We start from the raw sequence: 70,410 nt of genomic DNA, 5'->3' as shown, positions 1-70,410 counted from the left end.
CCAACCAGGTGAAAGCTGGATGGAGTTTTTTTGCTAATAGGAAAACTCCTGTAAACATTATCAGTACGTACTCAAGTCGCCTGTACTCCAGCTCCCCAATTCAATATCCCACCTCCTACAGCCAGCGTGGAGCTCCACCTCAGCAACAATGATGCCCCATCGTTGGCAGTGCTCAAGGTCAAGTTGGACAGGGCTTTGAGCAACCTCATCTAGTGGAAGACGTCCTTGCCCACAGGTTGGACTGGATGATCTTTAAAGGTCCCTTCCAACCCAAACCATTCTGTGAATAATTCCCATGAAGAATAAGGCTGAGCCTGACGATTTACCGAGTTCAGCTTGCGTCACTGCGCTGTGACCAAGGCTCCAAGCCCCCGTGTCTCACAGCAGCACTATTCCAACACTACAAGCTCCCAAAGCAACTTCTCCAAATAACAAACCACGCACACCCCTCTTCATCACACCCCCCAGTGGGTACAGGACCAGGGGCAGCCACCGTCTCCTGCAGTGCCAAACGTCCCGCAGCCATCACGGTTTGCTTTTAACTACACTCTCCACCGCAGCAGCCGACCACACTTTGGAAATACCAAACTGGTTCCTGGGACACACTGTACGAGACATTTCTAATATCGCGACATCGGAGAGCAGAGAAGGAGATGATGAACCACGAGGTGCCCCCACCTCTGAAGAAAACCATCACAGAGCTACTGCAAATAATCCTTTGCCCAAGCTAAAAGCACCCACACCAGGAAGAGCATGTCCTAAATAAGACACACCATCAACAAAGCAGCGAACACAACTCAGACGCGCAGCGAGACACCAGGCTTCAAGACAGGCATGGGGAAACAAGGCTCCTAAAAACACCTCAGCGCCTCCCGACAGCTTTCAAAGCCCCAACCGGGAACACACACACCAAGAAAACCTCAAAGTCAGACCAATAAATTAGTATTTCTTTTTAAAAGCTGTTGGAGAAACCACTCTGGCTTCTTTCAAGAGCCCAGATTTGCGACACCCGAAACGGTTTTAGACAACAAGCAGCAGCATGATATAACCTGTACGTTTTCAACCATCACGCTCGGTGTGACACTTGGTTCGACACCAAATGCCATGCACCACCCCAGCCCCCGGGGCCGGGATCCCTCATGCTCTAAATTAAAAAGGTGTAATACCTAAATTAGGCTAAAAGTTTCTGGCCAGACAGTAGAGTCGTTCGAACCCAGAGGGTCGTCAGGATGGGACCATCGCTCCCCACCGGGGTTAAGCTCACGTAAATCAGGTGCAGGGCTCGCTGAAGGCTCTCCCATCCCAGAAGAGAGGCAAGGAGCCACGTCTAGCAAAACACAACCCGGATTCAAAATTAAATCCTTCGTCTCTCACTAATTTTAGCAGGCTTGGCCGCAGACATCGGTTCAGCTGGAGCAGATCCTCAGCTGCTCCAGGTGGGCACAGACAGAACTCGTCACATTTGCTCAAAAAGGTTTGCTCTGTCGTCCTTGCTCAAAACGCGCCATTTTTAGCCGTGCCTCCAGTCCAAACCATGGCACAGGGGTGGCACGCTCCAGGTGCGTCTGCCTCCTTCCACCCCAGCGCCGGCCGCACCTCAGGGACGTCGCACGCGCAAAGTTTTACGAAGCACCCGAATCCTTCATGAAGCAAGTCTAAAAATGTAAAAATAGCATTCAGAACCAACAAGAAGGAGGTTGGAGGAGGCGGGGGAGAGAAACCCCACCGCTACCAGCGGGAACTGAAGGGCTCGCTGAGGAGAAGTGATAAAGCCGGTGGCCCTGGCGCGATGTCGTGGGGGGTTGGTGAAAATCTCCAGCGCAGAGGAGAACCAGAGTTCACCGGCCATTAGACTGCTCCCACCACCACCACCCTCCCCTCCTCCTTTTTGCCTGGCTCCTTCCTCCTGTCAGAAAATGGGGTCAGGGCAGGGACCGGCCAGGGAAATAAAGCCGGGACTCGGTAACTCCTCCACACGCCGGGGTGGGGGGGGAAGCAAATAAATAATAATAATAATAATAATAATAATAATAATAATAACAAAAAAGGTAGGGGGAAAATGGTGTGTCGTCGTTCCCCCCCCCCCCCCCCCCGCCCGGGGAGGCCGGGACACGTCCGCACTCACCGCCCGGCCGCCCTCCCTCCTTCCCTCCCTCCCTCCCTCCTTCCGCGGGGGCCCGGGGCAGAGCCGGACCCCGACCACCCCCCCACCGCCTCGGCGCTTCACTCCGTTCTCCACCCCCACCACCACCCCCGCCGCCAGCCCCAAGCCCGGCCTCCCCCCGCCGGCGCCCGGCCGCGGCGCTCACGCGAGGCCGGGGATGCGCGGCCTACCCCGCCCGCCCGCCGGGCCCGGCAGGCCTCAGGCCGCGGTGCGGGCCGGGGAGGGAAAGCGGTGGAAAGAGGAGAGAGGGGGGCGGCCAGCGCTTACTCCGGGGTGGGGTGCTCCGGGTCGTAGAAGTCCCCCATGGTCGGGCGGGCGCTGTCGGGGGAAGGGAAGGGGAAGGGGGGGGGGGGGGGGGGGAAGGCAGGCGCGGCCCCTCGGGCGGGCAGGGCCGGGCCGGGCCGCGCCGCCGGGGGGAGGCCCCCTCTCCGCCCTCCGAGCCCGGCCGGGGCGGGGGGGGGCTCGGCTCCGCCGCCGCTGCCGCTGCCTCACATCCTCCGGCGGGCCCCGCGTTGCAGCGGCCGCCGGCGGGGCCCCGCCATCCGCGCCGTGCCCTGCCCCTGCCCCTGCCCGCCGCCCGCCGCCGAGTCCGCCCCGGCCGCCCGGGCTCCTCCTCCCCGCCGCGCCGCCGCGCCGCCGCTTCCCAGTCCGCTGCCGCTGCCGCTCCGCTCCCCCCCCGCACCACCACCACCACCACCCCCGGGGCGGGCAGCCGCACCGCCGGGGACGGGCCGGCACCGCCCGCGGGATCGCCGGGATCAGGCGGGGGAACCCTGCGGCCACACCGGCATCGCCGCCGGGATCACCCCCACCAGGCCGACCGGGACCCCACCGGGATCAGCCATGGGGTCACCGAGATCGCCCCGGCATCACCGGGACCACACCGGGATCAGGCACGGCACCCCCGGGGTCACCCCTGGGATCACACCAGGATCACCCACAGGATCACCGGGGCCACGCCAGGCACTGGACCGTGCCAAGATCAGACACGGGATCACCGAGATCTCCCCGACATCACTGGGACCACACAGGGATCAGCCATGGGATCACCGAAGCATTCCCAGCATCACTGCGACCACACCGGGATCAGCCGCAGGACCACCGAAATCTCCCTGGCATCACTGGGACCACACCAGGATCAGCCATGGGATCACTGAGAGCTCCCCGGGATCACTGGGACCACACCGGGATCAGCCACAGGACCACCAAGATCTCCCCAGCATCACTGGAACCACACCGGGATAAGCCGTGGGATCACCAGGATCAGCCGCAGGACCAGCAAGATCTCCCAGGCATCACTGGGACCACTCCGGGATCAGCCACAGGATCACCAAGATCTCCTCAGCGTCACTGGGACCCCACCAGATTCTCACCAGGATCACCAGGATTACCAACACCCCTGGGACCTGGGATCACCAGCATCCCCCGGGATCTCCTGTACGCTGGGGTAGCACCACCTCAGGATCACACACAGCCCAGGACATAAGCACCCCTGGGATCACCAGCACTCCCAGGATCTCCCTCAGGATCACCGGCACTCCAGGATCACCAGCATCCCTGGAATCTCCCCTGGAATCACTGGCACTCCTGGATCACCTCCAGGATCACCCCGACTCCCAGCCACTGGCACCAGGGGACACCAACAGCCCAGGGATCACCAGGACCCGGGGATCATTCCCAGTACTCGGGCACCCTGGGATCACACCCAGGACAGCCCTGGGATAACAACCTGGACACCGGCACCCCCGCGCCCCCACCCACCACCCAGACCCGCTCTCCCATGCCCACCCCACTCCCCAGCTCTAAGGAGGCACCAGGTCTCAGCACCTCGGGGCCGTGCCTGTCCCCTGTCCTCAGGCCCCACCAGCACCCAGCCCGCATTTCAGAGAAAAACACAAAATCCACTAAAATCTGCTCTTGTCCTTTCACAGGTTGTTTTATTTCACCACCTCCCCAAAAACCCGGGGAGAACTCCTCCAGTGAGGCGGTGCCGGAGCACCCCCGGATACCCCACCTGCTTTCAGGGTGCAGTAGGACCATCCCGCTCACGCGGGAGCCTCAAAACTACATTTGCCGCATCCAAAATTGAGATTTCTTGCCTTTTTTTTTTTTTTTTTTCCAGATTTGGGATCATGGCACGAGCAGCAGCGGTGAGGGGACCCACAGGGATGGGGTGGGTGGCACCAAGCAGCACCCCCAGGGACCAGGGGGAAGCAAAGGAGGGGTGGATGGAGGTGAAGGTCGAAGGAAGTTCGTGTGGAAGCGTTTTCCTGGGAAATTCAGCCAGGGTTGAACTTCCAGCAGCTTTATAAGCCGTTGAAAATGGATAATTACAAAGAAAAGGTGTTTTTTAGGCTGTTTGCCGCAGCATTTCTCGGGGAGCAGGTGCCGTTACAGTAACAGAGGTGAGCTGCAACAAATTAAACCAAAGTGAACAGGTTGGACTAATTAATATTCCCAGTGTTCCATGTAAACAGGGTTGGCATGAGGAAAACCTCTGACCCGGGATGCTGCCACCATGGCTGGTGCCGGTTTTGGCAGCGGGGACCATTTGTCCCTTGTCCCATCGCTCAGCCTTTAAAGCTCCAGCCAAGCGCCAGCGGTTTTTCCAGTAACCCCAGTGATGTGCCAGTGGGTTTTCCAGTAACCCCAGAGATTCACCAAGCTTTGGCCAGGGTGTTCCCGATGGCCGCAGAGCATGAGTGCTACATTTTGGGGGCTTTTAGCATTATTCTTCCAGCTCCCCCCATAATTTCGAAGCTCTCGGGGCTCCCCAACCTCCTGGAGCGATGAAGAAGCGACTCCCACCCACAGCGGCTCCGAACGCGGACTGGACTCTGCTGCGCTCAGCAGCACCCACCGGCTGGAGCGATGGAGGGCAAACACCGAGTGCCACCCAAAACATGTTGTTGACACAAAATTCGTGGGTGACACTTTTATTCCTTGCAGAGACAAGAAGTAGAAACCCCAAGGAGGAGCCAGACCCCAAGAGCTCCTTCAAGCCAAGCCTGGAGCTTGACCAGCACCTATATACAGAATCCCAGATTCCCAGACTGGTGAGGGTTGGAAGGGCCCTCTGGAGCTCCCCCAGTCCCACCCCCCGCCAGAGCAGGGGCACCTCCAGCAGTGGCACAGGACACGTCCAGGCGGGTTTGGAATGGCTCCAGAGTGGGAGACTCCCCCACCTCTCTGGGCAGCTGTGCCAGTGCTCTGCCACCCGCACAGCAAAGAAGTCCCTCCTCAGGTTTAGACGGAACTTCCTATGGTCAAGTTTGTGCCTGTTCCCTCTTGTCCTGTCACTGGGCACCACTGGAAAAAGACTGTTCCCATTCCCCGGCACCCTCCCTTTAAGGAGTTATGAGCGTTGAGAAGATCCCCCTTCAGTCTTCTCCAGACTGAACAGCCCCACGTCCCTCAGCCTTTCCTCATCAGAGAGATGCTCCAGTCCCCTCATCATCTCTGTAGCCCTTTGCTGGACCCTCTCCAGCAGTTCCCTGTCCTTCTTGACCCGGGGAGCCCCGAACTGGACACAGTACTCCAGATGTGGCCTCCCCAGGGCAGAACAGAGGGGGAGGATGACCTCCCTCGACCTATATATGGGTCCACATCCATACGTGGCTCCTCAGAGCCACAGCTGTGGTACAGAGAGGAGCGATGGAGGAGCCCACACTGATGGCAGTTTAGGCTTGAGGAACCACCTGCAATCACGAGAGGGTGCGTGCTGCTGTCATTGCGCAAGCAGGTATTAAATTAATATCTGTTGTTTCATTACCTTCTGCAGGCAGATCGGTACGCCCGGACATGGGGGCACCCGGCGGCACGGCCAGCCCACGCCTGAGATTTGCCCCGCGTCCCCTGGGTGAGCGGGGTGTTGGAGGGAGCCCTGTGAGCGGCTGGAAACTGCCCGGCGGTGAAGGACCTGGGGGTGTTGGTCAACAGCCGGCTGAACACGAGCCAGCAGTGTGCCCAGGTGGCCAAGAAGGCCAAGAGCATCCTGGCCTGTATCAGCAATAGTGTGGCCAGCAGGACTGGGGCAGTGACCGTCCCCCTGTCCTCGGCACTGGTGAGGCCCCACCTCAAGTGCTGTGTTCAGTTTTGGGCCCCTCACGACAAGAAAGACATTGAGGTGCTGGAGTGTGTCCAGAGAAGGGCAACGGAGCTGTGGTGGGTCTGGAGCACAAGTCCTGCGAGGGGTGGCTGAGGGCCCTGGGGGTGTTCAGCCTGGAGAGGAGGAGGCTGAGGGGAGACCTCGCTTTCTACAGCTCCCTGACAGGAGGGGGTAGCGAGGGGGGGTCGGGCTCTTCTCCCAAGGAACAGGCAATGGGACAAGAGGAAATGGCCTCAAGTTGCACCAGGGGAGGTTTAGGTTAGACATTAGGAAAAACTTCTACACTGAAAGGGTTATCAAAGACTGGAAGAGGCTGCCCAGGGAAGCAGTTGAATCGCCATCCTTGGATGTATTTAAAAGCCATCTAGATTTGGTGCTCAGGGACATGGTTTAGAAGTGGGCCGGGCAGAGTTAGATAACAGTTGGACTCGATGATCTTAAAGGTCTTTTCCATCCATAACGATTCTATGAGTGTCTGATCTCGCATCTCTCATCATTTTGGGTAAATCGCAGGACCGGCCCAGCTCTGCCCCTTCAAGACTGATGTGGTCATGAACCCTTTGCAGCAGGAGGGAGGAGACGGGACCCTCTTGGCTGGGTATTCGGGATATGAACTTCCCTAGCATGTGCCAAGCTGGAATCAGCTTCCCACCTCCCCTGGTGCTGGAGGAGGACTTCCAGCAGGCCTTCAGCTCAGCGGGTGATGATAACAGCTGCCTGATGAAGCAGCATGGACCTCTGGAGCTTTCCACTGTGATCTCCCCCTGGATCTGAATCGCTTTCCCGAAAGTGGTGGGCAAACACTGCCCTATTCCTGCTGCACCGGGGTGGGGACGGTGCTGTAAATCACTGCTGCCGCATCTAACGTCAGGCAGCTGATGGAAACACGGCTCTGCTGCGTGCTCCTCTCCAGCCCCTTCCTCTCTCCAGGAGCCCAAACGCCCCCGGGGTTGCTTCGATCCAAGGGAGGACTCGCTCTCACCCAAACCCAGTTCCTCGGGATCCACCTTGAGAGCATCAAACTAGCAAAGACGTGACTTGACGCTTCCTCGAGAACAAGCCCAGGAGGCCGTTGCCTCCAGCGCAGCAGGAAGGAGGGAGGCAGAAGCAGCCCAGGTTGTCCGCAACACACCTCTCCGTAGTGACGCTGCGTTTTCCAGAGACGCTCAGAAAACCCAGCGTTGCTATTTGAGCTCCCTGGCTTCGTTCCTGTCCAAACAGCGGGCTTGATTACCAATAACTGTCAGTCTGGCTGCACAAAAGTTGGGTGGTGAGGTGTTTTGGTTTTTTTTTTTTCCTACTGTTTATTTTTGGTAAATCTATTGTGGACACAAACACAGGGCACTTTCTGAGGTGATGTTGCTCACATTGCATGCTGGGTTCCAGGCCGAACCCGAATCTGCTACATGACGTGCAGAAACGACAGGGGTTTGTTCTTCCCGGCAGCTCTGACGACCCCGGGTTTCTTGCGCATTCGCTCGAGGGATGACATGGTTCTGGTGTACGTGTGATGGCAACAGAAAACAAAAACAGATTTTTAACATGAGCTCGGTTTTCAGAGCAGAATTCTTACTGGTAAAAGCTTTTTTTTTCCTGAAAAATAACCCAACAAACACCTTCCCAACCTTCCCACATGGTGCTGGATAAAGCTGTCCAAATAAGGCCCATCACACCAGCATTGCTCTACTGGTGGCAGATGCCAACAGGCTCAAAGGAGGGCATGAGAAGCCCTGAGAAGGTCTCCTCCCAAGCAACTGAAGGGCTGGTTTTGAGATATTTTCTGTAAAAGTGTTAAATGATATATATATATAGTTGTGCAGCCCTGTTACTCTCATAAACACCCGATCTGATGTCATCTACTTGGACTTGTGCAAAGCGTTTGACACTGTCCCACACAATATCCTGGTCTCTAAATTGAAGAGACATGGATTCGACAAATGGACCACTCAGTGGATACAGAACTGGCTGGACGGTTGCACTCAAAGAGTTGCGGTCAACAGCTCGATGTCCCAGTGGAGAGCAGTGACAAGTGGCATTCCTCAGGGGTCAGTACTGGGGCCTGTACTGTTCAACATCTTTGTCGGTGACATGGACAGTGGGGTCGAGTGCACCCTCAGCAAGTTTGCCAATGATACCAAGCTGTGTGGCAAGGCAAACATGCTGGAGGGGAGGGATGCCATCCAGAGGGACCTGGACAGGCTGCAGAGGTGGGCCCAAGCCAACCTCATGCAGTTCAAGGCCAAGTGCAGCGTCCTACATCTGGGTCGGGGCAATCCCAAGCACAACTCCAGGCTGGGCGGGGAATGGCTGGAGAGCAGCCCTGAGGAGAAGGCCCTGGGGGTGCTGATTGACGAGAAGCTCAGCTTGAGCCGGCAGTGTGTGATCGCAGCCCAGAAGGCCAACCGTATCCTGGGCTGCATCAGAAGCGTGGCCAGCAGGGCGAGGGAGGGGATTGTGCCCCTCTACTCCACTCTGGGGAGACCCCACCTGGAGTACTGCCTCCAGCTCTGGAGCCCCCAACATAGGAGAGACATGGACCTGTTGGAGCAGGGTCAGAGGAGGGCCCCAGAGATGCTCTGAGGGCTGGAGCCCCTCTGCTGGGAGGACAGGCTGGGAGAGGTGGGGGGGTTCAGCCTGGAGAAGAGAAGGCTCCAGGGAGACCTTATAGTGTCCTTCCAGTCCCTAAAGGGGCTCCAGGAGAGCTGGGGAAGGACTTTTTACTGGGGCATGTAGCGATAGGACGAGGGGGAATGGCTTTAAACTGGAAGAGGGCAGGTTCAGATTGAACATTAGGAAGAAGTTTTTCACTTTGAGGGTGGTGAGGCACTGGCACAGGTTGCCCAGAGAGGTTGTTGAGGTCCTACCCCTGGAGGTGTTCAAGGCCAGGCTGGACGTGGCCTTGGGCAACCTGGGCTGGTGGGAGGTGTCCCTGCCTATGGCAGGGGGGTTGGAAGTCAATGATCTTCGAGGTCCATTCCAACCTAAACCATTCTATGATTCTATGATCTTTTTGAAGTCCTGCTAAGCTCAGGGCCTTGGTGGTATCTTGCTGGGACGGAGCTAGAAGTGAGAATTGCTGAAACTGGTTTTTAGCTGAAGAGCAGCTGAGATTACCTTTTGATCAGTCTTCATTTTCGCCTTGTAGAACGAGACCGAAGCTGGGCAGGCTGGCAGCGTTGTCTCCTGCATCCGCTCAAACCTCTCCTGCTCGTCTTCCTCCTGCCGGCAGAAAGACAGACCCCACTCCATGTGAAAAACGCACGTCTGGAGACACAGAGGTCAACCGATCCTGTTTGTCGCATTGAACGCTGATTCAACAATCTCTCCAAAGCCTCAGAAGTGAGAGGTCATCCCTTCCCATGCCTCAGGTGAGCAGATTTGGGCAGGACTTTGGGCAAAACCCATCTGCAAGTGTAAAGCCCCAAAGGGAGTTCCCTCAGCTGTCTTCTCACGGCCATGGTCTGCCTGTAACTACCCACAGGACGGTCTCTCTTCCACTGCAAGATAATGTCACAGGTTGAAGGAGGGCTGAGCTTCAGCATGATCCCCCCTGAGCCCAGCTAGCTGATGTCCATGTCCATGCTTCTCCAGGGAACCGCCTGGAAGGCATGAGTGCACTGAAGAGGAACATGAGTTGAATAGAAGTAAAATTTTTTAAGATATCACCTTGTGTATAATGTTTTCATGCCAGATTTGAGGATAGCTCTAGCAGATTCTTAGGTCACTTTCTCTGGGGGTTCATGAGTAGCCTGGAGAAGGTGACAGTGAAGTTCTGGTGTGAGAAAAGGCAAGCGGCCAAACTGAATCAAGCCAAGAGTAAAAGATGCACGCCCTGGACAAATGGGTTAGAACAGTAAAGGAAGAGTCAGTCTGGAAAAGGGCAAATAGTTCTAAGCAGGAAACAAACCTCCAGAGAAAAATGAGGTGGTTCCCTCCCAGACCCAGTACGGGCCTCAGCACAGCCAGTGACAGTGATTGGGAAACTGCAGTGAAGTGTCCAGTAAAAGGAACAAGAGAAGAAACCAGCACTGAGCAACATTACCAGGGACACTGTTTATCCTCCGCCTGAAGATTTCTGCCTGTAACATCAACAACTTGACACAGCTGCAAAGCGTTGCTAAAAGGCACGCTTCATTCATCTTTGGGGTTCAAATCGATGTGATGACATGAAATCCAGGGCTGGAAACCGTTAAGGGAGTTTCTATGAATATATTGAGTAACTTGGGTTAGTAAAAGTGACTACTAATGATGGGTTTCCTTTTTTCCCCCAAAGAGTGACATCCTGGACTCATGCAGTCAGTCCGGGTTTTCCTGTTGACGTCATTAGGTGCATCACTTTATCTAAAGGGGTTTGGGTTGGGTTGGGTTTTTTTTTGCTCTTTCCCATACAGGTCTGGATCTGCAGCTGAAATCTTCCACAGCCTGGTAGACCACAACAATCTGTTTAAAAGTAAACTCACTACATATGTTTTTTTTCTCACATCATGTTTGTTATTTGTACTCTCCAGGGAACTAATTCAGTAGGATGGGAAGAACCTGTCTCTGATCAGCTTTAAAACCCTCCATATGCTTTTTCTAGAAGGGAGTAAAGAAAATGCTTCACTGAGATTTAGTCAGAATAATTGCACCTGGAGACAAAGTTCCTTTTCTGTTTTCCTTCTAAAAAGCCAAAGCCATCCTGTCCCCCACTAGACGTTGGCTAGAAATGGGGCTGTGCATTCGGGGAAGGGGTCACACAGCTCACACCCTCCTTATTCTCTTTCCCAAACACCTGCAGATGTCCCCCTGCTCCTGGCGGGGACGAGCTCCTAGGAGAGACGGACCTAGGACCTGTCCCCACAAGCTGTTCTCGGTGATCTGCTGAGGTTGAGCAGCAACAATGGAGAAGTGTCACAGCTACAAAGAAAGGGCTGATTCCCTCTTGCAGCCAGGGAGGGATCTCCCTTCGCCCTCCATGCCACGCATCACTTCGGGGTGTCAGACAGAGTGGAAACACTGCCACCACATTCCTATCAAACAGCATGACGGTTTTGAGTCTGTCGTTTTAACAATGAAGGACAAAACCTGGAATGACTTCAGAGGAGAATAACGCAAAGAAGAAGTGTGGTAAATGAGAAGCTTAAGAGAAATGCGCTTTGTCAGGAATAACAAAAGACCCCGGTTACCCCAAAGTGGCAGTTTCTAAACCGAGGGTTGGCTGAGTACCAGTTGCCACAACACGAAACACAATAGTTCAGCTGTACACGTTACAGATCATACAGACTGGCAACGAGCCTCCCAACTACCCCTCGCACCTCTGGGCGGTTTGCCCGATTGCTGATAGCCAGCAGATGACTGGGTGCTTCAATCACTCTGTCCTATTTTAGCCTTTTAACGGTAAAGCTAACGCGAAAGCAAGATGTGTCTCCAGATAGTTGCTCTCTGCATCACAGCAGATAGCGTTTCAATGCCAGCCACTCTGCTTAGAGACAGGGGCAGAGTTGCCATGCCCGCCTCCTCCCACGGGCTTACTTGTGCCCTCATTACCATGCCACGTGTGGTTATCGCAGAGAATAAGCAGAGCTGCCAGGACAACTCACCAGGCACATGACTCTGTTTATGGGAATCATTCCAGGTCTGATGTTGCCACCGGGCTTCAGAGCTTCCTGCACATCCTTGGGGATAAGGAAGGACTCGCTGTACCAGATCTCAAACTCTGCGAAGTAAAGTGCGGGGGCATTAAACAGGGCTGTAATGACCGAAGAGACAAGGGTGGGGCGCTTCTGGCTCCCTACCCGTGGGTCAGACAGGACCTCAGTGCTCTTAAACTCTCAGACAGGACCTCAGAACTCCCCATTCCTGAGTTTCAATCTATTAGAAAAGTTAGTTAAAAAGGACAGAGCACCATCAGCTGTGCCAAGGCAGGCTGCTGCCCGGCCTTGCTGCCTGCGAGGTGGCTGGGACACGGTGGCTGGCCCTGGGGACAGTCCCCTGGGCTTGTGGAACCCAAGAGGCAGCTGGCCGCAAGATGGCACTGCTCCTGCGTCCCGGAGACATGGAGCCATCCAGCTTGGGAGCTGGCCATTTTGAGTGGTCAGCACGTTTCGGGGTCAGATTGCAATTCCAAACGCTAAAGAAGAACAGCCACTTTCCATCCCGTAATAGCCAGTGATAACACACAGCAGGTGCTGCGATGCAGCAGGAATTCTGTCCTTATTAATACCGGGCATTTCCCAGACGGCCGCTGCAAAGCGGCTGTGCTCTGCTCTGTTCCATTCCTCCGGCACGTATCCCCATGGAATGGGAGAGCCCACAGCCCCTGAAGAGGGCGGTGCTGCCCATGACGGACCCCAGGAACGGGGCTGCTTTCTGTCCTGGGAGTCATGAAGGACAAACAAGGTTAAACGCAGAGCCCTGCTCTTGCTCAGCGCTGCGGACATGATGCAACACCACTGACTTTTTACCCTGGATTTAGCTCTGAGATGACCTCTTCGCTCTGGGCTGACACAGACAGTGAATGAGTCCATGTCTGTGTGTTTAAACAAGCAGCAAACATGTGGACCACCCAAAAAATGCCAAACCTGGGTCCAACGCGAACCGGTGGCAAAGTTTCTGCACAATTATGACTTGGCCCTGTCTATCTCCTGCAACAAGCCATGCGTTTCTTTCAGCGTGGGATGTACTGATGGATACAAGTTGTGCTCTGGCAAGTTTGTAGAAAATAAAGTGTTGCCATGTGCACAGCATCCAAATGTTTGGGACTGGCATTCGTACACCTACTGTCTTCCATCATATGGGACAAATCTGGAGATACAGTGGGACCGCACTCCTGTTGCCACAGACTCAAACTGAGCAGCCTGCAGCGGAGCACACCACGGATTTGCACGGATCACCCCAAGCAGAGGTGTGACTCATCACCACGAGGGTGGTGCTCGTGAAGAACACGCTAATATGACCAAGCTCTGCTTCCTGCCAAGGCGCTCGTGCCGCGGCACTGGAACCTGAGTAATGCCGATCTCACGGGGGTACAGAGGAGGCAGCTGCAATCCAGAGCCAAAGCTCTGGCCCAGCGCAGTTCCTTAGCCACCATCTCTATTAAATGAAATCAAGGGTGAGAACCGGGGCCATCAGTGGGAGGATTACTGTCAACTTCATTGTGAAAGGCTTTTACCCGCAGCGTTGCTCCTAGTGGCGTGACCGAGGAGCGGTGTGTCATTATCTGTGAGAGAGAATCTGCACCAATTCAGTGTTATGTCAAAAGAAAAAAACAAACCAACAACCCAATCATCAATAAAAAAACAAGTCTGGAAGGCAGTAAGAAAAATGCCAACAGGGGATGACAGGGGCTTAGCTTATACACAAGATGTTGGTGAAGTGCGTCAGTACTGAGCTGCTATTGAGCACCCCAGTGAAACCAGAGGCTGTTCAGAAACTGTCCTGGCGAGCCAGTACCTGAGATGAGTTTGTTCCGGCACTGGTCCACCAGATGCTGGCAATACTGGATTTCTGCCTTCAGGTCCTGCAGTTCAGCATAACCAGACCTGTACTCTTCCTTCAGGTCCTTCAGCTTCATGATGAGTAAAAACTCCTCCTCATCAATTATGATCTGTCCTTTCTCATCAACGTACTCTCCTGGAGGGTAAGGAAAGGAAACGAAGGTTTCTTATGAGAGTGGAGAGGGACAAAGAACAGTCATTATACTTCAAACCACGCGGTAGTTACCCAGTTATACTGAGGTTAACCACACAATTGACATTTCCTTAGACATGCTTTCTTCAAACAAATACAGTGTTGGAGTGGTGCGGGGCAGAAATCACTGCTGAACTCTTGAACCCACTCAGACATCAGTCCTCCCTGAGTGGGGACACGTGCAGATGAAGAGGAGGGACCAGACTCTGCAGAAAGACACCCACATGACAGCTTGCTGGAGACTATCACCTAGAGCTTTTATGGCTCCTGCTGCAAAACTCCCTGGGCAGCCGTGCTAAGGGGTTTTGAGACAAAAGGCTGATCAGCCATTTGGGGACAGTTCAGCCAGTGCTACTTCCCTGTGACAAACATCTCTTGTTCTTGGTTTCCCTCAGATCAGTTTATTCCTGTGCTTTCCAGCATCCACAATAAACCACCAGTTGGTAGATGTCATCGTAACGAGCAAAGGCCAAAAGAAGCAATGAGTCCATGAAAAGACAGAGCCTCACTTCGACATGGATTCAAGGTGATTTGCTCATCATTTAGCCAAAAGAGCTTTGCATCTTATAGGACCAGACCCTATGGGAAGAGGCCACTTGCAAAGCATGGTCATAAAAGTCTCTCTGGAGGAAGAGAAATGGAAGCCAGCAGAGCAGCATTCACGCTGGCTCTGACTCTCCAGCCTTCATTCGCTAGTCAGGACCTCCTTGTTGGTGACCATTTCTTTTCTCCCTCATTCCCTCTTATTTCCTGCTAATTGCCTGGCAATAGTTAAGGCTGTAGTTTCACAGAACTGAGTTGTTTTGCTGTCCTCCCTGCATGCAAGGAACACCACTGCTACTTCCTCACCATCACAGGCAGAGCGCTCTAGACCACTCTGCTATTAAAGCCATTTGTTTTGGATTTCTCTCCATGCCCGGAGGTGTTTCTTCTCCACTCCTCTGCAGAACGCAGTAACACTGACCCTTGGGAGCCCTGCTGCAGACAGCACGAAACCTGACACACTTCCTAGTCTCACCAGGCTTATTCCACCTATTCTATCTTGCCGCAGCAAGGTAGGAAGGCACTTATCCCAGTTTTTCCTCTATTACCTTGCAGTTTGGGATTTTGACTTTCATAAACCTAGACCCTAATCTAGAGGGAATCAAGCAGTAGGAGATGCAGTACATCTCCACCACAGTAAGGGCAAACCTGCTACTCGTGATTTCTGCACTGTACTGACCTGCATTTCTCAGCAGTACGCTGCTTGATCAATCAAAGCATGGGGTGAGGAATCAACCTGACCGCGGCTCACCTCACCGGCATAAAGCCTGAGTAGCACCATTCAATGAGGCTGAAGCGTGGAGGATTCAGGTGGCAAACCACAAGGCCAGATGCAGAGCTGGGGTGTAAAGCAGCAGTGGTCTAGTGGTCTCACCACCAGAATTGCTTTGAAACCAGCGGCTCCCCTCTTCCGTCAGATTCTCGCTGGCCAGTCTCCACACGGCAACTTACCCTGCTGCCACCGCTCCTGCTCCCGAGCCTCCAGAGTCTTTCTGATGCTCTCTATCTCACGCTTGATGAAGTTGATCCTCTGCGCTACTGTACTGCTTCTCCTCTTCCTGGCAAGGAGGATGCTTTTGTTCTCTTTAAAGATCCGGTTGATCTCACTTCCACACTCCTCCTTAAACTGCTCAAATGCCACTGGCTTGGATGGAGGGGAGCTGCAAGAGAATTCAAAGAAAATGCACACAGACATGGGGAGGTCAGTTTGTTCTGCTTTGCAGCGTGACACAGCTCATGGGAGTGACCGCAGCTGAGGTTTGTGGATGGTATTTCAATGGGCCCTTTGAGGATCTTGCTGGGCTAGCTGCACCCTGGCACCATCTCTGTGCCAACCTTCATACCCACTTTCCCCCAGTACTACTCCCAGAAGAGTTATATACATAGAAACCACATGCCTCAGGAGATGCCTCAGAATTGAGTCTTCCCTGGAAAGCAGACCTTTAATGGTCTGCATTTTCAGAAAAAATAATGAATACTGTTCTTCTCTATTGTTAAACAGAAGCGTCTTTGCTCTTTCCTCGCTGGATCCCAGCACAGACCAGTCACCTCTGCCAACCAAACCCCATAGCTGCATGCGTTGGCCGGCTCTACAATGCTGCCGCCCATGGCTTTTAAGTCTTGCCCAGTTAGAAAGACTGAATTCCAAGTGGCATGTGCCAATCCTGACTTTTCTACGAAATGGCTTTGTTGCAAACCTGCCCCCATGACATGCTCTTACTTCACCACAAACCACACTGGGCAAAAGGAGAGTCCCTCAGGAGAATGTCACACTCCCACAGATACTGCTCTGTGTTGCGCAAGGTTATTCTTGGTGAGCGGGCTGGATCTGGTAGCAGAAAGTAGCTACAAGTCTCCACATTCCTCAGTCTAGACCGGTCAAAGCAGAACTCTGACTACTGCCTTCCCCTGATTGACCTCTTAAGGACATTTTCAAACTCCTCAAAGGCTGCGTGAGACTGCATTCCGTGCCAAACTGCTGGCAAAGTGCTGTAAACAACGGCCACTGGGCAGACTGCCACAGCTACAGCTTTGACAGCCAGCTACTGAGCTACTGAGCACTCTGGGTTGTGCCTTATGCAGCTGCTGCAGCCTTTCCTGCCAGCAACAGGATTTCTAGAAGAAATACTACAACATGGAGGAACACGACAACATGTTAAGATTCTTCAGGAGTAAATTCTGAGACAGCTTCACTGCGACGCTCACCCTGGGCGGCAGGAACAAGCAAGGACTGGTCACCTACAACACAGGCAGTGGAGGTGCTCGTAAGACTTCAGAGCTGCTGCGCTGGCAGCTTGAGGGTTCTCAGCAAGAAAAGGTGGCTGGTGATGGGAAAAGCGGTGTCCAAACTGGTTTGCGTGAGATCACGTGAGTTGAACAGCTTTGTGCTGTTGAGCACATCTTCCTGGAAAAAGTCTTTCATCTCAGTACCCGTAGCATTTTTTACCCCATCAACTCCATCCAGAATGAAATGCGATTCAGTGCTGCCCTCCCATGCTAAATTCTTGTCGTGGTATAAGCAGAGGACTGGCACGTTGCTGCATTTTTGGCCATTCTCCACTCTTCTGTCTTGATATGGCACCTCCTGCCATGATCTTGTGCAGCTATTCACCCATTTTCATGACTGCGGGGGGGGAGGGGGGAAGGTTGTGGCTGGACGTGTGGTCTCTGCACTTTTACTACTAAGCAAAGGGTGAAGAGTGCTGCGATTTTCAGAGGCTTCACACTTAAAAGAGCAACTAGGTAGGACAGAGCTCAGAGCAGATGGAGAAGGTGACCGCCAGCAACAAACTTTGGTACTTAGGGTGTCCACACAGCCACTGCTGTCCTACAACGTATGTCTGCATCCAAGCAATAAGGATCTCTGAATCTGTCCTCCTAACTTTGAAGCAGGTAGTTGTTGTAGGGGAAACACAATGCCATCACTCCGGTGTAAACCACCCTCTGGCAAAGGGGATAAACTCCCTTACAGGGAAAGCTTACCTGGGCCGCTGGGAATCCTCCACGGGAGTTGGCTTTGAGACCTCCGCATCAGTATTTGCTGTATCCTGGTTCCTTGCTCCCTCTTTCAGATGCAGATCCTTGGTGGAAATTATTACTTGACTTTTTGATGGTAAAACACCACCCAGATCTCTCCCAGAAAGCAAGCTCCCGATTCCCTCCTTCCTGACAGGGGGAAAAAGATGAACCAGATTAATTAATTTCTTTGAAATAGGAAACTGGAACCGGAACCAAAACATGCTGCCGGTGCTAGCTTTGGTGATTCAAAAACTAGCAGTCTGACACAGCTTTTACCAAAGTTTGCAGTGAAATATCTACTGACAAGGAATAAGATCAGCCTTGTTCTCACAAATCCTTACTTCCTACAGTAGAGGGACTGCCTCGTGTAGCAAACGCTATAGAACACAGCAGAGGCTGGACTAGCTCTCTCGAGAAGGATCACAAGGACAACGATCCCACCCCATCTGGCTTGAGGCACACCTGCAGACAGGATAAGCCTCTTTACCTTCAGAGGAACCTACAAACCAAATCCCCTCGGATTTGATCTAACGCCACATCTCAGTCAAGCCCAGCTCTCTGTTCTTCTCCCTCCTCTCACCTCCACAACCACCACCAGCCTTCTCTGCAGGGGATAGTGTGACTTGAAGGAGATACAGAAAAGTGCTTGCCAAATCGCCTTCCATCTCCCTAACAAAAGAACTGCGCAGAGGAGTCCACTGTGTCATGTGGGTACTAAAGCTTTGGTGGTTCCCCTCCTCCCTAACACGGCCCTGAGGAGAAGGACCTGGGAGTGCTGACTGATGAGAAGCTCAACATGAGCCAGCAATGTGCAATCATAGAATCATAGAATTGTTTAGGTTGGAAGAGACCCTTGGGATCATCGAGTCCAACCATCTACCCTACTCTACAAAGTTCTCTCCTACACCATATCCCCCAACACCACATCTAAACATCTCTTAAACACATCCAGGGATGGTGACTCAACCACCTCCCTGGGCAGTCTATTCCAATGCCCGACCACTCTTTCTGTGAAAAATTCTTTCCTAATGTTCAGTCTAAACCTACCCTGTTGGAGCTTGAAGCCATTCCCTCTTGTTCTGTCATTAATTACCTGTAAGAAGAGACCAGCACCAACCTCTCTACAGTGTCCTTTCAAATAGTTGCAGAGAGTTATGAGGTCTCCTCTCAGTCTCCTCCTCCTCAATCGTAGCCCAGAAGGCCACCAGCATCTCGGGCGGCATCAGAAGTGTGGCCAGCAGGATGAGGGAGGGCATTCTGCCCGTCTGCTGTGCTCTGCTCTGGGGAGACCGCCCTGCAGTGCTGCCTCCAGCTCGGGGGCCTCAGCACAGGAGAGACATGGAGCTGGTGGAGCGGGGCCAGAGGAGGCCCCCAGAGATGCTGGGAGGGCTGGAGCCCCTCTGCTGGGAGGACAGGCTGGGAGAGGGGGGGGGGGGGGGTCAGCCTGGAGAAGAGAAGGCTCTGGGGATACCTTATTGCAGCCTTCCAGTCCCTAAAGGGGCTGCAGGAGAGCTGGGGAAGGACGTTTTACAAGGGCATGTGGTGATAGGACGAGGGGGAATGGCTTCAAACTGGAAGAAGGGAGATTTAGATTAAATATTAGGAAGAAATTTTTCACTCTGAGGGTGGTAAGGCACTGGAACGGGTTGCCCCGAGAAGCTGTGGCTGCCCCATCCCTGGAGGTGTTCAAGGCCAGGTTGGACAGGGCTTGGAGCAACCTGGGCTGGTGGGAGGTGTCCCTGCCCAGGGCAGGGGGGTGGAATGAGATGATCTTCAAGGTCCCTTCCAACCTAAACCCTTCTATGATTCTATGATTCTATGCTGGAATGTCATCCTTGACGAAACACAAAACCTCCACACACCCGTTAAGCTGGCTTCGTCTCTGCCTTCCTCCATGGGCTGCCCATCACACCTTGACTAGAAGTGGTCACTGTGATGACACACTATCAGAGAAAAGGAAGAGCCGTCTGGCTACTTAACTCACTTGGGCTGCTCATTGCTTTTCCTGGATTTCTTCTTCCCACCATGTCTGGAGGAAAAAGGAGCAGTTCTAGTCTCAAAAGCCTGTCCATCCTCTTCCTGCACCAAATGGCCATCCACATCAACCATGCCTTCCTGGAAACAGGAAGAAATAAAACACAGACCAGGAAGCATTAGATCTGTAGCTCTCTAGACCATAAAAGTTTTACAGCCCTGGTATTTCAGAGAAAGGCATCCTATAAGAATGAAATGAAAACTAAAATAGGGCCAAAATTATCCTCAAATTCATATGCTAAATGTTTCAGCCTCTTAGGGGGAGAATAACTGGGCCTACTGTCATAGAAATAAAAGCACCCTCAGAAGTCTTCATTTAGTGAAGATACATAAGAGAATTGTGAAGATACATAAGAGAATTATGTTTCCTATACTAGTTCTCATATTGCTTCAACTATAAAACAGAGGGGCCATTAAGCGCTAAAATCTACCTAAATCAGGTTTCAGTTTTGTTTTCCACTTCTTTAACTAAAAACCTGAATGGGCCTGTTAGAGACCATTTTCCCTTGTGCCTTTCTTCCAAAAAGTTCAAAGCATCTTCAGTTAGGCCACAGGACAAGTATCTGTCTCTGCATAATAGATAACGATTATTTTACCTGCTGTACTGGGTAAAACCAAGGCAAGGAAATAACCACTTCAGAGAGAAAATATTTCACAGATGGAAATAAGTAATGAAAAATAGATTATAAACTATACGTTAGAGTCCACATCTGAACTTATGGTTTACATATGGTACATTTACTTTGCTCCAGAAATGATAAGGATTAAAAGAGGGATTTCAGCAGAGGCAGGTGATCTGACCCCACCTTCTACAAGCGATTGACAGACAGGTCACCTTCTAGTTTATATTTTCTATATTCACATCTAATAAATTATTCTGTTCAGATAATGGGCCTAATCCTCTGCTGATACGAATGCCACTCTGTTAATTGGTGCGCCTCTGCTCTGCGCATGTTTTTTGACACACTCATCCCCTTAACATTTCTGAGCTTCAGATTTCCAATGGGGAAAAGCGGAGAACTTGAGGCAAATCACGTTTCAGCAGCAAAGGAGCCAATTCAAAGATGGATTCTGGGCCGGGCTCAAGCACCAGGCGTTACCTTCTGAACAGCAGCAACAGCAGCAAAGTCATTTTTGTCTATCAGGGTGTACTTGCTTCGTAATCTGGCCTCCACTTCATGCTCCTGTTGACTGGGGGAGAAAACATTGTGTTCAAGGAGGACGATTTCCTATGTCAAAACCTGGAATACCTGCTAGTATCAGATTTCCAAAGAAAACTATCTTTTACCTGTGATCTAATTTTCAAACACCCCACCTTGCTCCTTCTATTCTTCCCCACAACCGTTGTAAACTCTTTCCACTCTCCTTTTCCTTTCTTTGTCTACAATGTCCCTCTAGGCCTCTTAGATAGGGAAGTTTTTTGATGGCCATTTCAATACCTAGCATAACCTTTTAATGGTCCAGATCAAATAATATTGCCTCTGTTCAGCTCCGACACCTTACTTTAGTGATTTTCAAACCGAGGGATATTGTCACTAAAAGGGAAGGAGTAAAGCATTGTCAGTAGGCTTAAATACACTATACAAGGCTGAAAACCATTAGAGAATCTGCAAGTTAAAAAAAGACTAAAGCCCACTGTTTCAGAACAATAAAAGGAGTCCCAAGTTAAAAAAATAATAATCAGGCAAAATTTTACCATGAAATCCATTTTGGTCTTGGGTCCCAGCAAAGCCTGACAGCCCAGTCTGATGACGTACCACAGGCACTTGTGTTCACACAAGTTTCTCGAGGGCAGGCAGATTTTCTACAGCAATATCCCAATGTCACCCTTGTGAGTAGCAACCTCTACTGCCCAGCCAGACCACCGCTGCAATACCCAATACCCTTCTTCTACTTTTTTTCTCTTCTATTTCATGACATGGAAGCTGCTTGTCCTAATTTTTCAGGATTATTTTTCCCAGCCTGTCATTCACCTTCCCTCCTTCAGCCCAAAAAACAACTTTCATCATCCACTAGTGACGTTTTCAAATAGCCGCTTTCACACTTTCTCCCATCGCCCACCACGCATCAGAGCGCTCTTTGCTGGAAATAACCACAGAGCCTTCTTATCACGCTCCTCCAAATTGCTTTATGACCTTCCTTTGCCATGATTTCTTAAAAAGAAAAGTAAATCTGATGACTTTTAGATGCTGGTGTGGTGAAATTGTTCTGAGACTGATCCCCAGTTCAGTGAAGTTTATCATCAAGAGCTTTTGCACATGACTTACGAGCACTGGAAGGTTAGAGGCAATAGTCTTCTTGTGCAAAGGCCGGCAGAATTTGTGCGGAACTGTGTTTTCAGTTACAAGTTATTGCCTGTACCTCATAAAGATTCTTCATAATGTCATAGTAAGTGCGATATCACAGACGAAAGCTTGGTGGAATTTCTAAACCTTATTATGAAATCCATCAACCTCGGATATCTTACCTTACAATCAGTTTGAACTGCTTAAATACCTCCTGGACTTGCCTGATGTTCACTATCTGCGGAAGAGATGTACACAGTGAGGACACAGGCAAGCATGTCTCTGCTGTGGTCAGCTGTACTAATTCAAATATTTCACATCGTGAGGACTCTGCTTTCTACTTGCTGGGTAGCCACACTCACAGAGAGCTACCTTTATCCTGCACTTGAGAGTCCAGATGGAGGGGGATACATCGCTCACTCTGAGGAGGTTTTTAAAGGGAGAGGAATCTGACGGACCGTGGTAAATTCCATGGAGCACACAGCTATCAATGTAATGACCGACTGACAATAATTGTACATAGATGGCATCTACTGACCCAGCAGATTATGATGCTACTTCTCTTTTCACGGCTGCTCAAGACTGCCTGAGCACTTGGAACTGCCAGGGCACTATTTTTTGTCCTCTTTCCCATGAAAACCAATCAGTGCAGTCGAGCCATGCTTCACGACAGGACGAAGGGTAACGGGCACAAGTTAGAACATAGGAAGTTCCGTTCAAATACACGGAAACACTTCTTTACGGTTCGGGTGGCAGAGCACGGGCACAGGCTGCCCAGGGAGGTGGGGGCGTCCCCTTCTCCGGAGATTTTCAAGACCCACCTGGATGCAGTCCTGAGTGATGTGCTCTGGGCAATCCTGCTTTGGCAGGGGAGTGGGGCTGGATGATCTCTAGAGGTCCCTTCCAACTCTGAAAACTCCATGATTCCGTGATTCTGTCCCTGTTTTGGAGATGATGAGCAGAGGCATGGCCAGACAAGTAATGGGCAGTCTGTAGCTGAGCAGGAATCAGCACTCAGCTCTCCCAAGGTCCAAAAGACTGGATCAAGCTATGAAATGCACTACCTCTGTTCTCAACCCTCTCTCTAAAAGATTCCTCAGTGCCCCTGAAGACATCCTTCCCTGTGTGAAACTCCTGAGTCCTTCTCTACCTTCCCTGCTCCACACCCCCACACATTTGGCAGCTCAGGTAAAACACACCTTCACGTGAGCCCTTATTCTGCCCCACTCCTGCCTGCTGGAGGAGAAAACAGGGACTTTGAGAGAAGATAACGATTACATGAAATGAGAGGGAGTCTCTCAAGTGTTTGGTTTAAACTAAAGGGTTATCCAACTGTTTGGAAAACAGTCTTCCAGCAACTACTGCACTGTTGTCACAGCAGCTTCTGTTCACAACCAAACAAAACTTTACAGTAACTCCAAGTGTGCATTTATAACTTCCATTTTCCTACATTTTGTTTGTTTTCCTGTTTTCTCCCACAGGAATACGTGTACGCAGGATTTTTGCAGTTTCTTTTCACAATCATTTTGCAGTCAACAGGTAGTTTCAAGGGGAGAAACCCTGCCCTAATGAACCTGTCTACGAGACTGGACATATTTTGGCAACATACCTTGCAAAGATTTAGTTTGTCATTGGCAGGGCAAAATTTTGACACTAATTCTTTAAAGAAGTTCCAAATAGACCAGTTCAAAGGGTTTCAGGACTGAGGAAAAGTCTCCTCAAGCCTCCAAAAAAGCAAAAATGGAATGAAAACAAGGACACAGCCCTTAACATTAAAAAAAAAAGTATTACAATTCTATAGCACTTTTAGGGTTAAAGACAGCCTCTTCAGAACACATTTTCATTGCTTCTTTCTTGGAGTAAAATGGGATGGAATTCGTATTTAAGTCCTCCTCTACTAGAAAGTTACTTACATCAATTTCATCAATGTCTCCTTCTAGGTATTTACGGACTTGAGATTTAATCTCTGCCATCTGGATGTCAGTCAGAGGGTCATAAGTCACCAAAGAACGATTTACCTAAGAAAAAAGGTAAACAACTGAGTATCAGTGAATTACAAAAAGCTAAGCAAGTACTAGTCTGACAAACACCCGACATTGCTCTACTGTGCCCAGGGGAGCCTTATGTTTCATTTCTGATGGCGATTTCTTATCATCTGAGTGGACAGGACATGGGACCTGGGAGCACGCTGAAAGCAATGCATTCCCCTTCACATTCCAACCAAACAAGAGGAGGGCTTCAAGAGCCTGAAAGAAACATCTACAGTGGATGGGGACTGAAGCTACAACACGGCCTCACTGCGTGGGATCTTCAGAGCTTTGCCCAAACCCCAAAAGACAGCAGTGGAAGCAGAAGGAAGAATACAATTGCACTGGACACAGAGTTAACTGGTCCTACCGAAAAACAAAGATCATGACAAAGCCTTAACCAGGTCCCGTCTAAGACAGCGCAGCCTGTTCCTTACCAAGCTGTCATGCATGGCCAGTTCCTGCTTCAGAAGAATAATCTCCTTCTCCAAAGCCTTCACAGTCCCCTAGGCAGGAAAAAAAAAAAAAAAAAGGTGAGCAAATAACTAAATGCTACTGGAGAAAAAAACTGCTGAAAAGCAGAATTAAACCGGCTGCTAGAGAACATCACAGCTGTGTACCAGCTCCCCCAGGATTTGCTGTCAGGTTTGCATCGGTGAAGTTGTGAGTCTGGAAATCACTTTGCCTTTGATTAGTTTCCAGCAAGACAGCTTCTGTTGCGTCCTGGGTGCACCGCCTGCGGAGTCAGCCTAAGCCATCAGAAGAAGGGCCACCTGCTTTTTAATTTGATGCTTTCCTGATCTGGTGTTGTAGGGGCTGTCAAGTTCTGGACTATGAGATATTATCTTGAAAGCAAAGAAGTAGGCAGGTGTCCACTCCGATCCTTTCTGAGTTCCAACATTAACTTTAATAGAGGAGGGAGTCTCCTATTTGATCAAATTTCTCCATAACATGGAATATCTTCAAGCATTCACTATTTAGAATGTGTTTCCAGAGAGGTGTGGGTATTCAAATTTCCTTGGGATTCAGTGAGAATCGGATACTGAGCTGCTTTTTAAGTGACCTGTTGAGTATCAAAGCACAATAGCTCCCTTAAACACGACTCTTTCAGCTGCTCTTCTCCACTCGACACATCTCAACAAAAATGAAAGGGCCTGAAGGGGAAAAGGCAGTTTGTTGCACAGCTTCTTCTGGAAGCTGTCGGAGGAAACTCCCCAGGTGTTTCTTGCCTTGCCAGTGAGATCAGGCCATGAAATACAGCAGGGCTCTCACACCCCACGTGCGCTACGGATCAGATAATTCTAAACTTGTTCTTTGAGCTATCGGTAATTCATAGAGCATTTACTGCTGTCAGCTCTATTTCAGCTGTGAAAGCGCACTCAGGACATCTAAAATACTTTCAAAATAGATAATGTTCTTTAAGTTATTTCCTTGTTTAAACAAGTTTTGTATTTGTGGCAAAAACGTTACGTTACCAGCAGCAATGGGGATAACGCTGTGTAAAGCGGCAGGTAGGACCAGAGATGATTTCCTCGTGTACCGGGGGAGTAGTCCACAACATAACATCTCTGTTAAGAGGTGAAACTTATCACAAAAATTAAGGACTCCTACGTATGCAGTTAAAAGAATTACCACGTGTCAGGGAAGATGTTACCATCTGCATGACTGCACCTTCTAGCATATTCAAGGTAACGGTAATTAAATACCAATGACGAAAGTTTTATATTAATCCTTTTTATCATGTACCTAAATTCAGCAAGTGTCAGCTTGGCTCATGATTGGTAATTCATTAAACTACCAAATTTTCCCCTGTTTTTTAAGGTCATTATCCTAAATATTAATGAACCTTGAGGAAATATGCCTTCTTCCATTCCCCTCCTCTTCATACCTCTTGGCCATATGTCTCATTGATGACTGGCTCTGTTGTGATCCATTTCATTCTGGTAGCAAAACGAAGAGAAGACAACTGAAAAACATGGTTTTTAGGTAACTGAAAGAGAGATTGGCAAGGATATAATTTTCATAATCTGTTACTACTTAATCATATCAGATCCCAAAACACAGAAATACAAAAGCTATTCAACTGCAGGGAGCAGCATAGGATTTCTCATTCCAGAAGCGTATCTTCTAGCACACGCTGGGTTCTGTGCATTAGCCAGCTTCAGATCACGTCTTTGTCTTTTCTGTTCTGCATGTGGACAATTCTTTGTGTACCGTGACCTCAAAAATACCCACTCCCATTGCTGATCAAAATAACACATCCGAAAAACTCCAAAACGCACATCAAGGGCTTTCAACCTTAATTACACAGAATCCCAGATTGGTGAGGGTTGGAAGGGCCCTCTGGAGCTCCCCCAGTCCCACCCCCCGCCAGAGCAGGGGCATCTCCAGCAGTGGCACAGGACACGTCCAGGCGGGTTTGGAATGGCTCCAGAGTGGGAGACTCCCCCCCCTGTCTGCAAAGAAGTCCCTCCTCAGGTTTAGATGGAACTTCCTATGGGCAAGTTTGTGCCCGTTCCCTCTTGTCCTGTCACTGGGCACCACTGGAAAAAGACTGTTCCCATCCCCCGGCACCCTCCCTTTAAGGAGTTATGAGCGTTGAGAAGATCCCCCTTCAGTCTTCTCCAGACTGAACAGCCCCACATCCCTCAGCCTTTCCTCATCAGAGAGATGCTCCAGTCCCCTCATCATCTCCGTAGCCCTTTGCTGGACCCTCTCCGGCAGTTCCCTGTCCCTCTTGACCCGGGGAGCCCAGAACTGGACACAGTGCTCCAGATGTGGCCTCCCCAGGGCAGAGCAGAGAGGGAGGAAGACCTCCCTCCACCTGCTGGCCGCACTCTGCTTGATGCACCCCAGGATGCTGTTGGCCTTCTTGGCCACCAGGGCACATTGCTGGCTCATGGGCATCCTGTTGTCCACCAGGCCTCCCAGGTCCTTTTCCACAGAGTTAATTCCTGCAATTGTGGTATCCTGGGAGTAAGCCCCTGCAGGCTGAGACTCCTCCTCTTGATGCAAAGTACAGCAGCTGTCTCCTCAGTAATATTACAAGTTTCTAGACGCTATCAGGACACACGGAGATGATAAAAACATCTCTGCCTTGAAGACAACTGCATAACAGGTGTCCGTGTTTACGTTTTTTTTTTTTTTTGGTACATAAAACTTTCTTGGCAAAGAGCAAAGCGATTCCCTTCTGTGTGTTACAGCTGTGGTTAAGTCGATCCAGTTCACACAGTGAGACTTTCACCAATTTCATTATTTCACAGGTTAAAAAACCTTACTGTTAGGAAGTTACTCTGATTCCTGAACCAGCTGAAAGCAAGGTTGGTGCAATTCCATCGACCTCATTATGTGATGTCCTGCTCAAACGCATTTGTAGAGTTGAACCAAGACTAATAATTAACACTATCCAGTGTGCTTAGATTTTAGCTGCCTGTGCCTGCTCTATTTCAAGCTCTTATTTTCCCTCGGGCCAGTTACCACTCGTCTGTTTGCTTTGCATCACAAAGCAGGCTGGCGAGAGCAATCTGTTTTCTGAGCCTTTGAGATAAGATGAGTTATCCAATGTTTCTGATGAATTAGGCAGGATGTTTCTCTGGGACTCCTGCCATAGCCCTCCAGAGACTATTCTTTAAACCCAGCTACAGCCAATCGCAACAGTAGCAGGAACAAGGCTTTAATTCTGCAGCAATCAGTTCAACTTACGGTCTCTTCTACGTGCACAGCTTCCCCACAGATATTTGCCACTAGGACAGTATTGCAGTTTCCGCCTGGGAAAAATTAATTAAATAAATAAATAAAAAGGCAAAGAATATAATTAGGAGGTTTTTTTGTTGTTTCCTTTTCTGGAATGTTTTCTATTGCGTGCTGACGGAAACAGAGGAAAAGAATCACAGAATCACAGAATGATCAGAGGTTGGAAGGGCGCTCTGGAGCTCCCCCAGTCCCACCCCCTGCCAGAGCAGGGGCACCTACAGCAGTTGCACAGGATGGCGCCCAGGCATACGTAGGAGTCCTAAAATTTTGTGATGAGATTCACCTCTTAACAGAGATGTTATGTTGTGGACTACTCCCCTGGTATGCGGGGAAATCATCTCCAGTCCTACCTTCAGCTTTACACAGAATTATACCTGTTGCTGTTGGTAAAATAAAAATTTTTACCATAAATACAAAACTTGTTTAAAGGAGGAACAAATAATACAGCCAGTTTGTTACTGTCCCTCTGAAGTTCCTATGGGTACAGGAACACAGTGGCACAGAATGACTTAAGAATAAAGGTAAAATGTGTTTCTGACATGGCGATGATGCGGTAAGAAGATGGGAATACAAACCGTGAAAGCCTGAAATTGGGAAAACTGGAGCAGAGGATTTGAAAAGCCCTCGGCTTAAATCTAATAGGTGGGAATCTGGCAGGATATAGTCACTGCCTTTCCTAAAAGCAACAACGCAAGACTTGTGCTAGGAATGCCTCAAACGTCACTCTCCTTTCTGATGACTTCAGTTATGCCACACAAATGCCTACAGTCTGTTTTCAGCTGCTTTCTTGTCTCGTGTCTCCAGCCTGCATTCCAAGAGCGTAAGCCTTTCCTGTGGAGTCACCATGCACCACAGCTTCGGGTTTATCATCTTTAGCCTGATGCTAAAGCAGGAGCACCCGGAAAGGCTTGTAACATGCTGGGGTTTTCATTGGTGGTAGGTTTTTTTAAGGTACTCTAACTAAAGTTTTGTGAAATTCTACTGGTTTGATCTGTGTGGGCTTTGTACTGTCTCCTGCGCCTGCTGTTTTATTCGATGAGGCAAAACCGACATCCTGTGAAGGATGATGAGTTCCATGTGTTTATATGTTACAGCCTTAGGACTTAATATGCTCATTGAAACAACATTGTTTTCTAGGAAGCGTATTTGGGGCTGATGCGATGCACAGCTCTTACCTAGCGAGTCCTTGAGAACGTGAGTGAGCTTGCTCTGCCGGAAGGGGATGTGGTCCCTCTTAGGATCAGCCAGGGCGATGATGATTTGCTCAAGGAACGACAAAGATTTGTTGATGTACGTGGCTTCTTTCAGAACCTGTCCTTCAGACTGCAACAAAGATCAAAAGGCAAAGCGTCCACAACACGTGTTTCTGGCTGAACCGCAGAAGAGAGCATATTCCTTACTGAGGGGACAAGTCTGCTTGACTGTGAGGGTAAGGAGCTAATTCAGACCAAATAAATTCATGATCTGGAGCTTTCTTCAGTTTGAAAACAAGTTTTGAGACCTCAGGTTTTCATTACAAGTCTACCAGGACCACTGGCTTTCCTTCCCAAAGGGTAAATTACATATTTTTCATAGGGCTGATGCGATTTCTATCCTGACCAATACAGAACATCACAGGAGACCTGAGGAGCTTTCAGCTGTTGAGCCTAAGTTTCAACAGTTTGCCTGCTGTGACCAGAAATGGGGGATTGGCATTGCCACTCATGGAATGAAAAGGAAAATCGGGGATTCTTTGTCTTATTAGTTGATGGCTCTGCCCCTCTCTTCTACATCGAAATAATAGAGTCAGACAAACTAACTGAATCTGGGTCAGGTTGGAAGGCACACATAGGATGGAGTCACATACATGTGGATTTAGAAATTATAGACAGCAGCTGCAAACAACTGAGCACTCTCTCATGTGTTAATGTGACATACAACTCGTCACAGTCTCTCCAATTTATCACAGGCTGAACTCTGTTGTGGGGAAAACTCTTAATTTCACCTCCACCATGTTGATTACCGGACTGTTCACCATGGACTGAAATATTTCTTCCATTACTTACTCCAGTTTTGCTCAGTCTCTCTGAGCCTGCCAAATCTATTAAGTTGATTTTGGAGTTAACGCATTTGACGTCTGAGAAAACTCTGAAACGAGACTGAGGGGGAAAAGAATATAAACCGTACTTCCCAGTCAACAAAACTGAAATACAGTAAAAACCAGACATGTAAAGATCCGCAGCCATTTGAGTCCCTAGAGAAACTGCTGGAGCTCTTACCTCAATATAAATAGTAAAGATGCAATGGGACCTGGATGAATTTTTATTCAGTGTGTGCTCTGTCATCACTCTGTTGGTCTCACCCTGCAAGCGAAGCCAAAATTCAAGACAGTGGTTTTAAACTTCTGCATTGGTAGAATAAAGGAAAATTAGAAATCCACACAGTTCAATAAACAGTGGTTCAATTTTCACTCTGCAGAGCCTGTAACACCCATCAGTAGGTTAGAGCAGTCAGAGCAGGAGCTCGCCGTTATTTGCCTCGTTTTCTTACTCAAAGGCCTCTCAAAGCATTTCACGGTGCGGTTGGTAAAGGTCCCTGTTTACTGTAATAATGCCTTTTACCAGAGACCACATTATCTGCATTTCCACTTTCAAGGCTCAGCTCACAGATCTGTGGCTTTTTGAGGAACAGCCAGGCAAGCCGTGCTCAGAAGCAATACCCCCCTTGGCTGTTTCAGTTTCTAGAAAACCAAAGAGCTCCCCGAGCTTCAAATGTCACGCAGAAAACACACATACGTGATGGCCATGAATCTGTAATGCTTACTTATAGGAACAGAAAGCAACATTGAAAATGATGTTGCAACTGCCTGTTAGGAGCGCCAGGCTATCACAGAGCTGGGCTGCCAGGCTGGCGAGGCAGAAAAGGAAACGGAAGGCTCTACAGCACAGAAATGCACTTGTCAACAGGTTTCGCAGCCGACTGGTCCGCCTGGGTCTCAAAGGACAATGACCTTTGAAGGTCAGTGACTGGCTCCACACTAGGGATTTTAAATCCAAGAGCAAGAATGAACATGAAGATCTCCAGGGAAATACTATCAACCCCGCTCCCCAAACGAAGAAAGAGAGTCACAGCGTAGTGGGCAGCCTCCTCAAAGCCCGGAGCTTTCTCTGTGAGCTTAGAACCACAGGCAGAACTCATCTAAGGACCCCCAGGCATCACTTGCACTTCTTCTGTCAACAAATCTCAAGTTAAGCTGCATTATCGTCCTTCTGCTCTTTAAAAAGCTCATCATGACAGAGGCTGGCTTAGGACACCACAGTCCCATTATTTAAAAGACAAGTGAAAGATTTTAAGGACAGCAGATGGCTCCTGGTAAGAATGTACTTCCTGCTTACAGGACCAATTATTTATTCATGTTTTCTTTATGAACTAAAGCACCCACCAGAAAAGAAAAGATGCAGAAATAAGTGAGCAAACTCCTCTCACAAATCTAACCCATTGAGTGAACGCCCTGCTGTAAAATCTCACTAACGGCACCTGTGCCGTGACCATCCCAAACTATCTGCCAAAGATGTCGCTGGTAAGACTCTCTTCTTGGAGCGCTGACATGGACACGCAGGTGTGTTTCTTGGGAAGAAATTCCAGTGTAGGTCAGCTGGTGGGTCTAAAAGGACCCCAAATATTGTACACTTTGTACTAAGTCACTCACTGACACCATTATGTGATGACCAGGGTAATGACAAGTCTTTTTGGCTGTCGGGGATCTCGATCTGCTGAAGGGGCTGGTGAGGTGGCTGGTATTTCAGACATTGCTTCTGAAATGAAGGCAGATTCTGGGGCTGCCTTCACTATTTTGGTACTGCCTGGAATCTCCAATGCCACTATGTTCTGCGATCTCACCCCAACATATTTCCTCCATCACTTGATTTGCTCTGGCATACACTAAAAATGGTGTTTCTCAATGGAGATCTTCCAGAATCTCTGTGCCAGGGACATTTTCCTTGCATGAACATGGCTACAAAGAGTTAACGATTCTTCTACGCGCAATAAAGAGAACAAGGAGGGTTAAACCTCCCTCCAGATGTCCTGGCCACCCACCTCCTGCTCTGCTGCCTCCCCCCTCAGCTACGCCAATAAAGCTCTGGAGTCCCCAACATACCTTCAGTTCTGGAGCCCCCAACATAGGAGAGACATGGACCTGTTGGAGTGGGGCCAGAGGAGGCCCCCGGAGATGCTGGGAGGGATGGAGCCCCTCTGCTGGGAGGACAGGCTGGGAGAGGTGGGGGGGGTTCAGCCTGGAGAAGAGAAGGCTCCGGGGAGACCTTAGACACCATTCCAGTGCCTAAAGGGGCTCCAGGAGAGCTGGGGAAGGACGTTTTACAAGGGCATGTGGTGATAGGACGAGGGGGAATGGCTTCAAACTGGAAGAAGGGAGATTTAGATTAAATATTAGGAAGAAATTTTTCACTCTGAGGGTGGTAAGGCACTGGAACAGGTTGCCCCAAGAAGCTGTGGCTGCCCCATCCCTGGAGGTGTTCAAGGCCAGGTTGGACAGGGCTGGGAGCAACCTGGGCTGGTGGGAGGCGTCCCTGCCCAGGGCAGGGGGGTGGAATGAGATGATCTTCAAAGTCCCTTCCAACCTAAACCATTCTATGATTCCATGAAACATAACAATCAGAGGAAGTGTAATGTTTGTTTTCTCTTGCCTCAAAAAGGAGATTTAGAGCATCTTCCTCGTGGCTAACTGAATGTATAGATAAGCCCTTCACATAAACACCCTGTGGACAATCCACTACAGCCAACTGCATGTCACCAGTTCCATTGCTTCTCATGGTGGACAGAAGGTCAAACAAGGTCTCATTGTAGATTTCCAGGTAGGATATTCGGACAGTGACGAATGGGTCAACGGATTGTGCAGTTGCTTTGAAGACCTACACAAAGACAAAGAGTTTGTCAGTGGCGGAATTATTAGCTATTTGTGGCTTTCCAGAGAAGCTATTTATAACTTTGTGAGCAGCTATAAGCGCATCTGCATGTGCGTAGCTAATTCTGCGTGGTGGTTGCCTGACGGTTGACGGGACTAAGTCAAGAATTTTAATATGATTTCTCAAAATGATAGTTTTGAAAACAGCACTTTGGAAGGCTTGCTTACATATGGGAAGCAGCAAGTACTTTATGTGAGCTAGTAGAATTAAAGAGGGACAACCTCTGCAAATGCCAATAAAGCGTAACTACAGAATTCCTCCCATCTTTGTTTCCAGTTGTATGTGTTATGTGAGCCCCACGCCGTGCGTGTCAGTGGTCTTTGTGGGAGTGGAGAGCATTCTGCAGTATCACCGCCTAAAGAAAAGCAGACCTGCCCCCTCAAAGCATAGAAAACTTGTGCTTCTGGAGAGGGACGTGTCTATGCAGCAATGAGACCAACAAACCAGCATATTTCAAGTCAACACCATCCCAATCCTCTGAAAAAGTCACCGTGCACAAGATCATCATGTAGTAAAACAAAGGTACAAAGTAACTATGTTTTACAGGCTCCTTTATTTCTTTAATGACCATCATCTAAATAAAATGAAGAAAAAAAAAAAAAGGACTGGTGGTGATAAACATAAAACATAAAACACCACGTTAAAACACTTTTATAAGTATCAGCAAGAGACGTCCTTGTTATTTCTTCCAGCCTCTTTTCCCATTCAGATCCAGTACCTGCTGTATAGCCCGGGGTATGATTCCTCGATGCTTGTACTCGGCAGTTGCTCCCGTCATCGTGTAAGTTTTCCCAGCCCCCGTTTGCCCATAGCACATTATCGTGCCTAGAAAAGATTCAAAAGCAAAAGAATAAACTCAGGAGGGAACCTCTGCATTTCTCCAATGGAACATCAAAAGGAACTCTCCCTCAGATCAAATTTCCACTTAGTGTCAAAATAATAAAAATAGCAACAAATTACCGTTATAGCCAATTAAAGCTTCGGACACCAATTTCTTAGCCACAGTCTCATAAGCCAGTTCCTGGGAGGTATTGTGAAGGACGCCATCCAGCCTAAAGGACCAGTCAGTCTGCTTGTTGTTCACAACTCCTTTCCTGGCATCTTTTTTGATGTATATATCAATGCTCTGAAACCCCAAAAGAGATGAAGATAACTGCAATAAAGAGTTTTAGCAGTTACCGTCTGAAAAAAAAAAAAAACAAACAATCCACCCAAGTAGAAAGCAAGTAGAAAATGGAGCACAAAAAGTAGTAGTTTTACTGACCTGGATGGTATTTTCTGGTAATAGATATTCTGAAAGTAGGAAATGTGGCTACACTCATCTGTTTACCTTTCAGTGACGTGTCTGATTTTGTGTCGCAGGGAAATTATTAGTTAAGCAAGAGAAGGTGAAGGGAGGAATTTGCGTATGGGGGGACAGAAATAGAATGTACCACGGGGAGACCTCTAAGGTTGGAATTGTGGTTCCCACTGGGAATTCCTCAAGGATCAGTCAGAGTCCCAGCCCTTTGGAGGATTTTCTCCGGTGACTGTGTCGCAAGAAGTACATTTTCTATAGTCACACGTGCTGATACAAAACCACAAGCCGCTGTCAGCGCAGAGAACAGCTAGCAGGAACACGTGAATCAACATGCACCAAAACATTATGCGTGGCCTTAAGGAATGGAAGAATTATGCATTGCTGTGGGAAAAATTGAAACCAAATTCCAAACCTTTCACACTTGCAATCTCTTTTTCTCTACCTTGTTGTCTGGCCCAAACTTGATCATATCTCGAGCAAAATCAGCTGTTGGCTTGACTCGCACAAATGTATGGACTCTCTTTTCTGCTGTATCCATTCTAACTAGTGGGGGAAAAAAAGGAAAAATCAGCAACGTTGCACTCCCTAAAATTAAATGTAATATTATTCATTACAAAAAGGCAAGCTACTGAGTAGTCGAGTTTAAAAAGAAAGTGTTGACAAACGTTCAGCTGAAGTTTCTGCCTTTTATTAAGAACAACTGCAGGGAAACACTTGCAGAAAACTCTTTCCAGCATTGTTCTGTTCGGAAAACCTAGCCTGTCAAAAGAGAAGGGTCTCACTGATCATGATTTTCTCTTGCATTTCAGGCACATTAGTATTTGACAACACAAGCTTTTCTTCCTCTTGGCCTTGCAAAGCAATATAATTGCAGGAATAGGAGACAGATTTTCTTTTGTCTAGTGTTTTCTCTGTGTGAAGGTTTCTGTAACACCAGTCCCTCAGCAGCCTGCTGTTTTGTAACGTCAATTCATCCAGAACTTTGTTTCAAGCTTCAGAGGCTTTGAGTAAGACGTGTGAGAGGTGCAACCAAGCCTAAAAGAGCTCAACAGCACTGCAAAAGGGTGTGCAGTCAGTTGGTATGCCAACATTTCCAACCCTCTGAACAGCAATTACCTTGTTTACAGTCTGTATTGAGTATGTATTTCTCGTATCTTTTTAACCCCTTCTTTACACTGATATGCAAAAATATTTTTAAGCTCCTAATGAACACCTGATCTTAAAGGTTCCAGAAGAAAAAAGGTCATGTGCCTGACAACTCCTGGTGAAATTCTTCTGTTGCTTTTCTGGTGCATGCGAATTCAGTAAGTGGCTGGCAATAGCTGGCAAGGGAAGAGGGCTTGTCCACCGGAGAAGGCCTCATGGGATACATCCAGCTGCTAAAGCCCCACCTGAGAAACATGGACTGAGGATTTTTAAATTCCTAGAACATGCAGATCCTATGTTTCCTCTCAACTGTTTCCTACAGACAGTCTGTGCTCAATAGTTGGGTAATATCTAGCAACAACTTCTGGTTTCAAACAAAATCTTTTATATTTCTTGTATATTAAGTATTTTTATTTGCCATGTCTCCATTGTCTTATCTGCTGTGACCGCTCCAGAAAGAAACAGAGATATGAGCTGAACCAAGACTTCTCTTTATTTAAACCACAGCTCCGCATTTGAATGACTACCTGGTAACGGTACCTTGGGCACCTTATCCTTTTCCTAGACTACCGCAGCGATGCCAACACAATGCCCGCTGTAGAATCCAAAATGGTGCTAGGCTACCGTGACCATAATCTCTTTGTATCGGAGACAGCCTTCAAATAAATGATCTAAGAAAAAGCACGGTGATAAAGAAGCGCACAGACGTCACCATAAGGATTGCCTCTAAGTGGCACGCGGAGAAAGCTGCCAAAATACATGTTGGCGCTGCAAAAACAAAGGCCAGGAGCAGCACAGGTATGAGTGAAATGGAAACAAGACACAGAATTTTAAAGTTGGTAACCAGCGTGGAAATGCTACTCATCTGGCTATCGGGATTGTTAGACATCACAAAACTCCTCTACACAAATATAACCCAGTGCTAGAGAGTTATCTGCTTTATTTAGAATCACAGAATAATTTGGGTTGGAAAAGACCCTGAAGATCGAGTCCAACCGTTGACCTCATTTCTGCAAAGCTGCAGCAAGAAGCACAGCAGGAAAAAGGAACAAGGGAAAATTTTAGGCAAAAACTCTAATATGAATCGGAGAGAGACAGAACAAATTCAGAACAAGTGGAATTTTCCTCACTGCAACAATGCCCATTGTTCAGTGTTAGGAGAAAGCAATTCCTCCTGGGAGTACTTACTTTAGAAGATTACTTAGTTTAGAAGATGGGAAGGAAACAGCAGAGCACCTCTCTGGCAGATTCCTAACCAACAGCGTAGAGCCCAAAAGCTCTCCAGCTCATTAGCAATACCCCAAGCATCCAACCAATCTGATTACTAATTGAGGGGTTTTGTTGTCTGCAGTGGAATTTTTATTGAGGCACTATGAAGAACACTACGTGTTTACTGGTCAGCTAACCAAAAATGTTTCTGACTGTTTCACCGCTAAATCATCCTCCCTCGGTTCAAACAATACATTTTGAAAGGACAAGAGCAAGACTTGCCGTTACCTTTGCTCATCATTCAGCAACTGTAACGTGAACCGAGCAAGCAAAGCAAACCACAAGTCACAACTCGGACTGTTGGTTTTGAAGCTCTTTATGCCAAACCCAAGTTCCTTGGTCCCTCCTTATACAGCAGCTGAAGCCAGCAGGACTCCCCCATTAGTTAGTCTCAAGACTAATGGACTATTTATGCTTGGAATTAACAGAAACACAGTTATCTCTGCAATGAAGGCAGACGCCAATGTGTGTACACAAATATTAGTGCCAAAGGGAAATTTTACACGGAGATTTTGGGGCTGATGGCACAGAAGTGAAGAGTGGTTTTTGGTTCTGCCTGAGAGACCTGAGCTTATCCACCATGGACAGACAAAAGCTTGGGCCAAATCACAGAAGAATAGTTTGGGTGGGAAGAGACCTTCAAAGGCCATCTAGTCCAATCCCCTGCCATGGGCAGGGACATCTTCCACTAGACCAGGTTGTTCAGAGCCCCATCCAACCTGGCCTGGAATGTTTCATCAACCACCTCTCTGGGCAACCTGGGACAGGGTTTCACCACCCTCAGCGTAAAAAAGGAAAAAAAAATTCTTCACTATATCTAGTCTAAATCTTCCCTCTTTTAGTTTAAAACCATTCCCCCTTGTCCTAAACACGAGGAGCAAACTGGGGAGGCAAAGCTGCTGTGAGGGGAGTAACCATGAAGCTGCCTCTAGAATTCAAACTCCAGTGATGCTTTGAGAGTTGAATCCACCCAGTTGGACACCAAAACTTCTGCCCCAGCACCCCAGGCCATGTACATGCCCAGGGCCACCCATGCCCCAAGGAGAACGGTGGAGAGAACAGCCTCAAATTACCTGCTGCCTTTCCAGCTGAGTGCAAACAAAGCAGAGAGTGCGGGATGTGAGGCGGCTGGTGGGCTGATAACGGTGGCCTAGGAGAGATGACAGAAGGGGTGGGATGAGTGCATGAGAATGGCCAGAATAATGGGGAACACAGGGAATGCCGTGGACAGCTATGTTCACAGCCCTGCTTGCTGGGGACATGGGCAAAGGAGGGGGATCTGAGAAGGGGCTGGGGTGGAAGGGGGCTGCATGGACAGGGAAAGGATCATCCATGTTTAAGCAGACTGGGAGGGGTGGAGATGGTGGGGAGACAAGGCCTGAGGAGGGAAACACGGTCATGAGGAGATGAGGCTGGGGAGCAGCACGGCCTGTGGAGACATCACCTGAAGTGGGGGGACCAAAGCCTGCGGGGACACATGAGGCCTTGAGAAGGAGAATGAATCCTGGAGGAGGGGGATGAGACCTTGAGGAGGGGGAAGAGGCCTTGAGGAAGCAGACAAGATCTTGAGGAGGGGGACAAGATCTTGAAGAGGGGACAAAATATTTAGGAGGGGGATGAAGCCTTGAAGAGACGAGGCCTTGAGGAGGGGGACAAAGCTTTGAGGACAGGGATGAAGCCTTGAGGAAAGGACAAGACCTCAAGGATGGGACAAGACCTCAAGGAGGAGGACAAAGCCTCAAAGAGTGGGATGAAGCCTCGAGAAGAGGATGAGGCCTGGAGGAGGGGATGAAGCCTTGAGGAGGGGGACGAAGCCTTGAGGAGGGGGACGAAGCCTTGAGGAGGGGACAAAATATTTAGGAGGCGGACGAAGCCTCGAGGAGATGAGGCCTTGAGGAGGGGGACGAACCTTTGAGGAGGGGGATGAGGCCTCGAGGAGGGGGACAAAGTCTGTGGGGCTGATGCGGCCTGTGGGGACAACAGTGCCGGGGGAAGCGGGTGACGGACACAGCCCTGAGGAAGGGGCGACTCCCGGGGACTGCCCCCCGCCCCTCACCTACCTGCGCCCCCTCCTCAGCCGGGCCCGGGCGAGGGGAAGCCGCAGCGGCCGGCGGAGGCTGTGTACGCCGTTGCCATGGCATCCACCACTTCCGGTCTCTGCCGGAAGTGGCGGGAGGCGGAAGTGGGGGGGGTGGAGGCCGCGCTACGGCGGCCGGGCGGGGACAAGGCGCGGGGGAGGCGAAGCGAGGTGGGGAGCGGCGGGAGCAGTCGGGAAGATGCTGGAGGCGGCAGCGGCGGCTGCTGTGGCCGCGGCTGAGCCGGAGCTGGATCCCGAGGACCTGGTGCATTTCTCCGTGGGCGATTTGCCCAGCCGTGGTTACGGCGTGATGGGCGAGATCCGGCGACAGGGCAAGCTCTGCGACGTGACCCTCAAGGTGCGGGCCGGGCCCGGGGGGGGGCTGAGGGACCCCGGCCCCTGAGGGGGGCTGAGGGACCGAGGGACCCTCTGGACCTTTTGTCAGGGAGAAGGAGGCAGCCGGGGTTCTCTCGGGTGGCTTTGGTGGGGGGAGAAGGCTGAGGGTCCCTTCTGTGGGGAGAAGGGGGGAGCTGAGGGTGTTCCCCCCCCAGCCCCTTCTGTGGGGAGAAGGGGGGAGCTGAGGGTGTTCCCCCCCCAGCCCCTTCTGTGGGGAGAAGGGGGGAGCTGAGGGTGTTCCCCCTTTCAGCCCCTTCTGTGGGGGGAAGGGGGGAGCTGAAAGTCGTTGTGTGTCCCCCCCAGCCCCTACTGTGGGTGTTAAGGGGGGAGCGGAGGGCCTCCCCTTCCCATGGCTTTTGGCAGCAGAGAAGGGTGGTGCTGAGAGCCCCCCCAGCCCCCTTGGTGGGGTATCAAGGGGTGCTGGGCCTCCCCAGACAGGGGTGAGGGTGCTCTGTGAGGGCGCTTTTTGGGGTGAGGGGGGGATGCTGAGCATCTCCAGCCCAGGGTGGGTGCAGGGAAGTGCCGGTGACACCCCATCCTTGATGCTGCCCCTCATCCTGGGGATAGGGTGGGAGGTGGAGCCTCTGTCTCCCTTGGGACCATCGTGTTTTTCCAGCAGCCAGGCAGAGTGATTCAATAAAATGTCGTCTTTTGGGAGGAAACGGGGCACCCCTTCCCCCCACCATGTTTCAGTGGTGGTCCTGGTGTTGAGGAATGGTTTGGGAGGTCACACTATAGATGTGGTTGGTGCATGTTTGTGGACCAACCTCTGCTCCAACCCATGGGTAAAGAGTCCTTTTCCCTGAGAAACCTTTATCTTTTAAGTACATCCACTTTCTTACATCAAAGAAATAATCTATAACCTTGGTAAATCCTTGGGATTGTGTGCCTGGCTCTGCAGGGGTGGGCTCTAAGGGCTTTGAGCGTGGCCAGCGCTGGGCAGGAGATGCTGGAATCCTTCAGAGCAGGAACTCGTGGGCAGAGGAGTTTGTTGTGGGGTGGGTGCGACGTGCATCTCCTAGGATTGGTTGAGTCATTCCAGAATTAACTCTGAAGTTTAATTAAACGTGAAGGTGTTTCCAAGCCTACTCATGCAGAAACTTTTCACCTACCTCCTGCTGCCAAAGAAGGAGCTGGTGAGGTTTGTGCCTGTCATGGGGACTGCAGGACGCATGATTGGGGTGCAGTTGTGGTTTATCCCCATTCATCAGCTGTAGACTCCTGCAAAGGGGGACTGCTTCGCAGGCTGAAATGTTCGTTGTGAAGAGCACAGCCATATGCTGATCCTCCTTGGCAGAGGTTGTTACCTTCTAAGATGAGGTATTTGCGATAGTCTGTGCCATAAGACAGAAGCAGGTTGGAAGGGACCTTTAAAGGCCATCTAGTCCAACCCCCTGCCCCTGGCAGAGATACCTCCCGCCAGCCCAGGTTGCTCCAAGCCCCATCCAACCTGGCCTTGAACACCTCCAGGGATGGGGCAGCCACAGCTTCTCGTCAACCTGCGCCAGGGGCTCACCACCCTCACAGGGAAACATTTCTTCCTTAGATCTCATCTCAATCTCCCCTCTTTCGGTGTCAAACTGTTCCCCCTCGTCCCATGGCTCCCCTCCCTGATCCAGAGTCCCTCCCCAGCTCTCCTGGAGCCCCTTTAGGCACTGGAAGGGGCTCTCAGGTCTCCCCGGAGCCTTCTCTTCTCCAGGCTGAACCCCCCCCACCTCTCCCAGCCTGTCCTCCCAGCAGAGGGGCTCCAGCCCTCCCAGCAGCTCCGGGGCCTCCTCTGGCCCCGCTCCACCAGCTCCATGTCTCTCCTGCACTGAGGCCCCCGAGCTGGAGGCAGCACTGCGGGGGGGTCTCCCCAGAGCAGAGCAGAGCAGAGCGCAGCAGAGGGGCACAATCCCCCCCTCGCCCTGCTGGCCACGCTGCGGGGGATGCAGCCCAGGATGCCGGGGGCTCGCTGGGCTGCCAGTGCACATTGCCGGCTCAGGGACAGCTTTTCCCCCCTGGCAACCCCAAGTCCTTCTTGGCAGGGCTGCTCTCCATCCCCAGCCTGTATGGACACCAGGGTTGCCCCAACCCGGGCGCAGGACCCTGCACTTGGCCTTGTTGAACCTCATGAGGTTCACATGGTCCCACTTCTCCAGCGTGTCCAGGTCCCTCTGGATGGCATCCTGTTCTGCTGTGCGTCAACTGCACCACTCAGCTTGGTGTCATGTGCAGACTTTCTGAGGGTGTACTCAATCTTGTGTCTATGTCATTGATGAAGATATTGAATAGTACTGGTCCCAGTAGGGACCCCTGAGAGACACCACTTGTTACTGATCTGAATCTGGACATTGGGCCGTTGACCACCACCTTCTGGGTGTGACCATCCAACCAATTCCTCATCCACCGAACACTCCACCCATCAAATCCATACCTCTCCAATTCAGAGAGAAGGATGTTGTAGGGGACTATGTCAGAGGCCTTACACAAGTCCTGATGACATCCATAGCTCTTCCCTTGCCCACTGATGCAGTCACTCCATCGTAGAAGGCCACTAGGTAACCTGGGGGGATTCTGTGACAAAACTGGTTTGTGATGGAAGTGTCATTTTGTTAGATTTAAACTGTGTGTTAGCATGTCTGAGGTGGCTTCATGTTGCAGAAGACGACTCTCAGGTCCTGCGAGTCCCACATCTCTGGAATCAGGGTAGTGAGCAGGCTGTGCGTCCTCTTGCTGGGGCTGGGCTTCTCTGGGTGGTCCGGAGGGAGACAATAACGAGGAGGTATATGACCTCGGCCTTATCTCAAAGAAATGCCTGACCATTGTTCTGCAAAACTCCTTTGAATAAGTTTTCCCATACATTTACCCTAGAAAAGTGGTTTTTTTTAATCTTGCTTATCTCACTTTGTATATCTTCTGTGGCGGAGTGGGGAAACTTTTGAAGTCTTGAGGGCTGAAGGAGGTGTCAGAATGAGTGCCCTGATGGCGCTGGGCAGCATTATGGATGAGGCCACCGTGTTGGCCCCGCTTTCTTTTTGCCTTTTATTCCAGGGGCTGTTGTTATCTGGGGAGGATGCAGAGCCTTTCATCCCTACAGAAGTTTAAAATCTATTAAGAAAGGTATCACCGTCATTCTTAAAATGAATTTTAACTTTCTCCACTGCCTGGCTGATTCTCTAGTATACTGAAGAGAGATCACGTTTGGCAGAGGGCTGCCAGTGTGTTTCCGTGTTGGTTCCAACAGTCTGGCTTTCCCTCGTACACACGCAGCCTCAGAATCCAAAGTACTTTTTTTTTCGTTTGATTCCTCTTGTTGTATCGAGTCGTCGTGTCAAAATATCCCACCTCTTTGCCGCTTCTGCCTCTTGACGGCAGGTTTCCCGGTGCCTGCATGTTCCGTGGCGATTGAATTAATGCAGCCTGCTGAATCCGAGCCAAGCCTTTCCTCCCCGATGTTCAGTACAGGGTGTCTTCTCTAACTGCTGAATGTTTAAGAAGTCATTTTTCTTAGCTCGGCTTTGGAGGTGGCTTTGAATCGGTTCGCCACCTTGGACACAGCTGACGCAAAACGTGCTCTTCCCTGACCTTGCTCGGGAACGCTTTCCGCAGGCGTTGGCGAAGCTGTACATCCACTGCGATGCAGCAGGAGCCTGCCGAGGCGGCCGTCTAGCAGGGACGGCGTTTGAATACTTCTTACCCAAAACAAAGGTAGGAAAAGCGCCGAGAAGCATTTAAAGTCAATACCCAAAGGAGACCGTAGTGGGTCCTGACACCTGTTGCACCACTGGAGCTGTTTTTTCACACCTACTACTTTTAAGCTGTCGCCTCTATAAAGAAAAAAACCTGCCAAACACCGTTTGGGGCCAGAATTTGGATTCCTCCTGATGTGACCAGCGTTCAGGCTCGCAGCTGAAAGGAGGACAAGCAGCATTGTTGCAGCACGGTTCAGGGGTTTTTTAGCGGCTCCTTTAGCGATATCAACATTGGGGTCAATGGCTGTAAATGATTCTCCCAGCCCACGGAAGTGTTTGCTGTACAAACAAGCCTAAAATTGTTAGGAAGTGTCGGTACTCTCGTTTGTTTGTTTTAATTATTCCCCTCGTAAAGCCGGGCGAGCATTCATTCAGTAAATAGGAGGGGCAGAATTTGTTCTCATTTCTCAGAAACCGTCTCGCTGCAGTTCCCTCCGCTCTGCGGGAGACGGTGCTGCCTCAGCAGAGGACGGCACCCGGGTTTACATACGATTAAAACCAAGAAGTGCTGATTTGACCGGCTCCCTCAGAGCTCCAATTATTCAAACTCGGCTTAGGGAAATCTGTCGCTGCTTCTTGTGATTGCCCATGTGAAAACGAAGTTTCACGGGGCGGTGAGCGAGCTGCGCGTCTTTCCAGCGGCTTAGGAAGCGTTCATCGAGAGCCAAAGCTCCTTTCCTGGGCGGATGGCTATGGATTTGAGAAGTCCTTTTCTATTCCTGTCTCTTAAAGAGCTGCAGGTCAGAGCTCCTCTTGAAGATGTTCCATCACGGGCATCTGTCCTTTCAGTCTCCCTTTGGCAGCTCTCTGAAGGGTTTACTTAAAGAATAATTTTAGGATGGTTTGGTAGAAACAAACGCGAGTAAACTGGAGGGAGGAGGGAAGCGAGAAGGCACACCTTATTCTGTGGTTAGTTTATTTTCCTTGGGTGAAAGTAGGATTTCTGCTTACTAAAGCCAAATTTCTGCTGCTGCTGTCTTCTCTCAGGATCGCTAGATTGTGTCTCAGCGTGGCCTGAGAGTTGGCAAAGAGTTGGGGGTTTTTAACTTAACCAGGATAATATTATGGAAGCATCCTCCGGGTGAGGCTTGCTTTTCTCTCCTCATCTAATACTGGTGGTGTTGGCAAAGGTGATGGTCTGTAATGGGGGAATGCCAAGCTGGGAGCAATCATCAAGTGTGCAGAAGGGAAGCTTCCTTCCTTTTTATTTTTTTTTTTTTCTCTCTAATTTGGTGGGTTTTGAGACTTTTGGCTACAAATATGGATGCATCAAGGGGGTTGAAGACTGGTGGATTTATTTCAAATTTAGTTTTCAGTTTTGGACTCTGCGCTTTGAGGTCTGATAGCAGGCTCTGAAATCGGGGTGTCCAGCAAAACCAGCAGAGAATCATAGAATGGTTTAGGTTGGAAGGGACCTTGAAGATCATCCAGTTCCACCCCTCTGCCCTGGGCAGGGACACCTCCCACCAGCCCAGGTTGCTCCCAGAGCCCCGTCCAACCTGGCCTTGACCACCTCCAGGGATGGGGCAGCCACAGCTTCTCAGGGCAACCTGCGCCAGGGGCTCACCACCCTCACAGCCAAGAATTTCTTCCTCATACCTCATCTAAATCTCCTCTCTTCCAGTTTGAAGCCGTTCCCCCTCGTCCTATCACTCCATGCCCTTGGAAAAAGTCCCTCCCCAGCAGCCCTTCTCCATGCACCTCCCCTTATCCTGCATCGGGGACCAAATGGGCTTCCAGTGATGGACTGAAGTTTGAATGACCTGGATTTCTCAGGCTGGAAATGGGCTGCGAGTGGCAAATTTTGTATAGGTGCTAGGGATAGGTTCAGATTTAACGTGCCGTGTGCCTCTGGCCGGGGAGCAGAACCTGCCGTAGCGACATCTCCTTTGGGTGCCACCTGCTATGGGTGAGATGTCACAGTTACCCACGGCTGGGTTTTGGGGATGAAATCTGTGAGGTTTGATTTCTGCATCCACCTATTTTTCCCCAGAAGCTGGATATAAAGCATTTTCCTTCAGGCTCTCTTAGTTTTAGGGCATTTTTGAGGTTGTTTTCTGGCTGCCTTGTTTGCAGTGCTGTCATGCTCCTGGTCCACGCGCTACTCCGCTTCTCCCTGGAGCTCTTTCTTCCCCAGAGAATTTCACCCTTAGCATCACTCACTGTTTAAACATGAGCTGGGAGTCTTCAGTTATTTCTATTGTTGGCACTGCTGTTGATTTTTACCTTATTGGTAGAAATTAATTCGCTTCTTGCTAACCTCACTGGATGAGAAAAGCTCTGCGTTAAAGGTTTGGGCCCTCATTGCTTTGGTTTCCTGTACGCAATAGCACAGCAGAACCTTTCCCACTTATTTTACAGTGGATTTGCAGTCTCTTTTCTATGTGTGTGTGTTCTCAAAGCTTTTTTCGAGCTGCAAAAGCGCAAAGAATTTCAGTTCCCTGACAAGCGCAGCTATTTGGGGGTGTTATTCCCCAATCTGCGGATCCTGCTCTGCTTTTTAACTGCAGAAAAGAAGCTCCTCGGTATTTGTGTTCTTCCTGAGCATTGTGTTTTGGGTTTGTGGTTTTGTTTGGTTTTTTTTTTTTTTGGAAGACAAATATCCTCCTGAGATGAAAGCTGCTTGGGCCGTTGGCGTCTCTGCTTTAGGCCAAGGTACAAGTGATCTCTGAGGACGCGGCAGCAGCTTGCTGGAAGCCTGCGGACTGCAGCACTCCATAAAATGGGGAAGAAATACCCGTCCTGTTTCTTCATTGATAAATTTGGGGGGGGGGGAACAAACGGCTTTATAGCTCCCGCTCGCTGTGGTCAGAGCCGGAGGAGAACCGAGTGCCAGGCTGGCACCTCCAGCGATTTTGGATGAACCTCTGTCAAAGGAGAGAAGGTTTATGCCTTTCCGAATCCTCAAGGAGTGAAGTTAATGTGAGCTCCTCTCGCTGTTGCTGCTCCTCTTTTGGTTTTGAATCGCTCAAATGCCATATTTCCATGACTAATTCCAAGACTAATTAGAAAAGTCTCTTAAAAAAAAAAAAAAAAAAAGCTAATGCGAGCCTGGCCAGTTAAAATACTTCCAAGCTGTGGAGAGGTTATATTGTTTTTTTCATGTACAATCCGAATGGGACTGATAGGTGATAGTCCTGTTGGCTTTTCTCCCCATCTAATCCCAGGTTTTTCCAAAGCAGACTGTTAACTCGAAACCCTCCAAAGTGGAGCAGATGCACCCGAGAGAGCTGCTGCCTGCCAAGCAGACGAAGAGGTGGAGGAGCCTCCCTTTGTCCCGCCGTGGCAGATAAGTGGAATTCCAGACAGCTTAGGCTGCCTGCGTAATTTCAGCAGGGTCCTTGAAAACCCTGCGCCTGGCTGCTCTGCAGATGTTTGAACACGTTTGTGAGATCCTTAAGGAAAATGAGCTTGGTGGGCGAGGGAATATCTTTTTATTTGAGGAGCTGATAGATTTAAAAAAAAAAACAGATAATCTGTTACGCACACGAGACCTTTAGGTTAAGGATCTTATTTAAATCTTGTCATACAGCAGTAACGAGCTACTTTGGATTACAATTGGACTTGTTTTTTCACCCGAGGTCTCAGCTAGCGTAAATGCTGTTCCACTTATATAAAAGATGAGTATTTTTAGTGCTTTATGAAGACATTAAACCTGAAGCGTTAGCAGAAACCACACATTTCTGCGCTAAGCTTTTCACTTGGCTTCTTTGAGCATAGAAAAAAGGCTTTACTGTCTGACTTCCAAACTCACTAGCACTGGTTTTTATTTGCTTTTCTTCAAACAAAACTTGTCCTACAGCTTCAGGTGGGCTTCGGTGACCTCGGTGTTTAACCAGGTGTCTGCCGGGGGTACTGACAGATATTTCTTGCCCGTTGGGGAGCGGGATGCTGTGGGATGAGTTAAGAGGAGAGGTTGGGTGTTCTCCGTGTTGCCATAGGGGTTGTCAGGGTACAGGAGAGATTTGGGGTTACTGTTGTGAAGAGGAGGGACCCCAGGAGGTCCCTCAACTGCTGAGTTACCCTCGACTTTGGTTTTGCTGGTCCTTCAGGAGGGCAGGGCTGGAGGCGATCCCCTCGGGATGCGTTCCTTGCCCCTGTCCTCACAGGAAATGGAAAGACTGGGGTCCAGCAAAGCGGTTCGGCTCCTCTGAATTGGAAGTGAATTATCTGGGAGCGTCTGTTCGTGTTGTACATGCAAAAAGGCTGTCTTTTCTGGTTCAAAGTAATTAGTTACCATTATGTCAGCAGGACTCTAATTAGTCTAGACGAGAGGGATGTAGGACTTAATGGGATCAGTCTCTTGGTTTTGCACATGCCAAGTTTGATCAAACCTCTTTCGCATCTCATCCAGCTACTATTTGGGTGGAAAGGTGTGGATAGGGAGGAAGGGTATTTATCTGAATCTCTGAAATTTGATACAAGATCTCTTAAACTTTACAGTTCCATTATCTTCTGCCTAGCAAAACATTGCTACGATGGCTTGGACTCTAGCTTAATTTCTACTGTGGCCTCTCTGTGTCTTGAATGTCAGGAAAGATGTATTTTTTGGAGAAGAACTTTGCAGCAGAGAACTCGAGAGACTTCTCAGCTCTGCAGCGTAATGATGTCGTGAGAACAATAGATGCCTCTATTACACCTACACCATTTTTCTACGGAGAAAGCTTCGCTGTACCCTGGAACTCGTTAATGTTTTGTGGATGTAGGAGTGTAAGGGAGAGCATGCCTTTTATTACTCGTCTAGAGAATGTGTTGGAAGGGAATTCTGTGACATTTGTGGTCAGAAAGGATGCTTTGCAAGCAGGGGTTCTGTCCTTGTTTCTGGTAAACAGTATCTTTTGCCTTAAAACAAAGGCCCCTAAAGTTATATGTTGTAAAATAGCACATCCTTGCATAAAGGTGGAAATGTTGTGAAAGGTAAGGTGGTTTGCTCAGGCTGTGAAAGGGGTGATAGTCCTGCCTGAAGGACTTATCCTCGAGCCTCTTCCCAATGAGCTTGGCAATGTGGAGTTTCTGGGATATTTCTCTTTCTGGTGCTTGTATAAACAAGAGCATGAACAGCTAATTCTGGCTTAGCAATGTGGATATGATTAAGTTTGTGGTGATTTCATTTCTGCCCGGAGACAGTCCTGAGCTCCAGGCTCAAAAAGATAAATGCACTGATTTGTGTTTAACTCAACAGGAGCGCCTGATTTCTCTAACATCGCAGGTATTGCCACGAAACAATCTGTTCTTGCAAACGAGAGCTTCCACCTTCAGCTGAAAGCTGAAATCCCCAACCGAGAGTCCGGTTTAGATGTGCGTCCCATGATGGCACAGAACGAGGGAGGCCAAATACCGAGGGACATCCCAGCTTCCGGAGGTTTCTCAGCAGTTTGCCCCACGACGCTAGGTAGGCAATAAAATTCTGCTGCCGGCAAGGAGCTGCTGTCATCAGAGACACCAACTCTCTGGGTTGGCAGCATCCTGCCCCTTGGATACCTCAGTCCTGGGGTGTATACAGCAGTATATAATCATAAACAAATAGAAAAATCATTCATTGGAGACAACTTTCAAATACGGATGGGAAGGGCAGCCAGTTCCAAAGGCTGCACGGCCAAGTTCGAGCTGCTCTGTAAAATCAAAACAGGAACCGAGTAGACCGTCCCTGCCGGCTGCACTTAGTGACGACAAAAATGGGGTTTTTCTCAGCCAGACAAAGCTTTCTCTATATTTTTTCCAATATTCTGCTGGTACTTCTGGAATTAGTGGGCAAGACTGTGATGGATTTTGAGCAAAGGGAAACCTGTCGATGGTAGGGTGGAATGATTTCAAGAACATCATGAACTCATTTTACTTTTGCATTACATGAGTGTAGCATGACTCCCATCAGGTGTAAAAAAGCGTATTTATTTGGTCAGAAGACAGAGAGATCATTTGGCTCTGGAGATAGGGAACACTTTTTGAATTGGAAGATGCAAGGATGAGGGGGCATGTGCTGTGTGCTCATCCTCAGAACTGTTTTTTATCCTCTACAGGAAAAACGGGTATCGTCCTTCGCCTGCAGCAAGAAATTTAGTTGTTCCTTCGGGGCTTGCCATTAAGTGCCGATGGTATGAACATAATGATAGCTTCTAGACCAGAGATCCCAATTTATAAATCTCCCTGAGGGCCCTCTATCATTACAGGAGCAAGTTTTTAAAAAAAAAAAAAAAAAATTAAAAAAAGGAATCACAGGTTTTGTCTTGTCAGGTACCAGGAAATAGTTTCCGTTCAGCTGGTGGTGATGGCAGCGTGGATCAGCCCTTCACTGATGCAGCTCTGTGGATCTCGCTGCCGACAGGGGCCGGTCCCAGTCCCCCCCCTTCCCCTACTACGACAGCAGAAAATTATTCCCTTTTTTGCACAGATTATTTCTCTTTTATTTCCCTGAACGGCGAGGTTGGGCGAGTGCTATCACCACTGCAAGGGAAGCGGTTGGGAACTACGTGGCTTCAGCTGCACCGTCCAGCTGCACCCCACGTGTAGATGGGGACTGGGACGAGGTCGAGCCCTGCGTGGGGAACTGAAGTTTCTCTCCGCGGGCATCCAAAACGAACTCTGGTTAGTTCAAACCCTGCCTTGCCTGTGTAGGGTCGTCCCCAGTGTGTTTAATCTGTTAAATGGGGAATTCCCCAAGGTGAAACCCTTTCCTTAACAAAGGGCGAGCACCGCACCGGGGGAACAATCCTGTCCCTTGGACCTGCTGAGCAGCTCGGAGCTAGAAGGGTGGTGCTGCCCAGACACAAGTTATTTCATCCCCGCGATGATACAGCTCTCATTAACCTGTCAGGAATCTTGCTGAATGACTATAAATGATTGCTTTTGCAATAACCGGGCTTATTATTTATAATGAGGCCGTTTGGTGGCAGCCCATCGTGGGGTGAGGTCACAGCGATGTATCCCTGAAATTGGAGTGCGGTGGAAAGCTTCGGCTCTGCATAGACTCTTGAACAGTGCTAAAATCTGTTGTGGACAGTATTTGCCTGGTTCGGTGGTGACGTTACCAGTGGCTGTCTACGTGCCATCGTCCTTCACTGCTGCCCAAAGAGCGACAGCATGATGGCACATGGAGAAATGCAGCACTGGCAAAGGACATTGGAAATGCTGATTGACCTCGTGCTTGGCGGAGAGGGGAGTGTGAGCAGTGCTGGTGTGCTCTTCGAGGGGTGGGAAATCCCAGGGCACAGCAGACTGGATAGAATCATAGAATGGGTTAGGTTGGAAGGGACCTTGAAGATCATCCAGTTCCAACCCCCCTGCCCCGGGCAGGGACACCTCCCCCCAGCCCAGGTTGTTCCAAGCCCCGTCCAACCCGGCCTTGACCACCTCCAGGGATGGGGCAGCCACAGCTTCTCGGGGCAACCTGCACCAGGGGCTCACCACCCTCACAGCCAAGACTTTCTTCCTGATATCTCATCTAAATCTCCCCTCTTCCGGTTTGAAGCCATTCCCCCTCATACTATCACTCCATGCCCTTGTAAAAAGTCCCTCCCCAGCTCTCCCGGAGCCCCTTTAGGCACTGGAAAGGGCTCTCAGGTCTCCGCGGAGCCTTCTCTTCCCCAGGCTGAACACCCCCACCTCTCCCAGCCTGTCCTCCCAGCAGAGGTGCTCCAGCCCTCAGAGCATCTTTGTGGCTCTCCTTTGGACCCGCTCCAACAGCTCCATGTCTTTCCTATGTTGGGGGCTCCAGAGCTGGAGGCAGTACTCCAGGTGGGATCTCACCAGAGCAGAGTAGAGGGGCACAATCCCCTCCCTCGCCCTGCTGGCCACACTTCTTCTGATGCAGCCCAGGATACGGTTGGCCTTCTGGGCTGCCATCGCCCACTGCCGGCTCAAGCTGAGCTTCTCGTCAATCAGCACCCCCAGGGCCTTCTCCTCAGGGCTGCTCTCCAGCCATTCCCCGCCCAGCCTAGAGTTGTGCTTGGGATTGCCCCAACCCAGATGTAGGACCCTGCACTTGGCCTTGAACTGCATGAGATTGGCTTGGGCCCACCTCTGCAGCCTGTCCAGGTCCCTCTGGATGGCATCCCTCCCCTCCAGCGTGTCTGCCTCTCCACACAGCTTGGTGTCATCGGCAAACTTGCTGAGGGTGCACTCGACCCCACTGTCCGTGTCACCAACAAAGATGCTGAACAGCACTGGTCCCAGTACCGACCCCTGAGGGACACCACTCAAAATCCCAGCGACTGAAATCAGTGTATGTAACCGTGGCGTAGATGGCTGTCCGACACATGGATCCAGTTTAAAACTAAATCTATTTTAAAAATAAACTTCAAGCTGGTGTTGCTTTAGTACTTTACAGTTATTGTCCGAAACAGAGGGCTTTTTCTCAGTGTTGGGTAACACTGTAGACTTGTTTGTTTGGAGTAAATGTAACCTTGCTGTTGAAATTGGTGTTAGCTTTAGTTAGAAAGTTAACTTTGGTCGTAACTAGAGGATCGCTGTATGCGTTTGTAGCCGGTGTATCATTTTAACAGGTGCCTATTCAATTTTAATACTGCTTCTTATTTTTAAAAAGGCGAAACGACATTTGAATAGCTGTGATTTTTGGCAAATTGCGTTTGGGTGGAAATGAAAGTCAGCTAAAATGTTTTTCTTGCCCGCTCAACCGCCTTCTGCGCTGCCTGGATGGGAACACTCATCCAAACACGTCTTGTAGTTAAGAGAGAGATTAAACCAAAGTAAGTATTGCAGTTGGACTGACTTCCTTCCAGGCACCACAATGTTGTTCAATATTTTAGAGATACGGGGCCTCGTTCTTGTGCCTTTTTTCAAGCAAAAATGGAGCCTTTTTGTGTTTTGGGACTTCTGAGACACCCGGGAAGGGCTTTCCCTGCAGAAGCTGGGTGCTCCTGTTCGGTGACTCCCAGCACTGCCATCCTCCGCCCTTTAGTTGAAAACGTTTTCAGCCAAAAAAAAAACAAACAAAAAAAAAACAACAAAAAAAAACATTTTAAAGCAATGCATCTCGCATGAAAGAAGATAGCCTGGAGTTTTTAATCGGCCTTTTGCCCTTAACCGAGGGACAGATGTCTCTTGTGCTCCAGGCTTCATCTGCAGGCGTACATCTCTTGCTTTAGCAGCGGCTCCTGTCCCCCAGCTCTGAAATGACACTTGTAACGCTTAGACCTTTCTCCGCACGTGGCAGCAAGAAGCTGGGGAGGTGACAAGGACAGGACAGGTCCTACCACCGAGACACCAGAGTCCTCCGGCACCTTCTGTTGGGTCTGTGCGAGATGTCGCAGGCTGGTGGGTGTTGTGTGCAATGCACGAGAGTTAAAGCGTTAAGGTATGTCAATAATGAGACCCGTTTTGTGAGCTTCGCCAGTGTTTATTCCTCCCTGTCAGTGGGCTGGGCCAGGAGCAGCTGCTGCGGGCATGGCTGCTGGAGTGGCTTCATCTGCCAGGTAGGAACGGCCGGGAAGCGTCGGAGCTTGCCGAGCAGGTCTGATGTTTCTGAGCCTCGGGGCTGGAACGTGGACAGGCTGAGCAGCGAGTTTACTTATCGCGGTCAACCAGGTCGTATGTAAACCTCTCATAGAATCATAGAATGGTTTAGGATGAAAGGGACCTTGAAGATCATCTCGTTCCACCCCCTGCCCTGGGCAGGGACACCTCCCACCAGCCCAGGTTGCTCCAAGCCCCGTCCAACCTGGCCTTGACCACCTCCAGGAATGGGGCAGCCACAGCTTCTCGCGGCAACCTGCGCCAGGGGCTCACCACCCTCAAAGTGAAAAATTTCCTCCTAATATCTAATCTAAATCTCCCCTCTTCCAGTTTGAAGCCATTCCCCCTCATCCTATCACTCCATGCCCTCATAAAAAGTCCCTCCCCAGCTCTCCTGGAGCCCCTTTAGGTACTGGAAGGGGCTCAAAGCCTTCTCTTCTCTTCTCTGGAGCCTTCTCTTCTCCAGGCTGAACACCCCCAACTGTCTCAGCCTTTCCCCAATGAGAAGTCCCAAACAAAGAGCTTCAGCAGCCGAGTTTCCTTATTTACCTCTCTTAATCCTGTGCCTCTTGTGCTTCCCTCCCGAGCAGCGCCTCGGACACTAGCTCACACGGAGAGACGAACAGGAGCAAAGTTGTTCGTGCGCACGTGTGCTTGACTTGGCAGCCAGCCCTGCGGAGTAAGGAAATGAAAATCCCGCAGCCGCGGACACAGTGAGGTTTTTGTCAGTTTTCAGGGGTGCGCGGGTTCTTGAATCGCTTCCTTCCTCTTTATGGACTTTTCTCCTTAACCTCAGTGTATTTATAAGTATTTTTAAACATCTTGCATTCGTGAGAGTTGGCGCTCGCTTGCCAGAGGCTGTGTAAAGTCGGGGTGGGGAACCCTTGCGTTGCAAACCTTCGTTACTTAAACGGGGCTCGAGCTTGTGGCCTTGAGCTCGGTCCCCTCGTTGACCGTGGGCTCCTTCGTGAGTCCTTCCAGTCTCGACTCCTCTCGCCAGAGGTTCCCCATCCCGCTGCGTGCACACAAGGATGCTGCCGATGATTTTTTTTTTTTTTTTTTTTTTTTTTTTTTTGCCCACACCGTGGTCCGGCACTTGCTGCTGTAGCACTGGTAGAACTGTCATCGTAACTTCCTTGCTTGTCCTTACCAGCTCACTGCCACAAAGCATTCATCCTCTTGCTTTCATTACCTTATTCTTTTTCTGCTTCTTCCCTCTCTCTCCTGGAACATCATCTTAACCCTCGTCTGCCAAGCAAGCCCTTTTATTCCTGCCTCCATCCCCGCCACGGTCTGGCTCCTGCTCGGCTGTCTCGGGAGCTCGTCTCCTTCTGCTCGATGCTGGCACAGGAGGTGGAGGTAAAGCGTGAGATAAATTAGTGACCGAGTCAGCAGAGAAGGGAACAGAGCAGCAGAGGATTTGCCGGTGCTTGTAGCAGAGTTCTCGAGTCTTGGAGCCTCTGGGGTGTTTTACACGTGGTTTTGGGTTGGTAGAACAGATTGATATTGGACTTTACCCATCTTCAGCTAACGAGTCACCGTACATGTATATATTTGAGGTGTTTTTCCATGAGCTCTAATAGTATGTACTATTTCACTTGCTGCTTTTGCTCTGAGCATTAGGAAGTCTACAAAATCCATGCCAGCGGGGTTTGTGCGGGGTAATCCGGGCACAGCAGGCAGCGTGGGCACACCGAAGCTGACCAGGACGGAGGCAAGGCTCTCCAAAAGCGATTCGGCCGTTTCCAGGCTGGAGCAAATCTTGGAAGCCGTTTGACTGGATGTTTGCAGCACGATTTTCCATTGGGAAGTCTGGGCAGAGCAGACGCGCCCCTGCAGCCGAGGCACGCAGCGCTGCGAGCTGACCGCAAGCTAAGTGTTTGTGAGTCCCGATCGGCGTGCAGGCAGGCACGCATGGCCAGCAGCTGCGTGGTCAAGCTGGTTTTTTAGAAAAAAATAGATCTTGTAACAGCATTTGTGGCAGTTGAGTATGCTTTTGTTTAAAAAGGAGGGGGGGGGGGGGGGGAAATTCCCACTGCTTGCTTATGCATTTTCCCTGGTGCCCAATCCCCCTCTCCTGTTGTTTCGTTGGTTTTTTGGTTGCTTTTTTTTTGATATGTCAGGAATTTTGCTTTCTAAATTCCCAGCTCGTCATCGAATTTACTGGGTGAGAGATCTCTGGGCCCAGAGGGAGAGGGCAAGGCGCTGTGGGGAACTGTGAAAACCCTGAATGCAAACAACATTTTTGTTAATAAGCTGCCTAGACATGAAAGGGCGATGAAGCTTTTTTTGAGGAGAAGTGCAGAGGAGAAGAGGAGAGCTTCTTGGATGACCTGGAGAGTAGAGGATCTGGTGTGCCAGCTTGTCTCAGCAAAACAAAGCTCAAATGGGGAAAATCTTGTTTAAGTGGGGGGAAAAGGGCAGTTCTGCACAAGCTCAGATGGGTTTAGACTGCTGTGAGTCAGGTTAGCCTGGAAATTAGGGGGGAAAAAAAAGCTCTGAACCAACAGAGAGAAGTAATCGGAGCAAAGATCTGTGTAATTCTGAAAAGGATAAAATATTGTGTAGTGTCTGCAGGAGTGAGAACCAAAATCGTATGCAAGAAGCCACTTCCAAGCCTCACTCTGTAGCTTGGGAAGGTTCTTCAGAGGATATAAATGTGAGCGGGTATAGCAGAGCTGGTGAAAGTGAACCTGCAGAGATTTACAGAAGATGAGCCGGGGTGATCCCCTAGGTTACAGTGAAGGTGAGCGGCTGGGAGCGTAAGCTGAAGGTACCTGATGGGTGCCCGAGAAGAAAACCGTGTGGGATTTAACCTGTAAGCTGGTCACCGGTTCAGAGGAAGAGCTAAGGAAGAAGAAACGGGCATCACCCGGCTTTCAGTTCTGCAGAATCATTGCCGTCTAGGACTCATGTAGAGCCTTCGTGGCTGTGCTCGGGGCGTCCCAGGATCAGACGGGTGATGCGAGGTCGGCAACTGCCAGCTGTTAGGGGCAATGTGTTATCCGAAACAGGGCCACGGGGGAATGTTTCCTGCGCCGAGCAGCTGCGGGGAGCAGATCTGGGTTTGAACAGTTGAGTAGCGAGTTGATTTGCGTAAATACGTGGTTTTGTGGACCTGGCCGTTCCCTGTAAGTGATGTGGAGACACCCCACTCTTGAACTGTAATACCATTTTATCTTTGTCCGGTTGACCGCTTATGAGGCTGGACTCAAAAGTTTGAATTCAAGAGACGGGCTGCTGTCCCGTTTGCTAGTGGAAATTGTCCAACTTTCAGCCCTCGGTTGCTGCTGGGCTGGCGGAGCTGTGCTACAGTGAACCATCCGGACCGTGCGGCTGGTGGTGGATGGTGCTGATCTTCCCTCCTTCCCCTTTTCTCTCTCTCTTTTTAGGTAGGGGACCATAAATTCAGCGCTCACCGGATCGTGCTGGCAGCTTCTATCCCGTACTTCCACGCCATGTTCACCAACGACATGATGGAGTGCAAGCAGGATGAGATTGTCATGCAGGGGATGGATCCCAGGTAACGTCCCGAGGCACGTGAGCGAGGGTCTCCAGAGGGACCACAAGTGCTCCACGGGCCTGGACGCTGTGGGTGCAGGCCCACCCTCCGTGTGAATGGCACTAGAAAAGGTTTTTCTGTTAGTAGGGTCCCATGCTAGCTTGAACTCAGTGGATATTCTGCTCTTTCTCCCCCTTTTTTTTTTTAGTGCGCTTGAGGCTCTGATCAACTTTGCCTACAACGGTCACCTGGCCATAGATCAGCAGAACGTCCAGTCTCTGCTGATGGGGGCAAGTTTCCTTCAGCTGCAGAACATCAAAGATGCTTGCTGCACTTTCCTCAGAGAGAGGTAAGGGGTCGTCTTTCGGCTTGTGCTTACTGCTCCCCAACAGCGGCAAGGTTTTTGTCATCTGTGTCTGGCTTGGGAGGACATGGGGTGTCTCCCGCCAGCGTGATACGGAGCTCTGCGTTTCCCGAGCCTCACCGTTCTCATTGCCTTTAACTCATCTGGCTTATGAGATGCTGCGGCTGGGACATGATACAGAGCAAAATGGGGTGAATATTTCTCTTTTTAAGATTTAGCCAGCCGGTTACCCATCGCAACGGTGCGTGACTGCCTCTGCCGCTAATCAACCCATCTTCCCATAATTACCCTTTCTGCTGTTGCGTGTGTAAGAGAGGAGGAACAAAGGGGCTCAGCCACGGAGCTGGACAGGAAGCCGTGGCCGAGCCTTAAATTGATCCCAGGTTTTTCAATGCCCTCGCCAGTGTTTGGCTGCGAGATTGTTCCAGCAGCGTGATCTGGAACCGGGAAAGCTGGGCTGTTCTTTGGAAACTTACCACACGCATCTTTGGATCATGCCAGGGAGTCTTGCGGGTTTAATTCCCCCTCCCTGCCCCAGCTTGATTTCTCTGCAGCTGTTCAGCACGTTCCGTGGCGTGATATTAAACATACCTACCAAATACACAGAACATCTCAGCCCGTTATTTTTCTTTACCTCTAAACAGAGGTATCCTGAAACCCTGGGTTGGGGAGAGAAAATGTTTTTCTTCTGTGTTTAAGATGTCTCAATTTTCAGTTGCCTGTGCATCCTGAATTGCTGCAGTTTGTTTAAAATTGGGTTATGTAAGATGACAAAGTATTCGTTTTTCCTGTAAAAATATTTTAGTTGAGGTACTGGGTATGACACCGAGCTGGAAAGAGTTGGGTTGCATTGATTTTTTTGGTTTTTATTTTTTTTTTAAGTCCCCGCTAGCTTTAGGTGGTTGTATCTATGTCTAGATTAAAGAGGTGATTTGGTTTGTCAGGTTTAGCTGCCGCGGTTCTCCAAAACCTACAAGGAGCGACTGGCTGTCCTAAATTAAGTCCTGTCACTTTTAATTAATACCGAGAAAATTGGTGGACTCTGACCGTCCTGAAGAGCTGGAGCACACGCACTGAGCTCTCATTCTTAAACGGAATTAAGATTTGGGATATTTTTAGGCCACTGTGCGCAGACAGGTCCGTGTGAGCCCTGAGCGCTGTCCTCACGTGAAAGTCCCCCGCCATCGGCGCTGGGGGTTTGCTCTTCGTGCAGTACAGGGCAGTAACTGAGGGTGCTTGCCCCAAAGTGGACGCAAGCGATGTCACGTCCTCGCATGCATCCGGACACTGCTGCCAACAGCTGAGCCTGGTTTTTGCAGACCATTAGACATCAGAGCCCGAGGTATTTTCTCCGTATAGGCAGTATTTAGTTTAGTGTCTGATGATTCGTGCCCCAAAACAGCACAGCTATTGGCTCTTGTTGAACAGTGACATGCCTGTCCTGGGCAGGGCTTCTTGTTTGGACGGGAGTGTCCGGGACACATACCTGTTTCTGTAGAGATGACTGTAATGAATATCATCATCTCCAGCTTCTGCGTGCCGCAGAGCAGCTTTATGCGGTGGCTGTTTGGCTGTGCTGGAGAGGGGCTCGGATCTGCAGCGGGACTTTCTAACCTCCGGTTGCAAAAGCATCTTTGGTGATAAAACCTCCTTAATGTCAGGAAATGGCTTTATGAAGCTGTGACAGATGCTGTTCTGTAGAACTTTAAAAGATGTAAGATGGAAAAGAGAGGCTGATGGTTGGTATTTGCGCAATGTGCTTGAATCCAGCTTTGTCCAATACCGGAGTGTAAAAAACAAAAAGAGAAGGTGTCCAGGCACCCCGAGACGTGGGAGAGAGGGAATGCTGTGCGGAGCCTCGCGCTTCCCCTCGGCTGACAACCTGCAGCCTTCGCGCAGGGCCGCCTGAGTCTGTCCAGTGGCTCCTCGGCAGGTCTGAGGGGAGATTTTTAACTTGTGGTTTCCATCCTCTGGCTCTGCTGTGGATATCACCTTCAGATCTCTGCGTAGATATGTTCATCAGCGAGCTGGAACCTGTCATCGTTGAAGGGGACGCAGCTGTGGCTTTCACTGCGTCACGTGTCCTCTGAGGCTTGTGTTGTTTCACTGAACCTGTTTGTAGTTCTTTCTATCCTTCCATTAAACTGACGTTGCTTTTGCTCTCCTTTTTCTTGCCCTTTCCCAGACTTCACCCTAAGAACTGTCTGGGAGTGCGGCAGTTTGCAGAGACGATGATGTGTGCGGTGCTCTACGACGCTGCCAACAGCTTCATTCATCAGCACTTCGTGGAGGTATCCATGTCGGAAGAGTTCCTGGCACTGCCTTTTGAAGATGTCCTGGAGCTCGTTTCTAGGGATGAGCTCAACGTGAAGTCTGAAGAGCAGGTGTGTACCTGGCGTAGGTCTTGGCAGAGGCAGTTTTTTCCTTGGAGGGTTTTTCTGATTCCTCAGGTGTGGAATGGGATATGACCCTATTCCTGGACTGAATGAAGCTGAGAAGATGCCCTGGTACAGCGGGGACACCACGAGGTGCTAGACAGAGCTGTGATGATTCCCTGAGTCCCGCTTCTTGTCTGTGCTGCCAGTGTTACCTTGCTCTGAGAAATGCCTGCTAGAGTTTCTCAGACTGTAGATTTTGCAAAACATCATCATTCAACCCCTCTGCTCTGGGGAGACCCCACTGGAGTACTGCGTACAGCTTTGGAGTCCTCAGCACAGGAGAGACATGGAGCTGGTGGAGCGGGGCCAGAGGAGGCCCTGGAGATGCTGCAAGGGCTGGAGCCCCTCTGCTGGGAGGACAGGCTGGGAGAGTTGGGGGGATCAGCCTGGAGAAGAGAAGGCTCCGGGGAGACCTGAGAGCCCCTTCCAGTGCCTAAAGGGGCTCCAGGAGAGCTGGGGAGGGACTCTTTTTGAGGGCATGGAGTGATAGGATGAGGGGGAATGGCTTCAAACCAGAAGAGGGGAGATTTAGATGAGATATTTGGAAGAAATTCTTGGCTGTGAGGGTGGTGAGCCTCTGGTGCAGGTTGCCCCGAGAAGCTGTGGCTGCCCCATCCCTGGAGGTGGTCAAGGCCAAGTTGGACGGGGCTTGGAACAACCTGGGCTGGTGGGAGGTGTCCCTGCCCAGGGCAGGGGGGTTGGAACTGGATGATCTTCAAGGTCCCTTCCAACCTAACCCATTCTATGATTCTATGACTGGTTTGAGGTGTTTTGATTCATCGGTGACAGGTGGAACTTGGTGGGTCCTGAGGACCTTCAGCTGTGCCCCTTAGTGTCAGTAAGTTGCCGGTCCTGGGGTAGAGAGGTTGAGGTGTCGGTCTTCCTCGCAGAGCTCGTGTTCAAGTCCAGAGGAGTGATTTTGAGGTGTAAAGAGCATGCTGCAAGTGCTGCAGCATTTTATAATGAATGTTCCTCTAAATTTGCCATGAAGAAGGTCCTCTAGACTGTCTTGCTCCTAGAAAAAAAAACCAACCAAAACCAGAAAGTGGGGCTGAGCAACCTTAGGATGTTTCGACAGCCTTGAGAATCTATTGGTGCTGGGCTGACAGTCTGCAGGAGAAACAGGACCTGTCCGCGAGCCAGGAAATCTGTCCTGCTCTTTCTGAGGAGCTTACTGAGGAGGTGACAAACGAAAAGCAGACCTCCAGCTATCTCCATGTAGGGTAAGAGAGCGCTTCGTTAATCAGGCTGTCTGAAATGCCCCTGAAATAGAGAGGGAGGGGAACCTGCTTTGCATTCCAGCCACGTTGCTATATCACACCACCAACTTCTTGCTGTTTTTTTTTTTTTCAAGTGGATCCTTTGTGGAGCAGGTGGGATTCCAAAGAGTCTGTCCCTGGTGACGTTTCCTTGTGCCCTGACAGCCACCAGCCCCCTCTTCAGAAATGGCCGTATTTTAGTGCAGTGCAGCATATCTGCCCATCATAAAGCACCTTGTAGAGTGGAAGTAAGTTTGGGAGGTTTTTTTTAAAGCTCACCATGGTGCTGTTGAAGTACTTTGGCACTGAAAACCTCAGGAATGGGGATGTGAGAGACTCCAGATCTCCACTGTCAAAGGATTTTCATAATTTTGTTCTGGTCAATGGTACTGCCGGACTTTTCTCACCGCCACAGGTTGCAATAAAAGACCACCCAAAGCGGGTGTGTAATCTGGTTTAGAGCACAGCTTTCCTGCGAGGTGGTGGCCGTGACCACAGTGACAAGTTCTCCTGCAGCTTCTGGGAGACTGCTGTGGGCTTGTGATCTCCCTGAGCTGAACCCGTGAGCAGATATGAGGCTGCAGTGGATGATATTGGCCTTGGAGTGTGACCCCTGGTCAGTGGGACTGCTGGGGACACTGTGCTCAGCTGGGCGCTCCACCTCAAGTGACACTGATGGGACTTGGATGTAGTCATCTGGATGTAAGTGCAAGAGTGTAGAAGGACAGCCCAGCTCAGGCTTTAACTGCGAGAGTCCTGCGGACCCAGGAGTACGTGTCTCTAATTAAACTAATCACCAGGCTCATTTTGTAATCTGGAGTCATCCAAAACAGGGCAGATGACCTGTCCTTTGAAGACCTGTCTGCCTCTCTGGTGGCTGTGAAGGGAGCCTAGAGGGACCAGCTCAGCTCTGGACATCTAATGTGTAGTTACCCAAAGTTAATAGATGGATCCCTCTCATCAGAACTATCTTCTGGTTTTCATAGAGCAGCACCGTTCACTCTTTTTTCTCTGTTTGCTGATTTTTTTGATGCTACATAACCAAGGTTTTGCATTCTGTCCCACCTCTTCTAACTAAACTCTCTTCCCAGCTCCCTCATCTCCCTGCGCACGTTCGTACTAAACGTACCATCCCACGGGACGGTATTATTGCAGACTGAGTTGGAGGCAGAGAAAGCGATGCCAACTCCAAACCACCCAAGCATCATGCAACAGGAGAGCCCCCTGGTGCAACGTAGAGCGTCGCCATCCTGTCCTGAAACGATGTCATCTGAGATCAGAAGATCGTTGTGGTTTCTTTTTCATCAGGCAACTGGCAGCAGTAGGAACTTGCAAAAAAAAAAAAACCAACCACAACCCCAAAGCTCCCAACTTTTCATGCCTTTCTTCCACAGGTGTTTGAAGCTGCATTAGCCTGGATACGGTATGACCGAGACCAGAGAGAATCGTTCCTACCTGAGCTCCTGTCCAAAATCCGCCTACCCCTTTGTCGACCTCAGTTTCTCACTGATCGCGTGCAACAAGATGACCTGGTCCGTTGCTGCCACAAATGCAGGTGAGACTTGGATGTGGGGTTAGAAAAACACCTGGGGGATGGTGGTGCTTGGTGGGATGGAGGTAGCAGGAATGTGGTTTAGCAGTCTTGGAGACTGAAATTCTCTCTTTCCGTGGACAGAGCACCTGATGTAGCAAAGAACCAAAGCACGCTCCCCAGTTTTAACCTGACAGTGGGACCATGTTGCCTTCTAGAATTATTGGCCACGGAAGGGGTAAAGTCAGTTGCTGGAATGGGTTGCCCCAGGCAAGCTGTGGCTGCCCCATCCTTGGAGGTGGTCAAGGCCAGGTTGGACGGGGCTTGGAGCAACCTGGGCTGGGGGGAGGTGTCCCTGCCCAGGGCAGGGGGGTTGGAACTACATGATCTTCAAGGTTCCTTCCGACCCAAACCATTCTATGAAATCTTCATATGACTTAAGACAGTCAGATTTCATCATATCAACCGAGCTCTTTAACTATTTGGCTTTGATTTCAGGGATCTAGTTGATGAGGCAAAAGACTATCACCTCATGCCAGAGCGCCGGCCACACCTCCCAGCGTTCAAGACCCGTCCTCGGTGCTGTACGTCGATCGCAGGATTGATTTATGCTGTTGGAGGACTTAACTCAGCAGGTATCTTGCATATCCGCTCCCCGTAGCGGAGAGAGCAGCCTAGTTTGCTGGGTAGGATGATGGGATCGTGGACTTCCACTGAAACGCTCAAGGTGGCTTTGCCTGTAGTTTAACATCTTCCAGCTAGAAACTCTGTCTAGGTCAGGTTTATTTAGGATCGGGTTCTTGCATATCTTAAAGAATCAGCATTTTGAGGATGCCGATAGCAACAAGCAGAATTTGGAGGTATCTAGGTGGGGTTGTGGGATCCCACGTGCAGACACAATGCACTTGCATGACCCTAGCCATAGCGTAAAAAGGGGGACAGAAGGTGTACACGAAACAATCTGCCGGAGTCTCGACCAACTTGGTTAACCTGGGGTGTAGGATTGGATTAGCCGGTGCGTGCTGGGCACTGCTTCGTGGGATTCACACCCCAGTTGCGTACGCAACACGGCTGATTTATCCTATAGAGAAGCAGCGACACCAACAGATGTGACATTGCAGGTCTCTGCTGCCCCTGTGAGGTTATAAGAGGTCCCACTTCCACAGCTTAGGACTTCTCGAGACTTCTGGTACAGAGCGTGGGCAAGCTTTGAAATGCTCTACAGTCCTCCTGCATTGCGGAGCGCAGTTTATAGGAGTTTTTCAGAACAGGCTTTCATTGCAGGCGAGTAGACATGTGGCTGGGAAATGCCTCTGACTTGGCTCTGTGGGAGCAGGGAGGCTGGAATAGGATGTGCGAGAGCCCGGAGTAGGACATATGAGAGCGCAGAGGTTTTCCCAGAGAAGAGCAGGCAAAGTCCCTGCGTCAGCCCCATCTTTGGGGTCAGAGCAGCAACTGCTCATCCCTCGCGTGCCTCTGCTATAGGCAAACTTGCTAAAACAGTGTTTTATCAGATCTCCTTCTTTTAATTTGAGTAGCGAATTTTTATGCAGGTGACTCACTGAATGTGGTGGAAGTCTTTGATCCCATTGCCAACCGCTGGGAGAAGTGCCAGCCGATGACGACGGCCCGGAGCCGAGTCGGGGTAGCGGTGGTGAACGGACTGCTCTACGCCATCGGTGGTTACGACGGTCAACTGAGACTGAGCACTGTGGAGGTTTACAACCCAGAGATGGATTCCTGGTCCAAAGTGGAAAGTATGAACAGCAAGCGAAGGTACGCGCAGCTCGCTTACTAGGAATGAGACCTTTTGGAGGAAAAGGGGAAAAACATGAGGTCATAGGAAGGCTGGAGGTGTTGGGTGGTGGTAGAAGCCGAATGAGAAAGTTGTGTTTGGGGAAGGAGCGAAAGAAAGAGGAGCGGAGGGGGATGGAAGCAGGTGGGATTTGCTTGGCCCTATTTGGGGCAGGCTAAGTCGTGCTGGGTCTGGACACTGCTTGCTGGTAGGAGGGGAAAACTGTCAGGAGTTCAGCAAAGGTATACCTGCATGTTGATTTACAAGGAAAGCCGTTAAGATCTTGGTAATTAAAAAGCAGCTGAGCAGCATGGGCTCTAAGCTACAGAGATCTCTTGGTTTTGATGGCATCAAGGAGTGAAATCAAACTAAAAGAGAGCGATGAGGTTCTGCTGGTGAGGTCTGTAAGGCCACTGGAGGTGGTCAGAGCCCCGTGTCTTCATGTTGTGGTATTAGGTGGTAGGTAAAGGACTGGTGAGCGCCATGTAGGAAACTCCTGCGCTGCCAGGAGTCAAATAAACCCATTTAACCATCTCTGGCCAGTGCTGGCATCTTCTTTCCCTCCCAGAAAGCATAAGAGAATCACAGCTAGGGAGGAGAGGAGTGTTTTTCGTCGTCCAGGGAGAGGAGTTTCCAGATAAGCAGAAGGTGTTTGTGCTTGAGGAACAGAGCTGCACAGTTCCCAACCAGCCTAAGGACCGCTCTGTGGTTGGATTTGGGAGCTTAGCCTTTTGAAAACCCACCTATTAAGTTGTGCGGTCATCCCGTCCTCCCCACCGCAACATGATAGCTGCTTCCATGTTTTTAAACATCTTCCTGACATCCAGGGTTCCTGCTGCGGTTTTCTTTGTCTCCGTGCCCGGTCACTAAGAGCTGTTAAATCGTTCACTTTTCCGCAAGCTTTGCAGCACTTCTCTACCATAATGGTTTCTCTGGCTTGTTTGGGGTTTTTTTATGTGGTCTGAGATGTTGATCGTTTGGGAAGAGCACACTGCAAGCGCCGAGTACATGAAATCCTGGGTGAGAGGCTCCGATTTGTAACAGAAAAACTCAGTTTTTCCATAGCAATGAGGTTCCTGGGAGCTTTTCCCACAGTGAAGAGGCAGTTGCTCTTCCACGATGGGGTGGTTCTGCCTTGAAGCCAAGCAGGACAAGCTTTGGATGCTCTTGTGCGGAGGGAAATGTCAGTTATTGTACAAACAAGGGAGGTGATTCTCCCCTCTACTCTGGGGAGACCCCACCTGGAGTACTGCCTCCAGCTCTGGAGCCCCCAACATAAGAAGGACATAGACCTGGTGGAGCAGGGCCAGAGGAGGCCCTGGAGATGCTGCGAGGGCTGGAGCCCCTCTGCTGGGAGGACAGGCTGGGAGAGTTGCGGGGGGTGCAGCCTGGAGAAGAGAAGGCTCTGCGGAGACCTTATTGCGGCCTTCCAGTGCCTAAAGGGGCTCCAGGAGAGCTGGGGAGGGACTTTTTATGAGGGCATGGAGTGACAGGACGAGGGGGAATGGCTTCAAACTGGAAGAGGGGAGATTTAGGTGAGATATCAGGAAGAAATTCTTGGCTGTGCGGGTGGTGAGCCCCTGGCGCAGGTTGCCCCGAGAAGCTGTGGCTGCCCCATCCCTGGAGGTGTTCAAGGCCAGGTTGGACAGGGCTTGGAGCAACCTGGGCTGGTGGGAGGTGTCCCTGCCCAGGGCAGGGGGTTTGGAACTGGATGATCTTCAAGGTCCCTTCCAACCCAAACCATTCTACGATTCTCTGAAACTGCTCGCCTCCGGCTGTAGCGCTGGGCATTTATCGCTGAGGATTGTGGTGCTGAGCTTTTATGAGAAGCTTCAATGTCTACATTTTCAAGGTGGGATTCTCGTCTTTGGTCTATTTGAGAGCCTTTGGGAGCCAAATATGTGATTTGCCAGGTGTAATGACTGGCTCAGACCCCTTGCTTTAACGAGCTTTAGGTCTGACAGCAATTAGCGCATCTCCTGAGGCTGTGCCATGATGTCCCTCACCACTTATCTCCCACCGGCAGCAGCAGGGAGGTTCTTCATGGGAAACGGGAATCGCTGGGATTTTGACCCCTGATCTGGGTCAAAATTTCTCCATGTGTTTTGATTTAGTTCCTTTGATCAGGAAAACAGAGTGTGCTCACGCTGCAAGTGTCTTTCATGACCTGTGAGGTTCAGAGCTCAGATGGGATCGAGCAGTTGAGCAGTCTGGAGGTGAAGTCAGGGGAAGAGGAAGAGGAGGAGGTTCGGTGGGGCGAAGGAGGCGACGGCAGGCAGCGGGGCAAGGCGGGCTGCGCAGATCTGCTGCGTTACGGATGGTGCGGCAGCACCTACAGCCGTCTCACGGGGTCCTGCTGTTGGTTGCAGTGCCATGGGAACGGTGGTGCTGGATGGCCAGATCTACGTGTGCGGCGGATACGATGGAAACTCATCCCTCAACTCCGTGGAGTCCTATTCTCCGGAAACAAACAAGTAAGAGCTCCTCCTGCCCTACAGCTTATCCGTCTGTTTGCCGCTAGAGTAGCGCTGTGCCGTGGCACTGCTGGGAGTCCGCGCTGTAAAGGGAACACGGTGAATGAGGTGGAAAAGCTTTTATATCTTGACAGCAGAGCAGTGTCCCTCCTTGCAAGAGTTTACCTGGATGCAAGCAAACAAAACAGTGGTTTAAATAAAATAAGCGGAGGGCTGGAGCCCCTCTGCTGGGAGGACAGGCTGGGAGAGTTGGGGGGGTTCAGCCTGGAGAAGAGAAGGCTCTGGGGAGACCCTCAAACCCCTTTCAGTCCCTAAAGGGGCTCCAGAAGAGCTGGGGAGGGACTCCTTGATCAGGAAAGGGAGCCATAGGACAAGGGGGAACGGTTTTAAACTGGAAGAGGGGAGATTTAGGTTAGATATTTGGAAGAAATTCTTGCCTGTGAGGGCGGTGAGCCCCTGGCGCAGGTTGCCCCAAGAAGCTGTGGCTGCCCCATCCCTGGAGGTGGTCAAGGCCAGGTTGGACGGGGCTTGGAGCAAGCTGGGCTGGTGGGAGGTGTCCCTGCCCAGGGCAGGGGGTGGAACTGGATGATCTTCAAGGTCCCTTCCAACCTAAACCATTCTATGAAAGGAGAGTTACTGGAACCCAGTCCTAGAAAATCCAATAGAGTTGAAACAATCGGTGGGCTGTGTGTGCGCCGTGCCTGCAGGACCCTTGCTAACCTCTCCCCTCTCCCGGCCAGGTGGACAGTGGTGACCCCCATGAGCTCCAACCGCAGCGCCGCTGGAGTCACCGTCTTCGAGGGACGGATCTACGTGTCAGGAGGGCACGACGGACTACAGATCTTCAACAGCGTAAGTCTGCGGGGTGCAGGTTCCTGCAAGCTTCCTGCAGAAATTCATCACCTGCAGGTTGCCCAAAGCTCAGGCTGGGACCAGGAAGGCTCCGTGCCCTTTCCCTGTGCACCCAAAGTGCCCAAAGTGTTTGTGCTACCAAATTTTCACCATTTCCAGGGTCCTCCTTGCTCAGGAAGAAATGAGCCAGCCAGGTGCCCGCTGGGGAACTGGACTGGAAGCGCCTCTCTTGCTCCCCAGCGCTAAAAGGATTGAGCTAACGCATTTTGTTGTCTCCCCACTCCCTTCTCTTTTTAAACCATTTCATCATGGTGTCCCTTTGAGCTCTGAAGTATCCCAGATGTCGGGCTCTTCCCTCTGCTTTTTGTGCCTCTTTGATGGCTTCTGAGTCAGAAACAGGTTATCGTTGAAACAAGCTTCACAGCAGGGGGAGTCGGTGGTACGGGGCCGCTGGTCCTCTTCCACCGGCTCTGCGGTGGAGGTTTTCTGCCTGTTGTCTAAAGAAAAAACTGACGTGTGACAGAAAAGACAGAAAAGACAGAAAAGACTCATTCATCCACTCAGGAGTGAGAATACCAGGGAGCTGTATCCGCGTTGGGTCTGGCGCTGACACGCTGCTCTCAAAAATCTGTAATAAAGGGTTTTGTTGGGAGCAGCAATAGCTCTTTCTGCCTCGCTCAGCAGAGCGGGGGCAGGCTGGTGTCTGCAGCCCGAAGCACCCCAGAGCCAAGAACTACAATTCTGCTTGTCCGAGCACATTCCTCTGCGTGACAGGTTTGGAGCGGTGCTGGAGCCTTTCCAAGAGGGGTCCATCTAATGGTCTCTCTAGAAATGCAAGGGATGCAAAAATGGTGGTTGGTTGGAGGTTCCCCCCCCCCCGAGGTGCCAGAGAGCCCTTCTACAAACATCCAGGGAGGGGACGTCAGCCTTCGCTGACGGTGGCAGAGGTTACTGCGCAGAGGAAGGGCAGAGACACTGCTCAGTGCCGCGGGATGTGGGGGTCAGCTCTGTCAGGAGTGACGGTCATCCGACATGAGAAACTGGAAAGTTCTTGAATTGTTACAGCTGAAATTTGTTGCCTGGGGAGAGTGGGGAGTGTCACTTAGGGTTAGGGGACACTTAGGGGGATTGTGCCCCTCTGCTGCACTCTGCTCTGCTCTGGGGAGACCCCCCCGCAGTGCTGCCTCCAGCTCGGGGGCCTCAGCGCAGGAGAGACATGGAGCTGGTGGAGCGGGGCCAGAGGAGGCCCCGGAGCTGCTGGGAGGGCTGGAGCCCCTCTGCTGGGAGGACAGGCTGGGAGAGGTGGGGGGGGGTTCAGCCTGGAGAGGAGAAGGCTCCGGGGAGACCTGAGAGCCCCTTCCAGTGCCTAAAGGGGTTCCAAAAGAGCTGGGGGAGGACTCCAGATCAGGGAGGGGAGCCATGGGATGAGGGGGAACGGTTTTACAGTGGAAGAGGGAAGATTTAGGTTAGATATTAGGAAGAAATTCTTGGCTGTGCGGGTGGTGAGCCCCTGGCGCAGGGTGCCCTGAGAAGCTGTGGCTGCCCCGTCCCTGGAGGTGTTCAAGGCCAGGTTGGATGGGGCTGGGAGCAACCTGGGCTGGGGGGAGGTGTCCCTGCCCAGGGCAGGGGGTGGGACTGTATGATCTTTAAGGTCCCTTCCAACCCAAACCGTTCTAGGATTGAGGACCGCTTGGACATGCACCTCTTGGGTCTGGCAGAGCTTTGGCAATGTTCTGCCTTGGGGCAGCAGCACGATCTTGTGTGCCTGAGGAATACCTGGAAATCAAGACACAATCTGGTGGCAATTGAACTTTTAATTGAAGGGTGCTCAATCCTTTTGGTGCTGAGGCTCAGCTACTTGTTGAAAACCCCACGCAGAAGCCGATGAACGGGGAGAGAGGTAGAAGGAGCATCTGCAGAGCCGCATTTGCTTTGGTCTCTGCAGCATATTGGGTGGGGAGAGTGGTCTCTCCCCGTTCACCCCCTCCAGCTCACCAGTGAGGTGGGTCCGGGGGAGTGGGGTGAAACTCAACGGCTGGTGGGATCCGGGGTGTTAGAAAAGCTTAATAACGCTATGAGATATGATTGTATTTGTGTGTGAAAACAGTCTTGTGTGGATCTGTGCCGCGTGGTAGGTCTGGGTGGAAGGTCCCCTGACGCCGTCTGCTCTCTGTGACCGCAGGTGGAGTACTACAACCATCACACGGCCACCTGGCACCCGGTCGCCAGCATGCTCAACAAGCGCTGCCGCCACGGAGCAGCCTCGCTGGGCAGCAAGATGTTCGTCTGCGGAGGCTACGACGGTTCGGGTTTCCTCAGCATCGCCGAAGTCTACAGCTCCATGGCGGATCAGTGGTACCTGATCGTCCCCATGAACACCCGGAGGAGCCGCGTCTCCCTCGTTGCGAACTGTGGCCGTCTCTACGCCGTAGGGGGTTACGACGGACAGTCCAACCTCAGCTCGGTAGAAATGTACGACCCGGAGACAAACCGTTGGACGTTCATGGCCCCCATGGTGTGCCACGAGGGGGGGGTTGGCGTGGGCTGCATCCCCCTCCTGACCATCTGAGAAGAAAGCGGTTGTGGGTGGGGGGACGACGACACCGCCTTTTCAACGACAATCGGAGGAGAGGCTCAGAGAGCGTTTTGTGACGGGATATCCGCAGAGGTGCGTTTCCAGGTGCTCAAGTGTCATTCCCAAACCCCCCCTCCCCCCGCCATGCGCACGCACATACAAAAAAAAAAAAAAACTTGGCAAAACAATCCCCACCCTCGGCTTTTTGGGCTGAGGCTCCCGAAAGATCAAACGTGTTGAAATACGCTGAGTCTACGCGCTGGCGCCAGCCAGGACCTGCCCGCCTCCCTCCGCCGCGTCTTCAACCTTTGCTCGGAGCTGTGGCCAAGCCGAATCCTTCCTCTCGCCGTTGGTTTTCCAAAGAGCGCTGCGGTCTGTTTTCGGCTGCCCCTTTGGGAAATGCCGTTGTAGGTTTGGGGGGAGGGGGGGCAGGCTTCATTGCGACATAAAAACGGCCGCTTTAATGACTTGGAGAAAATACATCGGCACTTTCTGTCAGCAGCAAAGCGACCCCGCCATCCCGAGGGTTCGGTCAGCGGCGATGTTTGGCTCTGGCGGTGGATTTTGCTGCTGGGCACGAGCGGATCTCCCCTGGTTTATTGAAATGGGGGGGAGGGGGGGAACCCAACCTACCGGCTTCAGTTCCCGCACCGCATCCAGGTTTTCCGTTTTAAGGTGCTTCTTACACAATCCATCTCGCTGGCGGCTCGGAGCAGAGCTGTGCTTTCCTCAGCTCGATGGGGAAAACTTCTCCGCAAGAGCCCGCGCGATGGAGAAAGGAGGAAGAGGAAAACCGGGCGGTTAAACCATCGAAGCGTTTTGGCAAGCTTTGGAGGAGAAGGGCTGAGCGTAAATGACACTAAGCAACAGCCTTAGGATTTCAAAATGGGAAACGGGTCCATGGGGGTTAACTGTAAAGATGTCCCTTAAATTAAATATTGATATATTTTCAAAGGTGATGTTTAAGAGGCGGCTGGAGAAGAGCGGGGACAGCGTCTTTGAGGAAGGGCAAGAAGTACATGTTGAATTTGTCGGCTGTGCCATCCCTGGGGAGGGAGAGGGACAACTGCCCGAGCGGCGCCGCTTCGGGCAGCGCAGGCAGAGAAATCCCATGCGGGGATGTAGGATGAGCATCTCTGCGAAGGGCCCTGGGGGGGGGGGGAACAGCCCCTTGGCAGAGCTTGTGGTGCAGGTGAGATGCACACCGTTGGTATTTTTGGGTTTGCTACGCCGGGAAAGGTTCGTCACGGTGGGTTTTTGGGCCGGGAAACTTTTTGTGAGCGGGGCTGAAGCAGCTCCATCGCCTGGGAAGTCCTCGTCTGCATCAGCTTTTTCAAGCCCTTCTCTTGCATGAATGTCAACCGCTGTCCCTCCGGGGCTCTCCTCCACCCCCGTGTCCCCCCGTGCCACCCTTCGGCAAAAGCCATACCTCTTTGGCAGGCGGGCAGGGACAGGCTGCTGCCACCCCATTGCCCGCTCCGGCAGGAGGAACATGACACTAATCCCACCGGCAGCAGCGAAGGGCCGGGGATCTCGCTCCTTGTCTTTGCCCCATCCCGGTGTTTCGGGGGAATCGGAGCCTTCTCCTCCTGTTCCCCCATCTTCCACCCAGCTGGGGAGGAGCTGGATGTTCACCCCAGCCCCCAAATCCAAACCTCCCCCCGAC

The 70,410-nt window shown here is 50.7% G+C and overlaps 2 protein-coding genes across 2 annotated transcripts; one reads left to right on the top strand and one right to left on the bottom strand.

The window, feature by feature from the left end:
• Nucleotides 1–7,601: 7,601 nt before the first annotated feature.
• KIF9 (kinesin family member 9) lies at nucleotides 7,602–34,402 on the bottom strand (the record flags this gene model as incomplete). The annotated part of the gene is made up of 20 exons (XM_082499437.1): nucleotides 7,602–7,782; nucleotides 9,387–9,491; nucleotides 11,852–11,967; nucleotides 13,704–13,883; nucleotides 15,435–15,643; nucleotides 17,466–17,648; nucleotides 19,486–19,616; nucleotides 20,636–20,726; nucleotides 22,003–22,058; nucleotides 23,734–23,838; nucleotides 24,285–24,353; nucleotides 25,736–25,813; nucleotides 27,550–27,614; nucleotides 28,776–28,923; nucleotides 29,646–29,738; nucleotides 29,859–29,942; nucleotides 32,286–32,510; nucleotides 33,283–33,389; nucleotides 33,525–33,690; nucleotides 34,307–34,402. The coding sequence occupies 20 exons, from the start codon at nucleotides 34,400–34,402 to the stop codon at nucleotides 7,675–7,677; spliced, it is 2,415 nt and encodes an 804-aa protein (XP_082355563.1). The 3' UTR covers nucleotides 7,602–7,674.
• Nucleotides 34,403–38,555: 4,153 nt separating this feature from the next.
• KLHL18 (kelch like family member 18) lies at nucleotides 38,556–69,397 on the top strand (the record flags this gene model as incomplete). Its single annotated transcript, XM_082499694.1, has 10 exons — nucleotides 38,556–38,714; nucleotides 55,347–55,477; nucleotides 55,665–55,805; nucleotides 58,006–58,204; nucleotides 60,912–61,072; nucleotides 61,547–61,683; nucleotides 62,587–62,824; nucleotides 65,213–65,317; nucleotides 66,058–66,169; nucleotides 68,352–69,397. 10 exons carry the CDS (start codon nucleotides 38,556–38,558, stop codon nucleotides 68,736–68,738), a joined length of 1,770 nt encoding a protein of 589 aa, XP_082355820.1. The 3' UTR covers nucleotides 68,739–69,397.
• Nucleotides 69,398–70,410: the final 1,013 nt, after the last annotated feature.

The sequence above is a fragment of the Vanellus vanellus genome (assembly GCF_965231255.1).
Source record: "Vanellus vanellus genome assembly, chromosome: 2".
Lineage (NCBI taxonomy): Eukaryota > Metazoa > Chordata > Aves > Charadriiformes > Charadriidae > Vanellus > Vanellus vanellus.
Note: the sequence above shows the minus strand (reverse complement) of the source record. Positions and strands in the feature narration are given on the sequence as shown.